At 34.3% G+C, this 72,089-nt stretch overlaps 1 pseudogene; it reads left to right on the top strand.

The window, feature by feature from the left end:
- The first annotated feature begins 18,686 nt into the window (after window positions 1-18,686).
- Window positions 18,687-70,276, top strand: LOC149566156 (DUF21 domain-containing protein At1g55930, chloroplastic-like; annotated as a pseudogene).
- Window positions 70,277-72,089: the final 1,813 nt, after the last annotated feature.

The following is a 72,089-nucleotide window of genomic DNA, read 5'->3' as shown; positions in this document are numbered from 1 at the left end:
CATTCTTCATCTCTTCAAAAAATGTATCACTTGCTTCATCATTACCTCCAAATATGATGTCATCACCAAATATTACTATTATCAGCAAACCATTTTCAATTTCTTTCAAATATAAGTAACTATCTGCCATACCTTTAGCAAATCCAAGCTTTGCCCAATAGTTGTCCAACCTTGCATACCAAGTTCTAGGTGCTTGCTTTAGACCATACAGAGCTTTCTTTAGTCTACATACCATGTATTTGTCTTTTGATAAAGGAAAACCTTCATGCTACTTAATATATACCTCTTCTTCAAGTTCTCCATCTAGGAAAGCTAATTTAACATCCATCTAATAAACCTTGAACTTATTATTTGTTGCATAAGCCAAGAACATCCTTACTACTTCCATTTTGGCTATAGGTGCATATGTCTCCTCATATTTTATGCCTTCTTGCTATGAATATCCCTTGCATACAAGTTTAGCCTTGTTACTCACAACTTCACGTTGCTTATTCATCTTGTTTCTAAATACCCATTAGGTTCCTATCACATTCTTGTCTTTAGGTCTAGGAACTAATTCCCATTTATTATTCTTCACAATTTGATCTAATTCTTTCTTCATTTCTTGAATCCACTGATCATCTTTAAGTGCTTCATCTATGCTCTTAGGGTCTACTTGAGATATCAAACATATCTCCTCATTACTTTGTTTGTTGTCATCACACCTTTGTCTTTGCTTCCAATTGTTTTCTTAGGAGGGTGATTCTTTGTTGGATTCCTATTAGTAGTAGGAGTTGATATCTCAACTCTTATCTCATCTCTAGGTTTAGATTTCTTCTCCCCTCTTTTCTCAATAGTTAACACATCATTCTGTAAATCATTGTTAGTCTTAAAGAAAACTTTTGCATTTTGTCTAAAAATTCTAGAATTATCTTCTTCTTCATATGGGTTATTGATATAGTGCAAGGTAGGAGAATCCCCAAAGGAGATGTCCTAGCCCCCAAAAAATAACCACATAGTGGAAAGGCAATAAAAATGTAAGATTTAATGCCAACTCATAATATTTTATCCATAAATTAACTATTTCATGCAATTTGTTGGGTTGTAAGGCCTTCCTAATTATGACCAAATACAATAGCAATTACAATAGTAGTTCTACAAGATCCCTCAAGATCTAATCCAAACCCAAGCTAGTCCAAATCCACACTTTGGTAGAAACCTCCAAGGAAGATCTAAGCTTGTGCTTGTAAGCCCACCAAGCAATCTCCTTGTTTTCCAAGCTGTAGCTACTAGCTCTTCTCAAACTTTATCCAAGATCCAAGTGTAAACTACCTCACATCCAGTGCTCTATCCACACACTCTAAAAAAAATTCACTCACTCAGCTACTCCATCTTCCATGCTCTTCTCCAAGCTAGATGATCAATCACAATCCTACTATAAACTTCCTCACATTTAATGCTCTGTCCACAGACTCAGGAAAAACTCACTCTTTAGCTACTTTGCACACTCACTCCTCCTCCAAATGAATGAATAATGACTAAAGACTCCAAATTATTCCTTATTTATACCCAAATAAGCCACAAGTTGGCCTAGTAAGTTACAAATTAAATATCTCTTACATTAATTACTTGAAGAGCCACAAGTCGGCCTCCAACAAAAATTAAATACCAAATACCTTTAAAGGCTTACAATACCTATTAAATACATTAAAAATAATTCACCAAGACCCAAATAGGTCCACTCAACTCCATTAAAATCTCTTAATCATGTAGGATAGCCAACTACCCTAGGATGCTCCTACATCAGACTCCCCAGGTGCCAAAAAGAAAAGTGTATCTCACACTTTGATGCCCAATGAAAAATCCACAACCATATTCATCTTCACCAAAGAATTTCACTCCAATAGGGACAAGAAAACCCACATGTGAATCATCCACATTAGCATCACTATGTCAAACATTAGAATCTCAACCATCCAATCAGCATGTTCACTCCCAAGAATAAACTAAACATAATTCGTCATCAATAAACCTTCACCCACATCAACAACTAGTGAATCCACACCAACAACAAAAAACTCCATATCAGCAGCAATATATAACCCCTCAACAACATATGCCAAACTCTCAACACCAAAAATCTCATTTCTCACAACAAGATGCTCTACAACATACAAGTCACCACCAACAACGACTAGATCATCCACAACTGAGTGCTCTGTAATCTCCATGTCAAACTCAACCAACTAGTCATGAAAACCAATCTCCATCCCAACATCAACAAGACTAGGAATATCCTCAGCAACAACCTCTAGTTGATCTATAGGTTTTGTATCAGACTCCATAAACTAATCAAAAAAACCAACCTCTTCCACCTTGACCTTCCTATGCCATCTTCTCTCTTGAATAAGTCTTCTAACTTGCCAAACAAATCTATTCTAAATCAGTAGACTTTAACTCTAGTAGAGTACAAATTCCTTTTTTTGTTTCTCAACTATTTTAGAAAAAGCAACATCCACAACAATATCCACCTGAGCTATTGTCTCATTAATCCTCCTCACCATTATATCACGAAGATTCACAATCATCATAGGGTCTAATCCTCTCAAAGCAATCTTCCAAGATTTTTGCAAACCCTCTGCAAAAAATCACCAATAGATCAATCTTCCCAAAAAAAATCAACCTTCTATCTTCGCAACCATAGATCCATCTACACGTCCTCGTAAGGTCGTGGAGTAAACTACCTCAACTTCAGTGATCTATCTACACACTCAGGAATAGCCTTTGCTCTAATACCACTTGATGTAGTACAAGGTAGGAGAATCCCCAAAGGAGATGTCATAGCCCCCAAAAAACAACCACATAGTGGAAACACAATAAAAATGTAAGATCTAATGCCAAATCACAACTCTTTATTCATAAAATAATTGTTACATGCAATGTGTTGGGCTATAAGGCCTTCTTGGTTATGGCCAAATACAATAGCAATTACAATAACTATTTTGCAAGATCCCTCAAGATCCAATCCAAACACAAGCTAGTCTAGATCTACAATCTAGTAGAAACCTCCAAGGAAGATCTAAACTTGTGCTTGCAAGCCCACCAAGCAATCTCCTTGTTTTCCAAGCTGTAGCTACTAGCTCTTCTCAAACTTTATCCAAGATCCAATTGTAAACTACCTCACATTCGGCACTCTATCCACACACTCTAAAAAAAATTCACTCAATCAACAACTCCATTTTCCATGCTCTTCTCCAAGCTAGATAATTAATCACAATCTTGCTGTAAACTGCCTCACATTCAGTGCTCTATCTACAGACTCAGGAAAAACTTGGTCTTCAGCTACTCTCCACACTCACTCCTCCTCCAAATTAATGAATAATGACTAAAGACTCTAAAAGATCCCTTATTTATACCCAACTAAGCCACAAGTCAGCCTAGTAAGCTACAAATTAAATATCTCTTACATTAACTACTTGAAGAGCCACAAGTCAGCCTCCAATAGAAATTAAATATCAAATGCCTTTAAAGGTTTACAATACCTATTAAATACATTAAAAAAAATTAACCAAGACCCAGATAGGTCCACTCAACTCCACTAAAATCTCTTAATTATGAAGGATAGCCAACTACCCCAGGATGCTCCTGCATTAATTATAATCTACCATCTTTTTCTTAGTTCCAAGCTTTTTATCAATCCTCACATTTACACATTCAACTATTGTCTTAGCTCTATAGTTAAAACATCTATATGCCTTTCTTTTCAATGAATAGACAAAAAAAATACCCTCATCATGTCTTGGATCAAACTTACCAATGCCATCATCTCTCTTAGTGTAACATTTGCTCCCAAATATTATGAAACACTTAGCTAATGGTGAATGACAGAACTATAGTTTATAAGGTGTCTTGTTCATAACTTTCTGATCTGTACATTGTTCAGAGTGTACACTACTCTATTGACTTCTTCTCTCTAAAATGTCTTAGAAACCTCATTCTCAAACAACATCGCTCTTGCTACCTCTCCTACTAATTTATTTCTTCTTTCAACAATCCTATTCTGCTCAGGTGTTCTAGGTGAGGATAGCTACATTTTAATTCCATTTTCTTCACAAAATATGTTAAACTCTCTAGAGGTGAAATCTCCTCCCCTATCTAATCTCAAACACTTTATCTTAACACCAGATTCATTCTCAACTCTATTCTTAAATATCTTAAACTACTCAAAAGCTTCAAATTTCTCTTTTAAAAATGCTACCTACATCATTCTAGTGAAATCATCAATGAAAACCATAAATTACCTTTCACCATAGAATCCTCTTGTTCTTGAAGGACCACTTAGATATGTGTGAACTATCTGTAGCTTCTTTGTGGTAGTGATGCAGGGGGCTCCCTTTAATACCATAAACTCATAACCAAAACAAAGAAACAACAACAAATTCAAAAAACAAAATATGGACTTCTTATTATTGCTGCAAATGTGGAATTACAAAATTTTCAATTACAATATGCTAACCCAAATGGGTGCCTTCATTACATAAATTTGCAAGATAGTGTTGCTAACTATCACCTAGAGCTCCCCTAGACAATCTTTGGGCCTTTCTTAAATAGGTAGTTTTATGCCACCCAAGAAGGTTCTAGATGCTTAAACTTAATACCTAGGGCCAACAGACTCTAAAAATACACATAGAGTTGGCCAAATACATCTTTGACAAATTATTTTAGAAATTTTGATAGCCCAACTTTTGAAGGCCATAACTCACAAACCGTTGCTCCAATCAGCTATTATAACCACTTTTTGAAAATGCCAGCTCGTGATCTACAGGCTCAAAATCATGCTACCACCCTTCCATTGAGTTTTCAAACCTCATCCAGGCACTCTAAGGCCTTTAATGGTGAGCTTGAAGATTTTTCTGCAAATTTTTCCACTGAAAATCCGTAATAACTTCTCTGATACTAATGCTTGAGAAATGAGATTTTTATGGTAGACTTACAACTCTAAAATGAACCTTCCTATAGAAAATAAGAAAATTCTGAGCTTGTATGAAAAACTTACTAAAAAGAGTAAGTTCCCATAAATAGTAACCACCTTGTCTACTAGTCCTTATTAAAATAGAAAAGGCTGAAAATAAAATATTTTTGAGTGATGCAAGATTGCCCTTACACCCATGATTCTCCTACATTAGGTAGTGAACTTCTTGTTAGGAAATGATACTTTCTTCTATTTAGCCAAAATACATTATTTGCAAATAACATTAGTAGGCTTTATTATTTTAGGCAAGCCTCTGACTACAAAAGTGCTACTAATTTCACAATATTATCAAAATGTATGTGATAGAATCTTCTATGCTACAAGCAACTATTGTCCACTTTAGCTACCAAACATGTCATTTCACTAGGATTCAACTGAAATACATTACCTTTGGATCTTGTGCCTATTCCAATCAACTTACCATCTCTATCTTTGATAATGCAGGCTTTCTCAATGAATTGCAACTAATAACTCTTGTCCACCAACTATCCAACACTCAAAAAATTATGCTTCAATCAATCAACAAAATAAACATTGTTAGTGCTAGTTTTACCATCAAGAGTAAAGGATCCAATTCCTATCATATGACAAGTTGCATTGTTACCAACTCTAACAATACCTCCATCATGATTCCTAAACTTGAAAAACTTATGCATATCACCAATCATGTGATGTGAATAACCACTATCAATTATCCAATCATATTTATTTTCTATTTGGGAAACTAAAGCTCTTTCTCCTCTAATTTTTGTATTAATATCATCTTCCTTGATAGCCACAAATCCCAATTCATCATCACTTTCACTTTGACCTTTCTAACCTGATTCTTCATCTTCATTTGCATACAAATGATTTTGATCTCTTCTAGGCTTAAACTTTCCCTTATACTTTCTCTCTTTTAGGACATTTAGATGCATAATGACCAAATTCACCACAAGTCCAAAATTTAAAGATTTTCTTACCATCTTTTTCTCTTCTCACAAGAAGGGCTATACCTTCCTCAATATTCTTGTCTTCCTCAGATTTGGTGCTACCAACAAAATCTCCACTTGTGCTTGCACTCCTTGTTAGATTAGGTTGAATATTCAGGGAACTAAAAGTTGTTTTGACTCTTGCTAGATCTCAAGACTATCTCAGATCTACTTTTGCAACTTCTAATCTTCCAAGCAACATTTCCTTAGTGAAATCCTTAGACAAAGGTATCAATAGCTGAATCATTTGAGCTACTTGCTTGAATGGTGGCATCAATTTTTCCAAGATCTTCGATACTACCTCATCTTTTTCCTAGTTCCACCATGAGACCAAATTCTTACAATAATTTCTAATATTCTACCAATATATCTTCTTATAGATTCATCTTCTATCATCTTAGCATCTTGAAATTCACATATCCAATTCTGTAATCTCATTCTTTTTGCATGTGTATCACCTTCAAAAGTAGATTCTAGTGCATCCAAATTTCATGAGATGTTTGAAATGACTTTACTTGAATGTATCCATTGTTTAGAAGAGTTGATAGAAGAGCTTCTCTAGCACTCATGTTACACATGAACATATCCCTCTCTACTTTAGTGCATTGTTCAAGCTATTCTTCTTTCACAACCATCTTCTCACTCTTTGTCAAGATCCAATAACCCAAATCCATGCACAATAGATTAGCCTTCATCTTCTCCTTCCAATTGTCATAGTTGACCCCATCAAATCTAGGACTATCCTTTCTGAAAAGATTCACCATTGATCTCCCAAAGCTGTTAAGCTTATCCTTCAAGGACCTAATTCTTTGATACCAATTGTTAGAATATATAGTCCACAAATATAATTGAGGGGGAGGGTGAATCAATTATCCAATTGATATCACAATTATGAACCTTATTAAACTTTAACCATATGAGAAATATAATAAGAAACCATAAAAAGATACTCATACACAATAACACCAAATATGTTAATTAGCAAAATTCTTGATCAGAGGGAAAACCCCTATGGGATGGTACCCATAAGATGATGTACTAATATAAATATTCCTTTTTAGGAGACTTGAATACCTGTTAGGAGATTCCAACCCTATTAGGATATTCCAATCTTGTTAGGAGTTGTACTAACTCTATTAGGAGTTGTAGAAGATAGCTAGACCCATTGCCCAAACATCTTCAAGGTTAAGATCAATGAACCCACTATCCTAATGATCTCTATATTATTCCTTATAGAATAATAGAAATGAAATGTACTTCCTTCCTCTTCCTCTATCCTATCAACCAAACTTCTTCTCCTTCTAATCATGTAACCAGATCATGAAACCTACATCCAATAATCCCTTGGATCTCTTACATGCATTTTATACCAAATACTCTGCTCCTTTTTGCACTTTGTACTTCATACAACAATGGATACTTTACAAACAAGGAAACCATCTTTACTTTATACTATATCTTCAAAATAATTCATTGAGTCAACCTTGAGGCTTTCCTAATTAATTATAATAAGATAATTAATTACAATTATTAGCACTATCATCTCAGAATCCATAGAAAACTTCACATGTGCGATACTGGGGCTTGTACACTTACTGACATCACCGAAAAACTATCCTCTATCACTGCTTGACTACACATCTTCTCATTGCATCTTAGATGTAAGATAGTGAACAAATATTAGGAACTACTTTACAAATGCTCTATCTCTATAAATTAGGCACAACTTTTGTATGTCTTCAACTTAGACTCTGCACATTGAACCACATCATTAGAACACTGTACTAAATGTGTCCATAACCACACATCACCAAACAATCAAACCATTATCCATACAATTAAGATCTCTTGTATGCAGTGCAACTAGTCTTTATAGAAATTATATTATGTTGACATCAATGAAAAAAATAGTCATGAATACAATATGTCAATACTTTCCAATGCATAGGAGACTCCCCCAAAGTAGTATCATCAATATTCATGCTAATAAGGCATGCAATTTTATCTTCATGAACATTGTAGTCATCATCCTTGAATAATCATTATAGTAAATGTCAACACCAATTGGACCACATAAATATGTATGCAATAATTCTAGTATATCATTTAAAGTATGTGAATTTTTATAAAAAATAGACTTAGTCAACTTACCAGGACAACATTCTTTGTAAATAGCATTCATTGGTTTTTGTAGATTCGGTAAGCCTCTTACTCTTTTCTTTCTACTAATTTTCACCATGTTCTCAAAGCTTACATGACATAAATTTTTATTCCATAACTATACATCCTCAATTCTAGCAAATAAGCTTGTCTCAAATATAGGATCAAAAGATAGAATACATTACATTTTATTTGCATTCCTATTCTAATCAAGTTTCCTTCATTGTTAGAGATCTTGACCTTCCTATTCTCAAATTCCATTTTGTGACTTGAGTTATTCAACTATGCAACACTCAAGAGATTATACTTTAGTCCTTGAACCTAGTATACATCATTATATTTGATCTTATCATTCAACATTGGTGATCCTTTACCTTTCATTGAGTACGGAACATCATTACCAAACTTAATAGTTCCACCATCATCAATTTCTTAAAATTTATCAAACTTACTTGGATCTCTAGTCATGTGATGTGAACAATCACTATCTATAATTAATGATTCATTCTTATTAACATGTGAAATAATGGTAGTTTTATTGTCATACCTTTTACCATTTGGACATTCCTTGATTGCAACATAAACCATCTCATCTACTTCCTTGTCATCATCAAAACTGGACCCGATCTTCCTCAACAATGTAGAATGAATTCTTTCCTTTGTCTTTGTAATCCTTATTCTTCTTGTACTTGAAATATTTCTTGTCATTTCTTTAATTCTTATTAGACTTACCTCTGTTAGGACATTTGGCAGCAAAGTGACCAACCTCATTACATTTGAAACAAATCAAAGGAAATTTAACTTTGTAATTTACCTTTACCTCTTGACAACCTTCTTACAAGAAATGCTTCAAGCTCATCCAAATCATCTTCTGTTTCAAACTCACTTTATTATTTTATTTTCTTTTTTATCTTTAAATTGCTAATAGTTAGTGAAGACTTAAAAGTTGACCTCATGGCAATATATATTGTCAATTAGTGACAAACCACTTAAGCTATCTGGGAAGGTCGGTTAATGCTGCAACCAAGCTTTCCATCCAATGTCATGCTTAATGTATCCTGAGAAGGATCAAGGGTATACTGTGTTAACTAAGCTCATAATATAAACTGAGTTGTCAAGTATTATAAGTGGAAACCAAGTTCCTAGTGTGAACCAAGTTCACAGTTCTCACCGAGTTCTTAGTTTGAACCAAGCTATCCAAATAAAGTCAATATGCTTCAGTATCACCTAAGTGCCCTAGTGTTATCCAAGCTACCCAAGTAATTGTGTATCACTTGATCCCATTTTATTGCCTAAGCATCAATAGAACATCAAAATGCATAGTGTTGCCTGAGCATCAACATTTGGCTGACCTAATGATATAATTTGGTTATTATGAAGTTGAATCTTATGTGAGCCAACTTGAAATAGAGTTATTGATTTAAGGGTACATAAGGAAGAAAACTTAGTTCATCTAAGGAAGTGATTTGTGCAATAATAATATATACATGAAGATAAGAAATGAATATGGTGCAGGATAGGTAAGCAAGCTACAAACAAGTATAAAGAGAAAAGTAGAGACTTATCTATCACAACCAGGTGATCATATTATTCAAAGAATCTATTTCAAAAAATAAAGTTGCAAAGGAGATATCATATTGCTGATTCATCCTAACAAGTGCATCAATAAAATCCTCTAACCAGGTGGACCTAACAATCATTTGTAGAATGTCTTAACAAGATTACATACTTCATTAAATTGTAAAATCCTTTTACAAGGTGGACATAATAGTCCTTCATACTTGTAACATAGTAGATTACCATAAGTGATAATTTGTAAGCCCATAGGATAGGATATAATAGTAGGGTAGGGCCCATACCATAAAACCATACCTATAAAATTTTAGGGGGCTAGGGGACTAGGCTAGGGCTTGCAAGATAACATGACCTCCTAACAAGCCAACTTTATTAATCTAGTAGTGAAGCATTGTGGGTGTCATCCCTATTGGAAGTCTTAATTAGACACTAAGATACTAAGAGGGAGGTGAATAGGGATTTGAAACACTTTAACCTTTTCAAAAATTCTATAATGTATTCATCCTATTTACCATCTCATATCCAATTTCTTATGCATACATAACTTATATAATCAAACTTTAATAACATATGGATATAATCTATCAATCACATGCATGAAAGTAACCACATGACACAAATATTTTGGTTACCCAGAAACATTTCAGAATGAAGGTAAAACTGGGGTAGAAATGACACCCACAAATCTTCACTACTGTAGTCATGAAGTTAACTTGTTAGGGTTACAATGTTTGACCATATTAATGATCTACCCTGTGAGGGGTCTTCCCAATTAAAATCTTTTGAAGCTATTAGATTTCACCTTGTTAGAGGATTTCACAATTACAAAAAAGTAAAGAATCTATTAGGAGATTTACAAAGATCTGTTAAGACCACTCTATTAAGAGATTTACCCTAACTCTATCTATTAAAACTAGTTCAATACTTGATCCTTGTTTTTATTTGATGAGTTGATATTGGATCTCCTCTTTCCAATATAACTTGATCTCTAATCTAATAAAGCTTTTTTTTTCCTTCACTGCTTGACTAGGTCTCTTGCTTTATTCTAAAATAATAGAACTCTTTGCCTCTTCTGCAATTTTCAAACATTTACTCTTGAATTGCATGAATAAATTGTTCACTCTCTCATATCATCACACACTTCACCATCATCTAACTATCTATACCAAAATAGGTCAAGTTTTGTCCTATTTAAATATTTCATATATAGTTTTCTAGATGCTTTCTTGTTTCACCTGTCTATTTGATTCTTTCACCATAGAACATAGGGATCTATGATCCACATCATAAAATCCTTAAAGCTCTCCTTAACAAAATCTAAAAATATTAAATATCATGTCCATGTCAGCCTAAAATGGTTGACCACAAATTTTGTATCATTCCTAAATTCAATGTAAATTCTACGTTGCTTGGCACTTACCATTCTTTTTCCTAACAGGAACAATATTAGCTACCCATGTTGAGTGGTGAATGGGATAGATAATCTTTTCTTTAAGCATCTTATCAACCTCATTGAAAATAGCATCTGCCACCTTGGGATTGAATTGTCTTTGCTTTTGCCGAAAGGGAGTTGAACCAGGTTTCAAGGGAATCTGATGTTTGAATTTCCCATCCATGAATTCCTTTAGATCTTCATAACCCCAAGCAAAAATGTCTTGGTAAGCATTCAATAACCTTGTAAGCCCTTCTCTCTCTTGAGATGTCAAATCTTTCCCTATTAGAACCATCCTTGGATTTCCCTGAGAACCAATATTTACTTTCTCATAACCCGAACAATTAGAAGGTTTAGTGTCCTCAACTTTCTCTTTCCTTTTGTCTTCTTTATTAAAAAGACTCTCTAGGGTGACTAATCCTCTCGGGATAACATTACCTTCCAATTGAATAACCTCAGGATCGTCTTCTTGTTTTCCATTATGATTGTGCGATCCTTCAAATTTTAGGTCTGAAAATAGAGGCCTCCCCTCGAGAAATGCAATTATTTTCCCATCATCATCAAAAACTTGCCAGTGTCGATCATTATCAGGCACACTGGGTCTATGAATCATCTCTACTGTATAAACATCTCTGTTGAACTCAAGATGAGGGATAAGTAGAGATGCAGAGACTGCAAGACAATCTGCTTTAGAATTTTGTTCACGAGGAATAGAAAATAAGGAAAAAGCATCGAAATGCTCGATCTCATCCCACACTCTATTCCTATATGCCTTCAATTTCAAATTCTTTGCTTGATATCGCCTGCGTACCTGATTGACAACTAATTCTGCATCTCCTGATACCTTGAGTTGTTTGATTCCTTTTCCTCTTGCATACTCGAGACCAAGTAGGAGAGCTTCATATTCTGCGGTATTATTGGTGGTCTCAAAAGCCAACTTGTAAGCTTTGGGAAATTTCTCTCCTTGTGGTGATATCAACACTATCCCAGCACCCGAACCAGAAGAAGAAGAGCTTCCATCAAAATCCATTGACTATAATTCATTGGTTATATCAGGCATGAGAGGTTCAGTTACATCTCCTTCATTGGACGTCATCATGTATGTTCCATGCCCAGTATCAACATATAATATTTCAGCTCTGGGATCATCTGATTTCAACACTGTATATTTAGCTTTGGGTTCAGGATCAAGCTTAACCTTCTTATTTCCAATAGGAATAAGGGCATGAGACATGTCCATTTTGATTTCACTGCCAAGATCTTTGCAAAAACTTCTGCTTAGAAGCATCCTGTAACTGGCAGGAATATCAACAACCAGGATGTTCAGTTTTAACTTCTTCTCAGGATGTGCCGCAAGTGCTACTTGAGCATCTTTCAACTGGCCAACTAGCGGGACTTGTTTTGCCTCCATAGAATACACTTTTCTAGAAGGTTTATTCAAAGAGAGACCCAAGGCATGTGCCACCTTTGAAGGCATAACATTATCAGATGCACCAGAATCAATGATACAATTACTTAACTTGCATCCAGCTATATAAAGAGAAACATAGAAAGGCTCAGGTTTGTCTGACAAAGATGCGGCAACAAAAGATTCTTTCTTAGTCATGGGTCCTTCCAAATTATCTTCCACTTCTAGAGAAACTCCTGATTCATGGTTGATAGTGATTTCAGGTGAGCATTTCTCTTTGCCAACACATTGGATCAACCTTTCTAATTGATGAGGGTTGGCTTTTAGGTAATCCAATTGAGAAATTTGTACTTTGGTCTTCTTGCAATGGTCAATAAAATCAAAAGAGTCTTCCATGGTGGAGGGTGTTTTACCCTTATCTGACTCCTTCGCTTGAGAAGGCTCTTCTGGAGTATGCTTATGAGACAGAATCCTCTTAGCAGTCTCATCAGAGGCTTTTTCTTTCGCTTGTTTACTCCATTTTTCTTCCAATCTCTGTCTCCAACTTGGTGTAGTCACATTGCAAGAATGATTGTTGATATCTTCAGTTTGGTCATCATCAGATTCATACTCCAAGAAATTTATGGAAGAGGTTCCAACAGCAGGTTCTGTTACATCTTCAGGAGCCACATATTCTTCTATCTTCTCCGCAGTCAAATGCATTTGCATGAATCTAGCCATCTCAGGACAGTTTGTGCCATCATGATCTGTTGTTAGGTAAAAATCACACATAGCAGCTTGTTTACCAGATGATGAGGGATGTTCGATGGCTAACCTTGGTGTTGATTGGGGTAGCCACTTAGTTGGTCTATTTTGTTGATATGGCAGATAATTCCTCCTTGGAATATCTTGATACAAAGGTGGAGGATTAGAGGGCAACTACTTTTTGAGCTGTAATAGATCATTAGCCAATTTTTGATATAAAGGATCAGTGGTAGTGACAGGGGCTTGTTGACCTTTTCCCTTTTGTAGATCATGACTCCATTTCCTTGAACTAAGCAAGTCATCTTCCACCTCGATAGCCAAGGTTTGCGCAGCCGCTAGATTAACGGGTCTTGTCCTTCGTATTTGAAAACTTACATCAGAAGGTTGAGCACTGATGAAGAAAGTCATTTGATTTTCTTTAGTGGGTCTTTTGTTAACAGGGATTTGATTCACCGTCTGATTAAAACGAGCAATGAATTCTCGCATGGGTTCATGAATTTCCTTCTTCATTGAAGTCAACTGGGAAAGGAGAAAATGTTCATCTTCAGCAATCTTAAATCTCCTCTCAAAAGCCTGAATCAAAGTTACCCAAGAGGTAATTGATCCATCTGGTAGCTGTCCAAACCATTCAGCTGCGGCTTCGGTAAGTGTTTCAACAAAAAGACGGACAGAAACATCTTCATATTGGATGGCAAGAACACCGCTTGCTGTAAAGAATGCACTTATATGCTGATCGGTAGTGACTTTTTCGTCACCAGAAAACTTGGGAAGAATTTTTCGAGAACCAACGGGCATGTCATGTAGATGGTTTCCTAAATTTAGAGGGCCAATAGTAGCTCCCCATGGGACTGGTGGCTGCGGTGCTTGATGTGCCATGGTTGGAAGAATGATATTCAAGGGTTGTAAATTTATAGCTGAAGTACAATAGTCCCTGGCAAAAGCAAAGCTTGAAAGGCTGTAGGGGAAATAGTAGCCTTAGTTGGAGAAGAAGACCTACTAACAGACTTGACCTTTCTCTTCTTCTTAGGAGTAATTGGCTTAAAATCTAACTTTCGGAGGGCTTCAAAGTCTTCGTCCACCAAACCCTTTTGTCTATCAACCCGAGTGTATGGTTTATCAGCCAGCTTAGTTGTTATTATTTATTTGCCCTTGAATATGACCAAGATTTTGTCTGTTTCTTCTTGGAATGACCACTATTCTTTCAATAACTATAACGTCCTGACCAATAGGGGCTCTTCGCAAGATTTCTCCGAACTCTTCTTCTTCTTCAAGAACTCGATTAACTTGATGATATTCTTGTACACTTCGTCTACACCTCCAGGAAAGAGTGTTCAAGTCTGAGATGATATCTTCCTGGGTGTCTTGAAAGCCAAGGTTCGGTTGGAGAACAGGAAAAATGTTCTCATGTGGAAGCACCATTGTACTTCATCGTAGGCGACTGTCAATCTTTCTGTTCAGTCTTCCCCAGTAGAGTCGCCAAAAATCTGTTGGTAAATAGATTTGTCACAGAAGAATTTCCCAACAGAGTGTGTGGCAAACCGTTCACAACAGTTGGATAGGCCCTTGGTATGTGGCCTTCCTCTGCGTTTGGAGGGGCAGCTCCCTCGTAAGATATAATTTTTAAAAGGTTTTTCAATTAAAGAATCTAAAACTTCAAAATTTAAGAGAAAGTTGTGGAAGGTGAATGCACCACACACCCTCACAACCTTCGGAGATTAACAAGATCGATAACGGTGGTGTCCCAGAACTACGCTTGAAAGCAACCAATGTTATTAAGCATATTCATTATCATTTGTAAACACTCGCATAGCACCATGAGAATGTGTACCACAACGTATAACAATTTCAATTTTAAAATAAGAAACCCAAAGCACATCTCGTTTCTTTTTCTTGCACCAAGAAAGCAATAGAGATTTTTCAATTCAGAGATAAAAAGTGTACATACTTTCCAAAATTTATCCCTAGATCAAAATTTCAGCATAGTGTTCCCTTATTTTTCCAACCAAAAAGTCCCTTTACAAAGCCAAAAGGTGTCCTTATATAGACATAGAGGTTAATAACTACCTCTCTGAGGTTAATAACCACCTCCAAAATATGAAATTTTGGAAGGTTAATTAACCTTAGGAAAATTAACCTATACAGGGAAAATTGCAAAAACAAAACTTTAGCTAGAATTCCTAAAAACGTTTCCATATACAATCACTAATTCTTCTAGCTATTAGCCCTATCTATCAGGACACAATTGATCTGTCTCGGAAAGCCCTGTGAGCATCTTGGACGAGTATCATTGATTCATAGTTCGGAATGAACACGTTTTCCATCTTGAGTTTGGCTGTGAGGTATCTATCTTGGATTTCTTCTGACTCCTACCGGTAGGCTGAAATGTTACAATCTCCCAACGTGACTGCAACCAGGCTAAGCTTCATCATAGTTTCAGCATCTGACACACGGTTCTCTATTTCTGAATGAATCTGAATGCTGAAGGAATCAAGGAGAAACTGACAATCAACATGCTGAAGATCACTTACTGGCACCCCACCTGTGATAGTAGAGATTAATTCATCTGTACTTTTTGCTTTCAGCTGCTCCAAAGAGGTTATTAACTTTTCAAACTCAGTGATCCCTTTGTTGATGTTTATCATCTTCCAACCAACACTTTTACTCCAGATACGTATTTGGTTGTCACTCGGATCAGCAATAATTTTCTCAAGGAGTAGGGTGCTCGTATCCAACTTGGCTATTTCCTTTAATTCATTGGCTACTTTTTGCCAGTTGGATTTATGTTCTTTGCTATTTTCCAGCTCCTTAGAAATTTCCTGTATCTGCGTGATGGCTTTCCCACATATCTCTTTTACTCCAGTTATAAGTTTTGAAGCATCTTCTATCATCCTGTTTATCCAAGCCTCGATCATCAAACTATATGATTTTTGTTGGTCGATTCTTTGAACAATAGTATGATCTAAAATACCATCAAGACCTGTTAGAACTGGTGGGGTGGCCATGACTTGGGTATTAGAAGCGTTGCTGATTGAATTAACATAAGCTACCATCATTTGAAGTTGTTCTTTGAGTTTCTCTTTGGCTCTTCTCTCTTTCTTCGCCCTTTGCAACATCTGAGTGGCAATCAATTCAAAATTTTGAAACTCTCTTTCCACATTAGAAGGACCAAGGTCAACATTTTCTAGAATGAAATCTGATTTAGATGCTTCATCAACATTCTTTTCAACTATAGGCTTGGCTAATTCCACACACAAATTTCTTGAAGTTTTATCAATAGCTAACCTGGACATCACTTTGGTCTTTTTCACCTTAGGAGGCTTCTGAGGAATGCTAGAGACCATATCAAATGGAGGCGGAACCAACTGAACAACTTTCTTCCTTTTCTGAAGACTATCCTAGAACCATGAATGTGTAACCTTTGAAACTTGTTCGGCACCTGTTACATTTTTAGCAACCATTATTAAGTCTTTTGAATTAGATAACGGGTCATCTAACTGTGTAATGTCTATTATGGGCATATTAGGAGGAGGAAGACTCAAGTGAGGAATCGTTACATCACGAGGGGATGTAATCGGAACATGTGATTCAGCAATTTGAGGGCTTCTTTGGTCTTTTTCATTCCTTCTACTTTTCATTCTTGTCCTTTTCCTTTGTACTGTAAACTTATCCGGCTGATTCAAATCTTCATCTTGATCTTGAGCATCTATATCTAGTTTTCGTATCTTCTCACTAGAAGTGGCCTCTATCGCCATTTGAGACAATTCCCCTGTATTATTTCTCCCCTCTTTATTTTGAGATTCACCAGTTGTTTTTTCGATTCTGACTTTACTGATCCAGTCTCTTGTTCTTCTAAGAACATAGGAAGACCTCTCTTTCAAAATTTTCAATTCGAGAATTGACCAATCAATAGGAGGGAGCTCTAGTAATTCAATTTTCTCGTAATAATAAGGATCAACCAAAGAAACCTCATCATCATCTATGCCTGTTACATCAATGTCTAACTTGAAGTTTATTACCTGCCGTACTGTAAGCCGCATCCAATCCCTCTTCCTGACTTCGAAGTCATTTTCGCAATCCTCCCAAAAGTCTTCTAGAGCCGGGAAGTGACCGAGACTAGGATTTAACTTCAATTCATTCACAGCATAGCCCTTACTATCACAAGGGAAACGCATCATGTAAGGATGCAAATTTATCGTGGCGATAGATCTTTCAATGTTCCTGGCATCTGATGCAGTGTCACAACTATAATATTCGATGCCGATAGGGAAAGTTATTTCATCTGTCCTCCTGTTCCTGCAAAGTTTTTTGATTTGATTAATTTGCCTGCACATTTCAATTAAGACTAGTTTATCATCAACAAATCTAGGTAACATCAACGGACATCCATCATAGGCAGCCAACCAGATATAAGTGAACTTTGGAAATTGTATAAAAACACTTCCATATTTTTGCACTTTCATCGCTGCTTCTGGTGAAATCCTGAGCCCAATGTTCCCCTGAATTTCCCTTACAGTTAGCATGGTGAATGCATCATTCACTCTTCTGAAGTGGTGTAATCTATTATCATACTGAATTTGAGGAAGATAATTATAAATGATGGTTGTGTCAACATAAATGCCCTGTCGGTTAAGTCCTGGCCAACCTTTGGTACTTGCAATGGCGTAGAAAAGGTATGAAGTCATATAAAAGTAGTCATTTTCCCGAAGTCCCATGAGCTGTCTGTGCAGTGAGTCATTGATAATTTCAGCCCAATCAATGTATTGTTTTCCTTCATAGACAATATTAATGAATAGAAACATCCAACCTTCAAACTTGTGTGAATCCTGAAGACCAACGATGCTGCTCAACAAAGTTACCATGTTCGCCACATCTTCTTTCAATGATGATCTGTGAATGGATTTGCCTAATTGAGATTTGCCTCTTCTCGGTTGGAAGAACCACGATCTTGCCACAGTATTTAAACATTGAGTTTGATTGGCAGTAAAATACTCCTTGGCAGTTCTTAGATTAACGCTGGCATATTGCATCCTAGCAGGCAATCGAAAAATGATAGCAATAGAGGCAGGGTCTAGGCGGACAATTGTTTCATTGTTCGGCGAAACAACTTCTCTAGTGCTGGGATGATAAGCCTTCATGCACTCTAGCACTAATTCTGGGCATTGTACGGAAATGGGATGTCCGCCTGCTTGGGCCAAGCCACTTTCCAATATTTTTCCAACTAATGGAGTCTTTTCTTCATTCGCAAGGGATGACCAGAAGTCTTGAAGACAAACATTTCCCAAAATGGTATCACCAATATCTGGAAGCATACTTCTTAAAACAGGAGCATAATCCAGCCTCTGATACTTGTACTTCATGGTTTGATTTCCAATCCTTTTCTTAAATATGCCGAGTTACAGAGAAAATAAGAATGCTGATTTGAGCTTGGGTGACTTAATGAGTGGAGGTTCCGAAGTTGCAGGTCAGGAAAGGGTATTTTGTCAAACATTTTGCGTGCTTCCCTAGCACTCTACATGTCATGTTTGTGTCCACCACCCGCCTTTTTAATCTTTGGCATTACGTCAAACAGATCAGGGGCGATCTCAGGAGCTGCTTGTATCCCTTTGCAACTTGTTCATGGATCTTTTATCTATAGTGAGGTGGTGTCAACGGAGGGCGCAGACATCTTCCATCTCTCATGTATGGAGATAAGAGGAAATCGTTGATAAGGAATGGTCAAATATCATATTAATCAAAGGCATTATTTAAAGCCAAGACCTGTCAAAACGAGCAAACTTCTTCCAATTCACAATCCAGAATGCAGGAACAAGCTTGCGAATTTCAGAATGGAACGTTTGTGGTGACACCTTTTATAAAGTTTGACGGGCAGTATTAAGAGCTCGTATCAACGGAGTGAGAAGGAAGAGTGGCTTTGGGGAACCGCTCATTGGTCTAGAATGGGCCTTACTTGATGCAGACCATCAGTTTAGCTGGTGCGTCTACCTGTGCCTAGGTCCCTTATAATGTAAAGGGCCTCTATATTATACAGGGCCGAGCCACTATAAATTATAGGGCGGGGTCAATGTTTTCGGTGAACTCGTTAGGAACAGAACTGGTGGGAAATGAAAATGCTGCCGCTGCTTCATTTTGCTTTCACATTGATCCGAATTCTTGGATTACATTTGAAATCTGAGGTTACATTCATCCTTGCCCACGTTGTTCCATTTCGTCTCTAGGATTCTGGTTGCTATACTCAGCATAAATAGCACCCCAAACTACTATCCGCACGTTCTCTTTAATATTCTCTCACGGCTCCTTCATTTCACGTCTCTTTGACTCCGAGCATGGCTTCTACTGCATATAGCTTTAGATGTATTCAGTAAACTCCAAGGTACTAGAAACACCAATTTTGCAAACTTATAAAACCTTTGACTGTGGATTCATAACTGAATTATCAGGCTCAGAGGTAAGGGAATGCTGAATGAACTCCATTTTTGTTTTGATTATCTCTTGACAAGATGTCACTAGCTTGCTGATTGATTCTCTCGAACAGACTCTATGCTTGGCAATGGTATGAGAATTGATCTGAATGATCATGGGACTCATGTTCCTCATACATTATCATTCTACTCTTAATTTGCTTCAGAACATAGACCATCGTCCATGTTTGGATATGCACTATGCCAAATGATTTATATACAATTCGATGAATACCTTGATTCACATCCAAATTCACATATGGTTCATATAATTGGAAATTTTCAAGCAGGTTAATAACCGTCTCATGGAGGTTAAGAATTACGCATTTTTGAAGGCAATCATTAACCTATTGGAGAGGTTAGGAAAAACGTATTTTTAGTGGTTAACATTAACCTTTTAAAAAGTTAAAGGTTAAGAAATACGCGTTTTTGAAGGCAATCATTAACCTTTAATATCTTGAGGCTCAGAAGCTGGATTTCGATGATCTCAAGTGCTGTGCGGAGCTGAGAATGAGCCGGAGACACGGAGGCTTAAAGACTCACAAATTTCAAAGATAGAATGGCCAATTTGATGTTTAAAACTAGGCAAGTTTTTAAAAATTAACAGAGGCTTATAAAATTTAAACAATTTTATAACCGGGCAACAAAGCTTAACCAATTTTCCTTGAGAATTCAATAACTTATTATAGTGTTGTGAACTAGATTCAACTGACATGAAAATAGTGTTCCTTGCTATCTTCATATCAACCTAAATCTACTAGATGTTGGCTTGAAGATCACTCATGAATCTTGGCACATCACATAAAATATTGTACAAATGTTGTACTTTATAAACTAGTTCTTCTATTTTCTATACATGTTCTTGCAATTGAACTTTCTTCTTGACAATTGTCATAGAGAATTTGTCCACAACCTTATTCTCAAAGTTCTTTGTAGACCAATCCATCATATTTCATTAGATTCAAAATCTCCATCATTTATTTTCTCAATAATATTTACAAGATGGGAAATCATTGGGGCTTTCCCATCAAAATTTTGAATATCAAATGCCTCAACAAAAATATCTTTAACATCGTGCATTACCTTCTTTTGTTGATGTTCTCTCCCCAATTCTTGTTTCTTTTTCTTCACCAAAATTTCTTGCAGCAAAATTATTTTCTAAAGAGTGAGATTTTTTATATCAAATTGTGGCATCTCAATAACCTCATCTAGACTAACTTCTATTGACATTAAGGTCAATTTTTCTTTTAATGACTTAACACTTTGTTAGTTAGTTTCATTTTTGCCGATCTCTATAGTTGCTACCAAGCTTATAATTCTTCTAGTAGTTTTAACCAAGTGTTTCAATTGCAACTGAGATAAATAGTCATATTGCAGTTCATGTTGAGCTTCATAGTATTTAATGAGTATTTGAGATAGTTTTATAGTATTTCCCAAGTGTAGCAGAGTCTACCAATCTTTCTAGTAGAAGTGATGAATGTCTTAGTGTTAACTGAGATCTTTAATGTTAACTAAGTATATCAATGTCTACCGAGCTCACAATGTTAATGAAGAGAATCCAATGTTGACCAAGTGATTCAGTATCTATCAAGTTTCTTAGTGTTCACTGAGTCATACACTACTAACCAAGTTCATGCTAATCAAAGTGATCAGTATAGAATAAGCTTCAAATTCAAGTGTGCCAGACTTTCTTGAGTGTTAGAAGATCATCAATTAGTCTTTAGGACCTGAGTTACAAACATGAGATGACTTTGTGAATTATGATGAATTTGGTATTGTAGCCGACTATAGAAGATAATGAATTGGATTGATATATATGTAATACATTGTATCATATTCAAGATGTAATAAGTAGAATGTATGAGAACAAGTAAGAAGCAAATGAATGCAAATTGAAGAAGGCTATAAGAAGTATATGGTATAGGAGAGACTTATCCATCACATTCAGGTGATCATTGCAATTCAAGGAATCTCATTCATCAAATCAAAGTTGTAGATCAGAGATCAACTAGTGATTCATCCTAACAAGTGCATCAGTCAAATTGTTTAACCAGGTAGACTTAATAGTCTTTTTCTTAGTCTCATAATAGAGTGCATACTTCATTGTATGTTTTTAAATCCTTTAACAAGGTGGACCTAATAGTCCTTATTTCTCCTAATAGGGTAGATCATTAGAAGTGGTCAATTGTAAGCCTTAACAGACCAACTTTATATTGTGCTACTAAAGCTTGTGGATATCATCCCCACCCCAATTTTACTTTCTATTGGAAGGTTTTTGGGTCACCATAGCTTGTGTCAAAGTGTTATGAATTTTATTGCTTTCATTATTTCATGCATGCAATTAGATTAGAATAATATATGAAAGATTAATTGGTGAAGTAAGTTTAAAGTTTTATTGGTTCCTGATTCACCCCTTAGTAACCTAGCCTATCTTATATTTCCAACAATTGGTATCAAAGAAATTTGGTTTTCACATTAGATTTTTAATAGCTTGAGAAATGATCAAAGGCAATGGTGGTATATAGACTGGAAAAAGCTATTGAGAATGAAAAGATGGATCTAGAATTGGCTATTGGACAACTTAAGAAAGAAAAGGAGCAACTCTCTCAATCTTCACAAAGAAAAAATATCTTGCAGCACAAATGAGTGAAAATCTCTATATTGAAGAAAGAATTGATGACTTATGCCAAGAAAGAAATTTAGATGACATTGACACAACAATCAAAGACCTACTTGAGAAGAATCTCATTCTTCAAGAAGAAGTCAAAAAGATTAAAAGAGAGCAAGAAATCCAATTAGTTAGAATGTGTGAAGTCATGGAACATAAGGACAAAGCCAATGAATAAATAGAAGAAATAGACAATGAAATAAATCAACTATCTCTTCAACAAATAGATCTGATTGATCAACTCAATGATAAAAATCAAGAGCTTAACAACTTGAGGACAAAAAATGAAAGATTGAAGAATGATCTCAATATGGTAAAGAAAACCAATAAGAGAATGATGAAATTTTAGGAAAGAATGAATCAACTGGCTAATAAAACTCAATTTAGACACAAATGTAAAGATGAATTAGGATATATAGAAGAAGGTGAATCATCTCAACAAGGAGCTCAAAAGAATAAAAGACCTACTTGCAATCACTGTGGTGAGATAGGTCATACATCAAATAAGTGTTGGAGTAATGGTAAAGAAAAATTCATTGGAAAGTGTTACAACTATAATAAGTATGGGCATTTAGAAAGTGAGTGCATAGAGAAACTTAACTTTGAAGGAAAGTGCCACAATTACAACAAGCAAGGAATCAAATATTTAGAGTGCAAGACCAAAACGTGAAACCCAAAAAAGCAAATTGTGAAAGCAATATTTGGATGGGATTACAATACATGGTGTAGATGTCACTACTGTGTTGAGTTTGGGCACATTGGAGCAAATTGTGTAAAATATCACACGAGGAAGAGAGACACTATAAAGAGATGTTTTGTATGTGTAGACACTTAAAATTGTCCTAAACACTATATTAATTAATTTAATATCTCCCTTGACATTATAATTAATTGATTATATTTTGTCATATTCTTCTACTTATTTAATTAAATAGGTTCACTTCCCTAATGTATTTTGAATTTAATTCAATTACTTCCCTCCTAATGTGTTAAATTCATTTAATGCATAGTGACCTCATATTGCCCTTTTAAATAAATTCAATTTATTTAAAATCCTCCAATTGCTTAAGTTTTTTCAAAACTCAATTAAGATTAATCTAATTTAATCTTAATCCTAACCTATCCTCCACCAAATTTAATAAATGATTTCTTAAAATCATTTATTTGTCCTTTATCCACATAGCCCTTAAATGAATTTTTAATTCATTTATCCCTTACATGTCTCCACTTGAATAAATTCTTAAATGATTTATTTATGACATTTATTACATTATTCCTCCACTATGACATGTCTCTCACTCACCTCATTCTTTATTCCTCCACTATGACATGTCTTCCACTCTCATTTCTTTATTCCTCCACTATGACATGTCTTCCACTCTCCTCATTTCTTTATTCCTCCACTATAACATGTCTTCCACTCTCCTAATTTTTTATTCCTCCAATATGACATGTCTTCCACATCTCCTCCATATGCATTGTTATCATGTTAGTTCATTCTAGATCTCCCTCATTTTGCATTGTTATAATCTTAGTTTCATTCTAGAGCTTATAGATATTTTTATGCATTGTACTAATCTTTTGTAGTTGATTTCGATTTCATTGTTTGCATTGGTAATTTAGCTTACATTCTTGCATTCAATTTTTCATCTCACATCCTCTTGGAATCCTCTTGAGATTGGCTTACTCATAGCCATTTATTGAAAGCATTCCTTCACTCATGTAGCATAAGATTCATATTTATTTAACATCATTATTATTGGGATTTAATCATAGTTGTGTTTGGGAGAGCACATCCACATCCACCCAATCTAAACCAAACCAACAAGGCCTCTTATGGGTGCCCTTGTTGAGCTGATTTGAGGTTGCATGAGGATGTTTCTTTTTAGTTACATTGAGTTATAAATCTCAAGCATAGTGTTAGTTGTATTTTGCTTCTTTTTGAATACTTGATATATATGTACAACTAATATTTGCTTCTTTATGCATGTTACCAATAGGTTAAGTTTTCATGCATACAATATGTACAAAACTCAGACATCTTGCCAAGAACTATATAAACCAAAGAAGAGTAGAAGATGAAAAGAAAGCCAAAGCTAACAATATCAAAAAATAAATGAGGCAACAATGGGTGTAGAAATCTCCAAAGAATACAAGACAAAGTCATGAATTTGTTGACACCCAAGTCAATGAGTTGGGTGGCACAATGACTTTGACTTAGTTCCCTATGGAGATAATTGGAACTATGATTCAGAAGAAGTCATCTAACATTAGTTCCAACTAGCAAGCAGAAAGATCCATATCAACATTTAAGATGCACAAGGATCACTGAGTGATGATGGAAGTTCAAGATCTTATCGAGCGAGGTCAGGTCACAAGACCTTATCGAGAAAGGTTGGGTTGCATATCCCTACCTTATTTAGGATGTAGATGTCAAGTTGATGACTCTAACGAGTACCAAGTTCAGATTGAGTGGTGGTAACCTTATCAAGTTGAAGGTGTCTTCCAAGCAATAAAGATTAAACTAAGTGGAGGACAACCTGTCACCAAGTGAACATTTTTACAAAGCATTAATGACAATTGTAAAGAAAAAAATTTGTTAAAAGGATAAAATTGATCAAATAATTTCATTGTGAATTTATAGAGCTAATAGTGAAGAGTGATTTCAGAGCCCCCGAGATATTTGAAGAAGTATCTAGTAAAGATTATTTTTGTGTTTAATAATTTACCAAGTGAATGACATCTTCAAAAAACAAAGTGAAGAAAGGTTTAGAGATGTTGATTTGTGAAGTGGATTGCAAGGCTCCCACATTCAAACTGACACCAATAATTATAGAAGCACTTAACCCAGTCATAGTGCAGTCTCAAATAACTCTAAAGGTACTTCGTATACATGATATCAGTTTATTTTATCACTATTCAGTTCAAGAGCTTGGAACCCTAGATATGAACCAAGCATTCAATAAAAATTATGTATGGATGGTTCTTTAAAACCCAAGCATAAAAATTTGGAGACAAAGGGTTTAACACACATTATGCATATGCTACAATATTCTCAAGGGAAATTGATCAGATACATTTTAACCATAGTTCACAAAATGTATTTGTGTTTTGATCACCCTATCTAGATCAAAAAGACTATAATACATAGGATTACTAGGTTGCCAATGTTGAATAAAGCTAAGACCACAAAGAACCTAGCTCAAGTTGAATTGAAAAAGAGAACTCTTTCTAAGTGGGATGGTAGAGGAATGAAGCTTAATGAAATTATGGGATACATGTGATTGGTCACAAGTTATATAGCTTGAGAAGACATAACAACTTTCCATGTGAAGTAGTTGACCTAGCCCTGAAAGTGGTGAAATATAATTTATCTTTTAAGCTTGCTGAGCTATTGTTAAGTCAATTGGGAAAAAACATGGAGAATATCTAAGTCCCAATGAAAATTTGTGTAAGTTTGGTTCTCTTTTAACTTGTTTATTCTTCTATGTTCAAAAGTTTTTCCCTTCTAAAGGAACACTGGTATGGAGGAAATACATACCTATATTATATCAAATAAATGAATTCATAGCTGAAATGGGAGAAAATTTTGAAAGTATAATGGATGCCTACTTTGAAACTTTCAAAGAGAAGATGAAATGTAGATATAGGATTCCGAAGTAGCTATTAGAAGACTAGGAGTAGGATATCTATTTTTTGGCAGACTGTAATAAAGTTTACATCCTACAGTCAGGCGAAGAGTGGCATGGGTAAAACCTTTAGGTCATGAGGTGAACATTGATGAAACCAAAGATATTATCAAGGATCTCTTGAATGAGCCTGTGGATACCAAGGTTACATATTTTGGAACATATGAGGTGGAAAAGGTAAGGATTGAACTTGAGATCAAGTGGCCCCAGGTAGTAAGCAGAGGAAGAAAGAGGATAGAGAAACTCATGAAGAACACCAAGTCATCAATCTCTCCTCTTATGCTTGCTAAAGGTAAGGGAGATGACATAGATGAGGATGAAGATGAAGAGGAAGTAGAACTTGAGGAAGAGGAGCCTCCCAAGAAGAAAGGGAAGGTTATAATAACAAAGCCTACAAAGTATTCCCAAACTATTTTCACAAGAAGATCCACCAAATCTAAAAGGAAAGTAAAGTTGGGTGATGAAGTAAAAAAAAATCATATTTAAGAAGAATGTCTGTGCATTTGAAGAGAGGATGAAAATAATAAAAGAATGAAGAAGCATGTCATACTTCAAAACAATCAAGTATGACACCAAGAGTGTAACATAGAAGAAAAAAATTGAAGATTCCCTAGTGTCACAAATAAAAAATGGAAGTACTCTCTTGATGAGCTAAAAGCACAAATTCCTGATGCAATTCTCAAGGTAGCTGGACCAATTAGGGAGAATGCATTCAATGTTGCTAAGGACATTAGAGAACATGCCTTGAGGAAACTTATGCCTAATCTATTAGTCAAGGAAGTTAGGGAATCATTGAAGAAAAATGAGAAGAAGCTTACTCTAGAATTCAATGCATTGATGATCCTATCAAAGGACATATAATATATGGTGAAATCCAATACTATTGCATGGAAAAACATCTATGGGCTACACAAGCTGAGTGATAATGTTGTTTAAATAGATGATAAGGATGGTGAAGAAGAAGATATGGTGAAAGATAATGAAGATGCATAAATAAAAGATGAGGAAATAAAAAATGTGGATATTGATGATGATGATGAGGAAGAAGAACAAGAAGCTATAGGAGGAAGTCTTCAAAAAATTCAAAATATTGAGGAAACTAATATAGAGAAGATGACAATAGAGATTATGACTTCCCTTCCTTATTCTCCTATTGAAGCCTTAATGCAATCTAGCTCAGAGAAGGATTCTATTGAGTTGGTTAAGGTTAAAACTAGATTACCAAGTGCCCAACCAATCTCCAGAGTTACTTTATAAGGTACTTAAATGAGTAAAGTTTCTAACACTTCATCTATCAAGAAAAAAAATAAGATTATTCTAGCATTAGGCTTGATCGAGCAACAACAAGGTATTCCTGCTGTTAGTGTTATTTCTACTATATCTTCATTTTTCGCTATTTCATCTATTTCCACTATTATTTTGAGCATGGCTAGTGCAATGATAGTTGAGATTCATCCTCAATCAAGTACTAAAGTTTTAAATAAAGGAAAAGAAACTGTTTCACTTAAGGAAAATGGTCAAAAGGTTGAAACCTCTAAGGAAGACATTCTAATACCAGATTGGGATCATTCCAATCTGACCCCTAAAGAGATGGATACCCTTGGAGAACTTTGGAAAAAGAGAGAAAGACAACAAAATCTTAGAGAGGAAAAGAAAAAGAAAAATCAAGTCCTTGAAGATATCAAGAACATATTTGTTGATGCTCTGAGAATTGAGGTTGATGAGAATCAACCTAATTTGGATCAATTGGTTGAAATTATCCACAAATACAATGAAGAACTAAATGGACAAGAAAAAATTCTGCAAAGGGCAGAGAGAAAATTTGAGAACAAAGTTTTGGAGAAAGTAGCACATAAGATAACTATTGATCAAGTAGAACTATCCACTATTCTTGATGCACTGGAAAGATCTGTCAATAATGTTATTTCTTTATTTGTCCAATTTGAGTGACACATCTATCTTTAATAACTAGATTAAGGATAAATTATTCAAGATAGATGAGGATATGAAGACAAGTGCACATCAATTGTCACTTGATCCTAGTTGTTGTTCTACATGTTTTGTAAAGATCAGGTACCTAAAAGATCTCCAGGCAAGATTACTAAGGGAAGAAGCTAGGATTAGGGCCACACTTGCAAAAATTCAAGGCATGATTCTTCCAAACATGGGTACACTGCAAAAGCACATTGCACACACAAAGACACTAATCCATGATAATAACTTCTCCATAGATGACCACATAATGGAACTTTCAATAGAGGTATAGATAGCCTTGTATGCATCTAAGGTATTGCAAGAGAATTAGAACAAGACCATGATAATTATTTTGAAGATACATAATGATTTCTTGTCACATTTTTGTATTAACTTGTAATTATTTTGCACCTTTGGCATTTATGTCAAAAAGGGGAAGAATATTATTGATTAAGGGGGAGAAGATTATTATACTCTAGATATATCTATGGAGGAGTAGTAATATACAAATAGCAGAAAATATGTTTACCAAAGAAATTTTGAAAAATAAAAATAAATAGAGTAAAACAAAGTAAGAAGTAACTAAGATACAATAGTAGATAATAGTCAAAATTGAGTTAAAGATCCAAATTATTGACTAAGGAAGTTTTGACTTGTAATTTTGAGAATTCAAATTTTTGGTATAATAAGTATTTTTGTCACTAATGCCAAAGGGGGAGATTGTTGACATTAAGATCAATTTATCTATTAGTGACTTAACACTTAGTCAGTTGGTTTCATTGCTATTGAGATCTACTACTACTACCAAGCTTATCATTCTTCTAGTAGTGTTAACCAAGTGTTTTGGTTGCTACCAAGAAAAATAGTCATATTGTAGTTCATGCCAAGCTTCATAGTATCTACCGAGTGTTGGAAATAGATGGAATAATTGAGGGGGGGGGGAGGTGGGTGAATTAGTTACCACTAAATATTTTAGATCCCTTGGATGTTAACAATAAAACTAATTGCTACTATTATTCAGTAAACATACAGAAAATGTTGTAACTCAGTAAATGTAGAGTATGTTTTACTTTAGCAGATCTAACATCAATAGTAATAGTTTACAAACATGAGAGAAAATAAATGAACACAAGAGACACCAGATTTAATGTGGAAACCCAATATGGGAAAAACCACCAATGTAACTAATTACTATTTTTCACTCTTCTGAAGTGAGCCCTATTAGGAGCCAACCTGGTTAAAGGTTACAAAACACACTATTAGGTGTGACCTTGTTAGAGGATTTAGTCACCCTATAAGGAGTGGCCTTGTAAGAGGTCTTAAAACAATTCAATGGAATTGTCACCTTGTTAGAGTATTCACAACTAGCTGTTAAACTAACTCTATTAAGAGATTTTGGATCACTGCTACAATAGTAAGAAAGTAACAATGAAATGACCTGATTGAGATGCAACTGAATTGCTGATTACAGATCTTTGTTCTAATTTACAAGAGCTTGATCCTTCCTAATCAAATATTACTTTGCTGCTCTACAAGGATATTTGACCATCCTTAAAGTTCACTCACATACTTTCCTTCTCAATCAATCAATACACTTGCATACTCGCACCCACACTAGAATCTCATCTTGACCTTTCATTTATACCATCTAGATTATCAAGTCGGCTCAATTATAAATTAGAATGACCAATAATCATCACCATAGTTGGCTAGAAAATAATACTTGAAATAACTAAAATTCATATCCCAAATTAGAAAAATCCTTCAATAGCTGACCCAACTCGGTAAACACTAGTCTTGAGATGATTTCTTGTGTTAACCAACATAAGCTTGGTTAACACTGCAAACTTGCATAATTATTTGGAAACTGAGTGAACTCGGTTAATACTAACTCTGACCAACTTTCCTTCGTTAACCATGATAACTCGATTAACACTACTTTCTGCCATAATTCTTTTGATGCTCGAGTGAGCTTGGTAGACACTATCTTTGCAAAGTAATCTCTAGGAATGCTTGGTAGACAAGAAAAACTATCTTGCTAACCAAGTGAGCTCAGTAAGCACTGATTGACAACTAATATGACATTTGTGTAACATCAAAAACAACACACAATTAGTCAATTGTATCCAACAATCTCCCACTTTGGCATTGATGGCAACACATCATCACAATGAAATTTGAAAACAAGACTTTCTCTGATAGAAGGTTTCTCCCTCTTAGATTTTATACATCAAGCTTCTCTTTTATGCAATAATCTCCCTCTTTGAAGGAATTACATAGCTTCTTTCTCAAAAAAAATTTAAGAAAGATATGATAGTAAACTTCTCCCTCTTTGACAACACATGCCAACTAATAGATCTTCAACTTGGTTCCTATTGATGCATCACTAAAAATTTATTTAGTGAGCTTCAGATAGGGGAATGACCCCTAACTTACCTCTTAGATATAGGAATGCATCCTTAGGTAATGGCTTGGTAAATATGTTTGCAATCTGTTCTTTTGTATGGACATATTTCAATCTGATTTCTTTGTCCTGCACTAGTTCTATGACAAAATGATATTTTATAGCAATATGCTTGGTTTTGGAATGCATTACTAGATTCTTTGATATGTTAATTGTGCTTATATTATCACAAAACATGACAACTGGTTCCTTTATTTCAACCTTCATACCTTGCAACAATTATTTAAATCAAACAATGTTAGAGCAATTTACTAGTGTTGCAACATATTCTGCTTCTTCCATAGATTGGGATGTGTAATTTTGCTTCTTGTTTCTCCAACATACCGACCTTTTACCAATAAAGAATGCTCCACCACTTGTGTTTTTTCTGTCATCAATATTTCCTACCCAATCAACATCAACAAACACTTTTAGGTCCAGATTTCCTCCAAGTTTATACCATAAACCATAGTCTTTAGTGCCTTTCAAATATCTCAAGATTCTTTTGATTGCCATCATATGATTTTCTCTAGGCTTAGCTGAGAATCTTGCCACTATACCAACTGCAAGAGCAATATTAGGCCTTGTATGAACTACATACTATAATTTTCCAATCATTGATCTATACAAGGCCTAATCTACCTCATTTGAGTCATCATCTTTGGTAAGCTTTAATCCAGTACACATGGGGGTTCCAACTGGTTTTGAATCTTCCATACCAAAATTCTTGAGTATCTCCTTGATATACTTAGACTGAGTGGTGTAGATACTATTGGTGTTTGCAAACGTTACCAGTTTTCAATTATCCCAATGAGAAACTGATGCATCTAGGGGCAACTAACTTCCATTATCAACACATCATTTCAAACACTGGGCCAACTATAAGGCTAGACCCTTCTTCTACTTCAGGCTCTACTAGACCTAGGCGGGTAGACCTCAGATTCAAATGATATCATACCAGTGCAAAACATATCCCTGATTCTATTTAATGCAGATAAAAACCCTTATGTCTCCTAGTAACTCATGAAATGACACAGATCTGTAATAGCTGAATGCAAATCTAGAATATTCACAAGTTGAGTGAGGGCATTCTATTATAGCTCTTCAACATAAAATGTAAAGATCATTTGGTTTATAATGTTGATTTCAACAAACCTTTAGATATGTAGCAATAAGAAATTTATGATCCTGTAGTTGATCAGTGCCTAATCCATTGGGCAAATCCATGAATCAAATGCATACATATGGATATCTAATACTTATACATATATTTAGATATTTGATCTATCTATTTAACTTGTAAATAGGCATCTATGCTCAATCTAAACCTCATTCTTACTTGATATCCCCCTTAATAAACTTGCAACCCTATTGATTTACTGAAGCATTTACACAACCCCTTGAGTTATAAGCAACAATAAAACATCATACAACTTTAAGGGACTGTAATTATGACCTAGGCTCTTTGTTCAAAGATCATAAAACATTGAAGCTTACTAAGAAAGGAGCCAAGATTCAAGATGAAACTGATGAAATCCTGCTATTCCTTGTATTAATTTCCTTGAAACAATACAACCATATGCATGAAATGAAAGCATGAAAAACACCTAATGGATTTGAACTATCTGTATTATCCTTCCTAATGTTGTTCATAAAAAAAGAAATTTGCTAAAGAATGTGGTATCATAGTAAAACACTGGAACCCTGCTGGTATTACCCAAAGAAAACTGCTAACCTACTGATTTCTCAGTGACCAAGACTGGAACCCTTACAATGAGAAAGAAAGAGATAGATAAAGGAAGAAAAAAATCTTAGATCTAATTAGGAAATGACAAGTGTTCACCCAGAATTGCTTCCCAAGAAGATGAAAAAGCCTCTCTCTATCCTCTCTCTATAATTGAAAATCAAATCCCTTCATTTTGGCTCATAAAATATCTCAAAATATAATGATGAAAGGATGTAACTGACTTTTGATACTAAAATGTATTCACCATAAAAGTGAAAATCAATTATAATGTGGCCTTCAGAATGCAATGCAACCTTTTATGCTTGTTTTCTCCATAATCAGGCTTTACCAAGCCTTCAAAATTGCCCTGTAACTGATTTAGATGCTCAATAATCAAATCTTCCCTTTCTGTTACCAATGCCCCTAATTTCACAAACTGACCTATAGCTCAAATTGGTGAATACTTGTGCAAAAACCAACTTCATATTCAAAAAGTTCAGGTTCTCCCGGTTCCAATGGTATACTGGAGTAGCCCATTTGGTTAAAAATTACTCTAGTTATGGCCGTTTGAAAATCAGGCCTCTGTGCTGAACTACTTGGTCTACACTACTTTGAAATTTAAAATTTCAAGAATTTTGAAATTATCTGAAGTTCAACTTTAGAAAATACCATTTTGCATTTTAAAATACTACACGTGTAATCCATTTGAAAAATAAATTTTTAACAAAAATAATTTTTTACCCTTTAATATTTCCCCTACCCTTCAAATCTGTGGTCAAACTTCCTTTGACCAAATGTCACATGGCACATTCTGATTGGATGCTTGCTCGGTGCCACGTGTTGTCTTCTTGCTAACTCACTATTTTATCTTGTGAGAAATTTCCCCTTAGCGAGATATCGAGGACTGCCAGATGTGCTACGTGGCATGATCTCGTTCAACTGGTCTGAATTTACCACATCACTACCAAGTCACTCCATCGCTTCCACTTGTCCATTTATAATTCACTGACGGCATTTGAAATGGGACCCATGCAGATTTATTCACCCTTCGTTGGATTCTAAATTTTTTTGGCTAGTTGCTATATCGTTAGCCAAAATTTCTCAAATTTTTTGGCTAGCACCATAGCAACTAGCTGAATTATTTAACTTCCCGATGTCTTCAAACCTTGTTGACATCATCAACTCTAACTACACGTTTGTTCAAAATTATGCTTGCGTTACGCTGACATCACCCTTTGGTTGGTATCTGGGTCATGTCGGGTCAGCTACGGGGTCCACCAGCATGCAATTGCCCTTTCAAAAGGAATTGTTCCAAAGACAACCAAGGCTAAGTGTATTTTTGTATTTAAAAAAGGAAAATGCAAATAGTTTACCCAATGTGGGATAAAAGGTCTTGACTGTGTTTCGCTTTTACACCGTTCATCTTCTACCTTTGACCTGCGTTTTCTTCATACTTAACGTGTGGACTGTTCTTTGCAAGGTGTGATTTCTTTGGATGTTGCCTCATTCTCTTTATTGAAAGGGTTGCATGAGGAATCCTTTTCAACGGCTTGGATTTTCATTTGTTGCGTCTTTTTAAACACCTACATTTTCTTTTAAATGCGTTGACTGGTGGCATTCTTTGTTTTATCTGTTGATTGTCCATGCTGCTGGCATTTCCTTTCTACTTGCTGTGAGCTCTACATGAGTCTCCACCATTTTGGCCTTTAGACTATTCGAGCAGCTTCTTCTTTTGAATATTGGTATCTTCCCATCAACACACGAGTTTTCATTTATTGCATATTTTTCAGCTTAAAAACACAGTGACAAGCTACCTTGGAATGACATGGATCTCCCTTTCTAATTGCCCACAGTGCCTCCTCTATTTTAGCCACTCCTTACCTCTTCAACCAGCAGCTTCTCCCTTTCCACATGCCTTTTTTTATTGACTGCACCCATTTTAAAACATGTTGCAGTCTTTGGCATGCATTTTATGCCTTTATGTGTGGTCTTTGTGCTTAGATAACGTGGGTTTCTTAGTCTGAGCCTCTACTTTACAAGAAAACAAAAAACTCCTCTACATTTGTGGACTCTTGCCCATACATCTCCAGAATTAACTTTAACTCTTTCTCCATATCCCTTAATTTTGTAACCAGATCTTGCAAAGATTTAGTTTCAGAAGCCTAGGAAGCACATTTATTGGACAAATTCTTGCATTCACTTGACTTTCTACTTAGTATTCTTGTAAGTGAAGGAACCTCTGCTTACAACGAATGGACTTCATGAGCTACCCTCTTAAATTTATTTAAAAGTGCTTGCATCATTCCCTCTTGATGTTCTCAAGTTTCCAATTTTCTAAGAAACTTTGGTTTTGCTAAAACATGGAATTTTTGTATGTTCACCAAGCATCTCTCTAAAATGATACAATCGTAACCATTCCTCTCCTCTTGTCCATAAAATTTGACAACATTTGGGGTGAGAATCAATAGAGCATAAAATCCTAATCTTTGACTCAGATTTTGCCTTGGATTTTACACATTTCACTGCTACATTTTGTCTGTGCCCAAATTTCCCTTCACAAAAAAATGTGCCATTGCTTCCTTTTCTGATAATAGTTAGTTCGTTATCAAACCATTTCATCTTTTTCCTTGCAGAATCTCCATTGATTTATTGTGGATAGATTATGTTCCCTCTTCTTCAGATATTTATAGCATGTAGAAAGGCATGCATTACAGAAATTATGCATGCATGGTGTGAAAAATACAACATCACACCATACGTTGATACCTTTTCACCTTTTCCCTGCTGATCTCCACAAGTTAAAATAAAATGGTATATGGGATGACCATTTATTTCAGAGTCAAAAATAATTTCGTTTCCATTTTTAAGGGAAATTTGTTCATCCTTTCTCAGCAAATGTCCATTAATAAGTATCTCACAAGAATTTAAATTTTGAAGCTGAACAATCCCCAAGCCCACATTTTTGTACATTCTACAAGACTTTTGAGTGGCATTACTTTGTACACCCATATCTGATGAATCAAAAGTAACATCATCTTTTTTAATCTCCATATCTGGATGCATTACATTGCAAGAAACTTTTGATCTCCCATGATGTACATACAAATGAAAATTGATGATTGCAAATTATTATTACTTTTCGTTTGAAACCAATGCCTTTTCAATTTGGTGGAAATAGTCGGGCCCCAAAGTGGGTCCAACTAAAAAAAATTTCATTTTCAAACAACTGAACTCCAAACTGATCCATTGATTATCTCAAACTGATTGGAATCCATTTTGACCACTGATTGACTGTTAAAAACTTATTTCAATTATTTTCGCACCACTGTGAAATCTTTGTCAGGAGGCCTGTTTCCCGACTTTAAAAACTAACATAAACATCTAACCAAGCTCTGAAACTTAGGATCTCTATTCTCTCTAACATTTTCAATAGGCATGCTAGATCTCATTGCATGATGACATTAGGGTCAAAAGATATTGACCTCTGAAGTTGCCAACTTAAATTCACCTGCAGATAAACTTGTTAGAAAACTGGAAAGTGCGTTTGGAAATGGCTTGGAAAACTAGGCAAATGGGCACTTGAAGTTCTAAAAGCTGGGAGACTGGTACTTTTCCATGAGTAAAGTATGATTCTATAGTTTTGGCTCATGACGAGTCATGGGTTAAATTTGGTAAGGGTGCAAAGTTGACTACCTGGATTTGCAGGACATAGGACATCAATAGAATATCATTTTTTATGAATGGAATGACCCTAGAAAAGTGTGAAGATGGATTTGTCAAGGCTTAAAAATTGGCACACTTGTAGTATTTTTAGTAGATAATACATGGGAACAAGCCATTCAATCTTACCAATCATAGATCAGGAGATATCATGTCACGAATAGGGCTACTAACAAATCTACAAATTTAGACACCAGTAAAAGATAGAAATTCCATTTGGAATCATGTTTGAAAACTAATCAAACAGATTCGTCATAGGCTGAAACTTGAAACATAACTAGATATCTACAATGCAACACAATAGGAATTTCAGCATTTCAATCAACTGGTCAAAAGTTATTACAAGTCAAACAAGGCTTCCCAAATATTAGGTACTCCCAAAGAAAAAAATTACAAAAACATTTTTGGGTGCAAGTTATTTAGATGCAAACAACGCCTCCTGTCGCTGTTTGACAAGGGTGAAAATGTAGAATTGGCACCAACTCAAATCAAGACTTTTCCAAACAGCTCAGAACGTCAATCTAACATCATGGAACATGTGGACGTGCTAAATGGAGGGTGTTAGAAACATTAAACACCTTAGGGGCTTCAAAGGTACATCCAAGTATACATGCAATTATGGGCATTCATAGGGCTTGATTTGACTCAAAATTTGAAATGGGGCTAAAAATGAAGCATGCAACTTTTCATCTCAATAGATACCATTCCTGCTCTACTGTATCTAAAGTCCAACAAAGAACTTAATCTCACCAAACATAAACATTTCAAATTCTTTGTTCATTTTCTCTAAAAATTCTTTGCCAATATTTCTGCCAATTCATTCTTGTTATCTAGTCCTTCCTTGATGTACAAACTATTGTTATCATTAGTTCTTTGGAAACCAATCTATATAAGGTAGTTGTGCAACTTCTCATACCATGCTCTAGGAGCTTGTTTCAAATTGTACAATGCTTTGTGTAATTTGCAGACCATGTCCTTTTTGTCTGGATCAACAAAACCTTTTGGTTTTTCAATGTAGACTTCTTCATCAAGAATACCATTGAGAAATGCAAATTTAACATCCATTTGATATACCTTAAATTCTTTATGTGTTGCATATGAAAGTAAGGTCCAGACATCTTCCAATCTTGCAATAGGAGCAAAAGTTTCACCATAATCAATGCCTTCTTCTTAAGACTAGCCTTTACATACCAATCTAGCTTTGTTTCTTGATACCTTACCATCTTCATTCAACTTATTCCTGAATACCCATTTTGTGCCAATCACATTTTTGTCTTTGGGCCTAGGTACAAGAGTCTAGGTTTTGTTCTTCTCTATTTGTTCAATTTCTTCATTCATAGCCTCAATCCAACTTTAATTTCTAATACATCCTTAACATTCCTAGGTTTTAAAATCAACAAATAAACATGTACCTTTTAGCTTACTTCTTGTCATAGTACCTTCTGACTTATCTCCAATAATTTGATTTGGTGCATGATGCCTTCTAACATACTTAGCCAATACAGGTTCTTTTCCTTTTGAATGAATTGTTTCGTCTTCATTTTGAATTTTAACTTTTGGCTCTCATTGCTCAAACTTGGTAGCTTTAGAATGTGACTCGAGTCCTTGCGACTTGGTTTGAACTTCTTGCAACTCAGTAACTGAGGAAGACTCAAGAGTAGAAGTCTTTTTATTGATAGATATGTCTACCAATGTATCAGGTTTGATGTAAAAAAATCTCCTGTAATCTTTTGGTTCCTTTTTGCTTTCTTCTTCAATCCTTTCTACAAACTCATCAATTCTTACATGTGCACTTTCTATGATTTTATGAGTATAAAAATTCAAACATCTATATGCCTTACTTCTACAAGAATATCCTAAGAATATACCTTGATCACCTTTCACATCAAACTTTCCTTTTCTAGATTCTTTCAAGATATAACATTTACTTCCAAATACTTTTAGGTAACTTACATTGGGTTTGTAGCCATACCATAATTCATAGGGAGTTTTATATGAGTCCTTTTTTAACTGTACTCAGTTTAAGGTATGAACTATAGTGCTGATAGTTTTCTTCCAATATTTGACAACAACATTCTTTTCAATCATCAAAGTCCTTGCACAATCCATGATAGATCTATTTCTTCTTTCAGCTATTCCATTCTGTTCTGGAGTACCAAGAGTTGATACCTATCTTTTAATTCCTCTTTCAATGTAAAATTTATTGAATTCATTGGAGATGAATTCACCACCTCTTTTTGATCTTAAGCGTTTCAATATTTTCCTTGCTTCCTTCTCTATTCTTGCTAGATACCATTTGAATTTCTCAAATGCTTCTGACTTTTCTCTAAGATACATAACAGTCATGATTCTTGAATAGTCATTAACAAAAAGAATAAAGATTTTTTTCTCCACTATAACATTCTACTCCAATAGGTCCACACAAATCAGTATGCACAATTTCTAAGATATCTTCAAATTGATAGTTTTTGCTTTTAAAACTAGTCTTTCCCACTTTTCCAATTTGATAGTTCTTGCATAGACCAACATCTGGTTTCTTCAAACTAGGAATACCTCTTACTTTCTTGAATTTTCTTATTTTCCCATGTTATCAAAATTTACATGACATAACCTTCTGTGCCATAACCAACTTTCTTCAACTTGAGCAATAAAACATGAGCAATCACAAAGATCAAGATAAAATAAGTTACCTTTTGTTTGTTTTCCTGATCCAATCAGATTGCCTTTATCATCCAACAATATTTACTTGCCATGCATAAATTCCTCCTTGAATCCAATGTTGATAAGCTGTGCCACACTCAACAGATTATATTTTATTTCTTCAGCCCAATAGGCATTGTCACATACAAGTTCTTTGGTTAATGAGATTCAACATTTCCCTTTTATACAATAAGGTTCATTGTTTCCAAACCTTACACTACCACCATCATAGTCCTTAAAGTGTTCAAACTTTGTTTTGTCTCTAGTCATATGATGTGAACATCCACTATCTATGATCCATGTATCATTCTCACTGACATGAGAGATAAGTGCTATCTTTAGTTCTTTATCATTAGATTCACCTTTTACAACTATGTAAACTATTTCATCTTCACTATTATTAGAATCCTTAGCCATAAAATAAGTCTTCTTACCATTGCACTTATGACTTTTCTTCTCATCCTTACTTTCTTTGTTTGGGCACCTGGCAGCAATATGACCAATTTTTTCACATGAAAATTAGATTAGGAGAACTTTACTTTTGTATTTTCCTCTACCTCTAAAATATTTCCTTGCAAGTAAAGCTTCAAAAACTTCAAGATCACTATTAGAGCTTTCCTCTGATTCTTCTTCACTTTCTAACTGAATGCCCTTTATTTTCTTGCCTTTCTCCTTAAGTGAAAGCTTGGCCTCAAATGCAGATTCAATATTCTTAGAAGCTAGAACATAATTGTCAAAGTTGTCTAGCTCAAAAGTTGTCAATCTTCCTACTAAGATATCCAAGGTTATCTTATGATTTGTCTCACATATCCTTTCTTGAATAGAAGATACTCTAATTGCATAGATAGGAAACAATGCTTTGAGAACTTTAGTTACAATAGTTTCTTCCTTGATATCTCCTCCAGATGCTCTAATTGCACTGCCATTGGCTTTGATTCTTTCAACATACTTGGCAATATTTTCATCCTCTCTCATTCTCATCTGATAAATTGTCCTCTAAGGCTTTCTACTTTGGCTCTTTTCACATTGTCATCACCACCATAGATGTCCTTTAGCTTATTCCACATTTCAAAAGTGGTTTTGCAGTCCTTGATCTCATCAAATTCATCATAGCTAAGAGTAGATGCAATATCTATCATCATGGTGTTATGGTTCTTTTTCTCAGCAATATCTCCAATAGATAATGTACCAATAGGAGTTGTGTATTCTTCATCAAGGTATTTCAATATTTAATCATTAGTGGAAGCTAGATGAAGTCTCATGAGTCCCTTTCATGCTAAAAAGTTGTTTTTGTTAAGCTTTGGAATTTCTCTCTTATAAGACATCTTGATCTTTAGCTTAGGTCCTTGAAACATTTCTTGCAAGCACCAAAAGCTTTGATACCAATTGTTGGAAATAGATGGAGTAACTGAGAAGGGGGGGGGTGAATTAGGTACCACTAAATATTTCAAATCCCTTAGATGTTAACAATAAAAGTAATTGTTGTTGTTATTCGATAAACATACAAAAAATGTTGTAACTTGGTAAATGCATAGTATGTTTTACTTTAGTAGATCTAACATCAATAGCAATAGTTTGCAAAACATGAGAGAAAATAAATGAACACAAGAGACACTAGATTTAATGTGGAAACCCAATATGGGAAAAACCACCAATGTAACTAGTTACTATTTTTCACTCTTCTGAAGTGAACCCTGTTAGGAGCCAACTTGGTTAAAGGTTACAAAACACACTATTATGTGTGACCTTGTTAGAGGATTTAATCACCCTATAAGGAGTGGCTTTGTAAGAGGTCTTAAAACAATTCAATAGAACTATCACCCTATTAGAGGATTTACAACTGGCTATTAAACCAACTCTATTAAGAGATTTTGGATTACTGCTACAATGGTAAGAAAGTAACAATGAAATGACCTGATTGAGATGCAATTGAATTGCTGATTACAATTCTTTGTTCTACTTCACAAAAGCTTGATCCTTCCTAATCGAATATTACTTTGCTACTCCACAAGGATATCTAACTATCCTTCAAGTTCACTCACATACTTTCCTTCTTAATTAATCAATACACTTGCATACTCGCACACACACTAGAATCTCAACTTGACCTTTCATTTATACCACCCATATTATCAAGTTGGTTCAATTACAAATTACAATGACCAATAATCATCACCATAGTTAGCTAGAAAACAATACTTGAAATAATTAAACTTCATATCCCAAATCAAAAAAATCCTTAGATAGCCAACCCAACTCGATAAACACTGGTCCGGAGATGATTTCCTATGTTAACCAATAGAAGCTTGGTTAACATTGCAAACTTGCAAAATCATTTGGCAATTGAGTGAACTCAGTTAATACTAACTCTGACCAAATTTCCTTCATTAACCATGAGAACTCGATTAATGTTACTTTCTGCCATAATTCTTTTGACACTTGAGTGAGCTCGGTAGACATTGTCTTCGCAAAGTAATCTCTAGGAATGCTTGGTAGACAAGAAAAATTGTCTTTTTAACCAAGTGACCTTGGTAAGCATTGACTAATAACTGATATGAAATTTGTGAAACATCAAAGACAACACACAATTAGTCAATTGTATCCAACAACCTCATAGTTATAATTCTTTCAAAAAGTCACAACACTTCATAATTAAAATCCTTTGGAAAAATTTCAATAATTTATAATTACAATATTTTTAAAGAGTCAAAACTATTCATAATTATGAGCCTTTCAAAGCTTCACATCCTTCAATATCATTGATTCCTTTTTAGAATGTTACTTGCTTATTTTCTTCATATTACTTTCCTCTACCATTTTTCTTTTTTGAAGTCATTTTTGAAAATAGATTGATATTGTTTTATCGTTGATGTCAAACTTGCTACTTGTTGGTAAGAAAATTACTTAGTTGATTTAAGTACTATCATTCATTTGATTAATGGAGAGGATTTGATCAAATGAGATAAAAAAAAACCTAGAGGAAAGGTTGAGTTATGGTATGAAAATGGAGTACAAAGATCAGTTAAGATAGTGATGATATAGTGCATTGATTATCTACTTAAGGTTGCAAAGGTTGGATACACTAAGTCTAGAGAAACAAGTAAGAGGAATTGAGTTTTCCAAGCTTGATTGGGTAGAAAGTAGGTGCCAAGAAAAGTTAGTGCAAGTCAAGCATAAAATAAGTTGGAGTCAAGCAAAGTGTAAATTTAGTGTATGTCGAGTGATATAGTGTAAGTCGAGTAAAGTTTAGCTGATATTGAGTACTAATAAACTTCAGTGTTTGTCAAGTTATCTAGTGGATGATGAGTGGAATAATAGTATAGAAGCCTAGTGAAAACATATTGATGTCAAGTGCCATATTCATGTTAAATCATAGATTTGATGAATTTGAGCTAACCATTTTGTTTTTTTGAATTTGTGAAGCATGTGGAAGATAACTATGGTGAGTTGGTGGCATAGAATTCATGGTAAACCATTTTGAGGTGAATTCAAAGAAGATTGAAGAAGAAGTTTCTAGAGGGACTCAAATGAAAACATGGGTAGATTCATTGAATCCTACCTAATTCTACCTAACCCTAAAATGGATGATAGAGGATGAATGAAAAAATATCTTAATTTTGATAGTTTGTTAGAAGAAAGGTTGGTCAATGTTCAAGAATCTAAGTTAGACAAGAGGTCTAAGGTATTGCTTCATCCAGTGACCAAATAGAAGAGACTATTATTGGCAAGTAAATCAAGAAGGCTTAAGAGTATGACTGCTTGAAGGATGAACAAGCTATCAGAGTTGAAGTTTGTAAAAGTCAAGTAGAATAGAGGACTAAAATAGAGATCTATAATCTACAAGTGTGTTGTAATTTGTTATCAAATTAAGCCTTATTGTTACTTTCTAAGGTCTAGGGTAAATCATTTGGATTAAGGTTGACCTAATATTCATTTGTAAATCCTTTAAATAGGTGATATATTAAGTGAATGATCTAAAGTCATCTAACTAGGGTCACTCCTAATAGGTTGATTGAAGTCCTCTAACTAGGTCATAATTAATAGTGTGCATTGGAACCTTTAAGAGGGTTGTCCTTTGACAAGGTATCAGTTCATAAGAGTGAGCATGAATAGCATATTACTGATGATTTTTCTCAAATTGGGTTTCCACATAAAATTATTATGTAAAATGTGTTATTGAATTTGTTATGTTTCATGCTTACATTTATGCAAAGTTGATTTGACATTAACCTACAAAGTTTAAGTGATTGTATGATCTAATGGATGCATGCATGAATATGTTTTATGATTATGGGTTCACTAAGCTATGGCATTTTTTATTTGTACATCTAGACCTTGGATAACTTATTTACTCCCCTCTTAGTTATTCTAAATAATTCCAGAAATTGGTATTGGAACCATCTACTCAAGAGGACTAGTTTGAAGGTACCAGAAGCAAAAGATCAAGATGTCAAAAAGAGAGGTACCCAAGCTTAATAGGGACAACTTTCCTACATGGAAAAGTCTAATGAAGCTACACCTACGAGGCCTTTGAGACAATTCACAATCTATCATCACTAATGAGCATGTTGATCCTACTAGAACCCTAACTATTGAAGACCTAAAAAAGAAGAAAGTATACAAATAGACAATTTTAGAGATTGCCCCTATGCTATGTTATGCTGAGTTTGATGACATCAAGGGTTGTGATAGTGAAAAGAAGATGCGGGATGCTCTTCACACCATCTATGGAGGAGATGAAAATGTTTTGAGAGCTAAATCTAAAATTCTTAGAGGTAAGTTCGATGATATGAGAATGCAAGAAGGTGAGAATGTTGCTCAATATTGCTCTAGGATAAGAGATGTTGTTAATGCTATAAGAGGGTCTACTAGTAAGATAGATGATGAAAATATATTAAGAAAATAATATATTCTATTAGAGTTTCTACAATACAAGAAGTAAGATGTATACCAGGTTCTAATCTAACTCTTGAAGATCTAGTAGGTAGGCTCATTGCGTTTGAGCTATACCATTTTGACAACTTCAAATCTGATAATGTTGAATCTACTTTCAAAGCTAAGCTCTCATTGAAGGAACCTAATGAGAAGAAGAAGACGAAAAGGTAAAATATGCTTCTAGTAATAGTGATATAGATAAGGAGGATGTAGAATAACTTGAAGCACTGCTAGCTGTAGACACCTAAAAACCTTTAGAAAATAAAGTATTTTTATTTTCTGAAAAATTCCTGATGACATCATCATTTATTAATTAATTTATTTTTATGCCATTAAATCCCTTTATCTTAATTAAAAATATTTAATTAAGGAATCCCTCCCAAAATGTTTAAATCTTATTTAAACATTATTTCCTTATTTATTAATTATTTAATTAATAAATTGACCAAAAAACCCAAAATAAATAAAAAAATTATTTTTTGCCCAAAACTTGGCCAATTTTCTTAAGACCACTAACCTCTTCCAAAATCTTCTAATCCTTCTTTAATTTTGATTAAAGGCTAATCCCATCATTTCCTACCCCTAATCCCAACTCAAAATATTTAATTAAGATTAAATATTAATCCTCATGTTTATTAAAAAAGTTTTAATAAATATCTCCTCAACCCAAACCCTTGAAATAAATAAAACTTTATTTATTTCCTAAAAATCTAATTTATACTCATCCTAAGAAGTTCTAGACTCTTCTAGAAAGTCTTCATCCTCATCCTAGGAAGTTCTAGACTATTCTAGAAAGTCTTTATCCTCATCCAAAGTCTAGACTCTTCTAGAAGATGTCTTTAAACCTAATCCTAATCCCCTCCTAACCTTGTCACATTCCCTAAACATGGGTTAAAACTTACTAACCCAAGCCAAAGTTAACAAATATCTCCTCCTTCACCCACCCTCATTAAATGCCATCCACTTGCCTATCCCTAAGCTAATCCTAAACCGTCCTAATCCATCCTCTAGTCATTTGCACAATCCTAAGCAAGCTTAAAACCATCCTAATCAAGCCCAAGTCGAAATTGCTCTCATCTCCCTCAAAATATCTCAACCATGAAACTTTATGAAGCCCACTAGGCCATCAATGACTCTTCCAAGCCCTTTTATTGCTCTTACAAGCCATTATGAGGGTCTTTATGAAGATTTTATCCCATTGAGCCTCCTTTGTTGAATCATCCTTCCCCTTTCCTCCATCCTCTCACCCTGTGACATGTGTCACTCCTTGATTGGCTATAAGGAAGCATAATCTATGTGCTCTCCTCTCATGCAATCTGAGCCCTCCATGAGCTTTTTCCCATCCTTGCATCTTAGCCCTCAATCCCTCAAGCCTCTTGCCTATAAATTGGATCCTTCCCCTTTGCAAATAACACAATTCATGAAGTAAAGTCATAATGCCATTTTAAGAAGCCATTTTACATCAAAACCATACACTCACACCCAAATTCCAACTCCATTTGAAGCCCTTTTTGAAGCATAAGCTTGAGCATACATCCTATCTATTTAGACAAAGCCACTCAACAAGAGAGCTTCTTATTGAGAGAGCCCATTAATGGCTCATATTCTCAATTGAGAGCTCATCTTAGTCTATCTTGAAGTTTATGAATTTTGTTTAGTTTGTAGAAGCTTTATTTAAATTTGGTTTCTATTAGCATACTAACATTGCTCATATACACTAGCAAGGAGATTTCATAGAGGTGAAGGAAAATTCAAAGGTAAGTTACCCATCACATGTTTTAATTGCAATGAGGTTGGTCATATTAATGCTAGATTTCTAGAGAAGAAGACCTATAGAGATGGAGAAAAGTGAAAAAGTAAGAGAAATGAGAACAAAAAATACAAAGGATAGAAGTCTTGCTATATTGCAGAAGAGGAACCAAATATGGATTTGACAATGATGATGATGAAGTGGTGTATATTGCAATGAAGAATGATTTTGATGAGGATAAGGTAACTATACTAGTGTCTTGTGAGAACAAGAATGATAGATGGATCATTGATAGTGGGTGTTCATGTCACATGAGTGGAGATAAAAGTGAGTTCATTACCTTGAATTATTATGATGGAAATAGTGTAAGATTTGGTAATGATGCACCCTATCTAATAAGAGAAAAAGGTTCTATCAAACTTACAGAAAATATTTTATGTGACAATTCTTATTTTGTGAAAGACTTAACTATAATTTTTTGAGTGTGTCATAACTAAATAATTTAGGTTGCAAGGTTGAATTTGACAACAAGATAGTTAAGATATATGATACTGATGGAAAACTAATTGGAAAATGTGATCAAACTAGAAGTAATCTATTCTACCTTGATATGGATGATGCTACTTGTCTAGTTGTAGAATTTGATGATGTGTAGTTATGGCACAAGAGGTTATGTCATGTTAATTTCGATAACTTGGTTAGTATTAGTAACATGAGAATTGTCAAAGGTTTTCCTAAGCTAAAGAAACCTGACAATATAATTTGCAAACAATGTCAGTTAGGAAAAATGACAAAGTCTAGTTTTAAGAGTAAGACTTACTCCTCTAAAGGAATTTTGGAGATTTTTCATATTGACTTATGTGGACCAATTGATGTGCAAAGTTAGAAAGGTGATAAGTACATAATGCTATTTTTTGATGATTATTCTAGAATGATGACAATTATGTTTTTGAAATAGAAATATGATGCTTTCCAAATGTTAAAGTGGTACCTATCAAGAGTAGAGAAGGAAACAAGTAAAATTCTAAAGGGTATGAGATCTGACAGAGGAGAAGAATTTACATTAAATGAGTTTGAGATGTTTTGTAATGATAGAGGAATCAAAAGACAAACATCTACCCCTAAGACCCCTCTACAAAATGGAATTGCTAAAAGTAGGAAAAAATCTATGATGGATTGTGCTAGGACACTCATGATGGAGAAGAATGTTGCTTTAAAATATTGGAGAGAGGTTGTAAGTATAGCTATCTATATCTTGAACCATGTGCAAGTCAAGAAACGTACTCACTCAACACATTTTGAACTATGGTATGGATATTCAGCCTATGTAAAATATTTTAAGGTATTTGAAAGCAAGTGTTATACTTCCAAATATTTCAAGAATGGTAAATTAGATGCAAAAAGTGAAGAAGGTATATTCCTTGGCTATTTCACAAGAAGTAAAGCTTATAAGTGTTTAAATACTAACACTAAAAAAGTTGTGGAAAGTGCAAATGTGAAATTTGATGAATATATAGAGGTACATGAGGCTAAACCTATGAAGGAAACAAAGGAATCCAAATCTTTTGTATAATTTTATAAAGGTATGCCTACTAATGAAAATGTTGTAAATCAAATTGCAAAATTAACAAGAAGTTTCAGTGACTGCCAAGTCACATACAATGAATGTTGAGTTACATTTAGGATTCAAACTACACTTAGGTGTTGAGTTACAAAATTAAGTTGAGGAAAATTTTGATTATGAGATTAGTGTAAATGAAAGAGATATTGAATTACCTGATAAAGAAGTACATAGTGATTTAGAAGTTGACAGACCTAATGAGAAAAATAGGGCAAAACTAAGATTGTCAAAGTATGTCAAAGGACATCACCCTGCTGTACAAATTATTGGAGATAAAGCTGCAAGATCAATGATAAGAAATAGGTTGAGAAGTGATACATGTTTTATTAGCATTCATGAGCCTAAGACAATGAAAAATGCCTTATAATATGTGGACTGGAGTAAATCCATGAAAAAAGAGATTGAACCTATTGAAAAGAACAAGACATGGACTCTAGTTCCTAGACCAAAATTTAAGAATGTGATTGGCACCAAGTGGGTGTATAGAAACAAGTTAGATCAAAATGGTGAAGTCACAAGGAATAAGTCAAGATTAGTTTTTAAGGGGTATGCAAAAGAAGAAGAGATAGACTATGGAGAAATATTCAATTTTGTTGAAATATTGGAAGGAATAAGAACTCTTCTTACTATGCATACAAAGGTTTCAAAGTTTATCAAATGGATGTTAAATTTGCATTTTTGAATGTCATAATGGAAGAAGAGGTTTATATAAAATAGCTAGAAGGATTTGTTGATGCTAGCTAAAAAAATGGTATGTAGACTACACAAAGCTTAATATGGTTTAAAGAAAACACCAAGAGCATGGTATGAAAGGCTTCATAATTATCTTGTGAAGATTGTTTTTGAGAGGATTGATGATAACATCAATCTATACTTGAAGATAGAAAAAGGTAAAGCTATTTTACTATTTGGAATTTTTGTTTATGATATCATTTTTGGTAGCCAAGATACTTTATATAAAGATTTTTCAAATGAAATAAAGAAAGAATTTGAGATGTCTATGTTTGGAGAGATCAAGTTCTTTGTGGGTTTGCAAGTACATAAGATGCAACATGGTATATACATCACTCAGTCTAAATATGTAAATGAGATACTAAAAACTTTTGGATTGGAATATTCCAAGCCAGTAAGCACACCTATGGTGATAGAACACAAATTGTCAAAGAATGATGATTCAACTAAGGTGAATAAAAAATTGTACAAGTCTATGCTTGGAAAATTGCAATATGTAGTGCATAGCAGACTTGATATTACATTATCTATTGGGATAGTTGCAAGATTCTTTGATATTCCTAGAGAGAATTATTTGATGGTTGTTAAGAGAATAATGAGATATCTAAAAAGAATAGAAGACTATGGTCTATACTACAAGAAAAGTGTGTTTGAGTTGAGAGCCTACACTGATGCTGATTGGGCTAGAAATATTGATGATAGAAAGAGCACTAGTGGAGGAGCATTTTTCTTAGGAAAAAGACTAGTTACATGGACCAGCAAGAAACAAAATTATATATCTCAATCTATTGTTGAAATTGAATATGTTGCTATTGGACTAAATTATACAAACATTATATAGATCAAACAACTACTCAAAGGTATGAAGGAGGGAATCACTAAACATGTGATACTTTATTATGATAATGAAAGAGTTATAAATATATCAAAGAATCCTATGATGCATACAAAGACTAAGCATATTGAAATTGAGTATCATTACTTAAGAGAATTAGTTCAAGAAAAAGAGGTGAAGATGGAATATGTAAATACAAAAGAGCAAATAGCTAATATCTTCACAAAAGTATTACCTAAGGATGCTCATGAGTATCTAAGAGGTAAACTAGGTGTGATAGCCCTATCCAAGGATATTTAAGAAGCATAAGTAGTGCCCTACATTAACTAGAGCTAAAAGTTGTATCTTACAACTTGATGCAATGGATCTTACTTTAGGAGCTGCCTAAAATAATCAAAGAGCTAGAGTTGTAGATTAGTCACAAACTAGGTGATAGGGAGAGAAACTAAATTTTTTTATATCTACATGTTGAGATGACATGTCTTTGACATTATTATCAAAGAGGGAGATAGTGTACCAATTAAAGGAAGAAACATGGGATATTCACTCAGAATGAAGACATGATTAAAAGACATACATCTACCTAGTAAGAGGGAGATGGCGATGAGGGAGATATTAGAATAGAATTAGAGGAAGTGATCAAGAGGGAGTCATAAGGATGAGTTGATTGTCTATTGATCAGAACAAAACTGTGTAGCCTATAAAAGAGATGAAAGCTGCTAATAGAGGGAGAAATTTCAATACAAGGAATTATTGTCTTTTTGGTATTGTTTTTCCATCAATGTCAAAGAGGGAGATTGTTGAAAATAGATTGACATTGTTTCAATCATTTATTTGTCATTGATGTCAAACTTGCTACTTACTAGTAAGATAATTGTCTAGTTGATTTGAGTACTATCATTTGTTTAATTGATGAAGAGGATTTGATCAAATGAGATAACGAAAGAACCTAGAGGAAAGGTTGATTTATAGTATGAAAAAGGAGTACAAAGACCAATTAAGATAGTGATGATATAGTGGATTGATTATCTACTTAAGGTTACAAAGGTTGGATACACTGTTTAAGTCTAGAGGAACAAGCAAGAAGAATTGATTCTGCCAAGCTTGACCGAGTGGATGGTAGGTGCCAAGAAAAGTTAGGTCAAGTTGAGCAGAAAATTAGTTGGACCCAAGGAAATTGTAAGGTTAGTGTATGCCAAGTGATATAGTGTAAGTTGAGTAAAGTTTAGTTGATGCCAAGCACTAGCAAACTTTAGTGTTTGCTAAGTTATCTAGTGGATGATGAGTGGAAGAATAATATAGAAGTTGAGTGACAACATATTGATGTCAAGTGCTAGTATTAATGTTAAATCATAGATTTGATGAATATAAGTTGACTATTTTGTTTTCCTAAATTTTGTGAAGTGTGTGGAAGATAACTATGGTGAGTTGGTGGCATAGAATTCAGGGTAAACCATTTGAGGTAAATTCAAAGAGGATTAAAGAAGAAGTTTATAGAGGGACTCAAATGAAAATATGGGTAGATTCATTGAATCCTACCTAATCCTACCTAACCCTAAAATGGATGATAGAGGATGAACGAAAAAAATCTTAATTTTCTATTTATAGAGATGGCTAGTCAGAAGCAAGGTTGGTCAATGTTTGAGAATCTAAGTTAGACAAGAGGTCTAAGGTATTGCTTCATTCAGTGATCAAACATAAGATGTTACTATTGGAAAGAAAAGAAAGAAGGCTTAAGAGTATGAATTCTTGAAGGGTGAACAAGCTATTAGAGATAAAGTTTGTGAAAGCCAAGAAGAATGGAGGACTAAAACAAAGATCTATAATCTACAAGTGAGTTGAAATTTTTAATCGGTTCAAGCCTTACTATTACTTTCTAATCATTATACCAGCCTAGGGTAAATCCTTTGCATTGAGGTTGAACTAATAGTCATTTATAAATCCTTTAACTAGGTGACATTCCAAGTGAATGATCTAAAGTTCTCTAACAAGGCTCACTCCTAATAGGGTGATTGAAATCCTCTAACCAGATCACATTTAATAGTATGCATTGTAACCTTTAACAAGGTTGGCCCCTCACAAGGCATCACTTTAGAAGAGTGAAAATGAGTAGCATGTTATTGGTGGTTTTTCCCAAATTGGGTTTCCACATAAAATTACTGTGTCAAATGTGTTATTGAATCTGTTATATTTCATGCTTACATTTCTGCAAAGCTAATTTGATAGTAACCTATAAAGTTTAAGTGATTGTATGATCTAATGGATGCATGCATGGATATGTTTTATGAATATAGGTTCGCTAAGCTATGAAAATTTTTATTTGTACATCTAGACCTTGGAGAACCAATTCAACCCTCTCTCAATTATTATAAAGAATTCCAACACTCATATTGTCTCCTCTTCTTTCCCTCTCTCTAAGATAAACTATCCTCTATTTTATATCTTATCTATTTATTACGTATCTATTGAATTATCATTAGATTTAGTTAGTTAATATTATTCTATATTATATCCATTTATTAATAATCTAATGATTTTTCATTAGATTTAGTTAATTTATATTATTCTATATTATATTATCTATTTACTTATATATTTGTATTTATTATTACTTATTATTAAATTCTATTTAGAAAGTTAACATACTTTATATAATATTTGTTGGAACTCTTTTAGAATAACTGGGGGGGTTGAATCAACTATTCAAGGTCTAGATGTATAAATAAAAAATTTTCTTATCTTAGTGAACCCATAAAACATTCATATTCATGCATGCATCCAAATGAATATGTGAATACTTAAAACTTGTAGGTTACTATCTAATCAAATTGCATAAATGTAAAGCATGAAACACAACATATTCATCACCACAGTTGACACCATGATTTAAGATGAAAACCCAATTTGGGAAAAAACTAGTAGCAACATGCTACTCCTTCTCACTCTTTTGAAATGATGATTGTGAAAGGCCAACCCTATTAAAGGTTACAATACAAACTATTAAATGTGACTCGATTAAGGGATTTCAATCATCCTATTAAAAGTGAGCCTTGTTAGAGGACTTTAGGCCATTCACTTGGAATGCCAACTTGTTAAAGGATTTTTCAATAACTATTAGGTCAACCTTAATCCAAAGGATTTACCCTAGACTGATACAATTGTTAGAAAGTAACAGTAGAGCTTTGATCTGATAAAACTTACAACTTCACTTGCAGATTATAGATCTCTGTTCAGTCCTCAATTCTGTTTGGCTTTCATACTTAGTAGCTTTGATAGCTTGTTCACCCTTCAAAAAATCATTTCCTTAAGCCTTCATGCTTGGTATGCCATTGCAGACACTTCTCTTTGGTCAGTTGATGAAGAAAAACCCTTAATTCCTTCTCCTCTTTAGGTTCTCGCACCAACCTCTCTAACTCATTTTCTTGATGACCAAACATTCCTATATAAAAGAAATTAGAATATTTTCTCACTCATTATCCATCATCTAAATTAGGGTTTTTGATGGATTAGGTAGGATACAATGTATCTATAAACTTCTCTTAGAATTCATTTGAATTCATCTAATAATGGTTTACATCAAGTTCTATGCCACCAACTCATCAATCTTATCTTCCTCCTAGTTCACAAGTTTCAAGAAAACAAACTTGTTGGCTTATATTTGGTAAATCTTCAATCTTTTTCATAATGCAATAGCTTGGCATTATCAATCTTCTAATGCTTGACACATATTGCATCACTTGGCATCAACTGTAAAATTACTCGACATCAATTATATTTTACCGGTGCTTGGCATCAACTAAAATTTACTCGGCATCAATTGACTTGCTCGACATCCACTAGAATTTTCTTTCACTTAGCTCCTACTAACTTTCTACTTGGCTTGCACTAACTTTTCCCAGCACCTACTATCCACTCGGTCAAGCTTGGCAGACAAACTTAATTTAACTTGATAATTAGGAGATAATTTCCATAGCAAGGCAAATTGTGATATTGCTATTAGGATTTAACTGTGTGATTTTTAGTCAAACTCATTGACCCACGTTTCATGAGTAGTGATTCAACATGAATTGATCTCTCATGAGAATAAATGGAACACTTAGCACTCATTGGATCTAGGTGGTGCTCAAAGTGGTGAAGCACCGAGACTTCCCAGGAGGTCACCCATCCGAGTACTACTCCAGCCTGAGTGGGCTTAACTACAAAGTTTCCTCCATGGTTGAACCCAAAGCTTGCAACCCCATTTGCAAAACCTTCACCAACTATTGTGCCTTATGAACCATTTATTAGAGAGCCCCTTAAGCTCATCAATTGAGTGCTAAGTGTTCCTTTTATTCTCATGAGAGATGGATTCATGTTGAATCACTACTCATGAAATGTGGGTCAATGAGTTTGACTCAAAATCACACAGTTAAATCCTGATAGCAATCTCACAATTTATTTAACTTGTTCTTCTAAACTTTCAAAGTGTAGCCAACCATTTTGTAACCTTAAGTAGATCATCAATACATCATGTTATCACTATCTTAACTAATCCTTGTACTTCATTACATAATCATAACTCAACCTTTCCTCTAGATGCTTTTGTTCAACTAAGTGATAGTACTTGAATCATATAAGCAATTGTCTTAACAGACAATAGCAAGTTTGACATTAGTGACAAAATAATGATTGAAACACATAGTCTTCTTCAACAATCTCCCTCTTAACAATACTCTTTTCAATCAAATCAACAATCTCCCTCTTTGGCATTGATGGAAAACCACACTGATCAACCAAGTTAATCAAATGATGAACATCTTGTTCAACCAAACTAACTAGGTTAAAATAGTAAGAAAATACCAAAAAGAAAACTTGTATTCCTTCTATCAACAATGTTTATCTTGTGATTTGGTTACAAAAAATATTTCATATAACTCCCTCTGATGATGATCAATTCTCCCTCTTTTTTCTAATTCTTTCTCTAAAATGATTTCTCTATCTCTGATCACTTTCTCCCTCTCTGATCAATAGATCAGTTTAAGACTTTCTCCCTTTGATCTCCTGATCTTCTAATGATGTGCTTTCTCCACTTTTCTCTTGCATTTGATCAATAAAGCTATTCTACTAATGATGATTAGTTTAATGTACTTTCTCCCTCTTTGAAAAAAATGCCAAAGACATATACCAAACACTTGGCATCTTTAACACATGTAAATATAGGCTTTTGTAGGTTCTTAAATTTCTCCCTCTATCGCCTTGCTTGTGACTGATTTGTGGTTCCAGTTCTATGATTACTTTAGGCAGTTTGTAAAGTAAGATCCACTTCATCAATTTGTATTATGTGAACATCAATTTATTTGATGCAGGGCACTCCCTCTATTTCTTACGTAGCCTTTGATAGGGGTATCACCCCTAGTTTACCTCTTAGATACTCATGAACATCCTTAGTTAATGGTTTTGTGAAGATATTAGCAATTTTCTCCTTTGAGTTAACGTATTCCATCTTCACCTCTTTGGCTTGAAATCTCTTACATAGTGATACTTGATTGCAATGCACTTTGTTCTTTGTGTGCATAATTGGATTCTTTGATATATTGATAGCACTTGTATTATCATAATAAAGTATCATTGGTTCTATGATTTCTTTTTTCTTCCTTTGAGTACCTATTTGATCCATACAATGTTTGTGCAATTTATAGTAGCAACAACATATTTTGCTTCAACAGTAGATTGGGAAGTACAACTTTGTTTCTTGCTAGTCCATGTAACTAGTCTTTTGCCTAAGAAGAATGCTCCTCCACTATTGCTTTTTCTGTTATCAATGTTTGTAGCCCAATCAACATCAGTGTAGGCTCTTAGTTTAAACTTTTCATTCTTCTTGTAGTATAAACCAAACTCTTCTATTCTTTTCAGATACTTCATTATTCTCTTCACAACCATCAAGTGATTCACTCTGGGATTAGTAGAGTATCTTTCAACTATCCCATAGCTAATGCAATATCAGGTCTTCTATGTACTACATATTGCAATTTTTCAATCATAGACCTATACAGTGACTGATTCACTTTAGTTGAATCATCATTCTTTTTCAACTTGTGTCCTATCACCATATGTGAACTTACTAGTTTGGAATCCTCTAGTCCAAATATTTTCAATATCTCTTTGACATACTTTGACTGAGTGATGTATATACCATACTTCATATGATATACTTGTAATCCCACAAATAATTTGATCTCTCCAAAAATAAACATTTCAAATTCTTTCTTCATCTAATTTGCAAAATCTTTACACAAAGTATCTTGTCCTCCAAATATGATATCATCAACAAATATTTCAGATAACAAAATACTTTTGTCTTTTTCTATCTTTATGTATAGATTGTTGTTATCATTAGTCCTTTCAAATCCAATCTTCACAAGATAATTATGAATTCTTTAATACCATGCCCTTGGTGCTTGCTTCAATCCATATATGGCTTTATGCAGTCTACATACTATGTTCTTATTATTATCATCAACAAATTCTTTTGGCTATTCTATGTAGACTAATTCTTCTAGTATCCCATTCAAAAATGTAGATTTAACACCCATCTAATAAACTTCAAAACCTTTGTATGCATCATAAGCAAGTAGATTTCTTACTCCTTCCATTCTTGCAACTGGGGCAAATGTCTCACTATAGTCAATTCTTTCTTCTTGTGTGTATCCTTTATAAACTAATCTTGCTTTGTTTCTTGTCACTTCACCATTCTCATCTAGCTTGTTTCTGAATACCCATTTGGTGCCAATCACATTCTTGTCTTCTAGTCTAGGAATAGACTCCATATTTTGTTCTTCTCTATCTATTGAAAATCTTCTTCCATAGCCTTGTACTAGTCATCATCTTCCAATGCATCTTTCACTATTTTGGGCTCCTTCATGCTTTAAAAACATGATTCACTTCTCAATTTATTTCTTGTCATTGGTCTAGCATCTTTGTTTCCAATGATTTGATCACTAGGATGATGTCTTTTGACATATTTAGACAATCTTGGCTTAGCTCTTGTTTCTACATTTTGTCTTTCAGCTTCAGAGTCGTTGTTTGAATCTCTCTTAGGTATCTCAACATCTTTTTCATGTATATTGATCTCAAAATTAGAATGTGCATTTTTTTAATTCTACAATTCGACATCTGAATGCAACTCGGTTCCTGAATGCAACTCAACATTCTCAGGATGTGACTTGGTAGTTATTGAGACTTGCTATTGTTTGTAACTTGATTTCTAGCGTATTCTTCAGTAGGAATTCTTTCATAGAAGTATAAAAATGATTTGTATCCTCCTTGTTCTTTCATAGATTCAGCCTCATGTACTTGTGTAAATTCATCAAAATTCACATTTGCACTTTCCACAATTTTGTTAGTGTTAGTATTTAAACACTTATAGGCTTTGCTTCTTGTCGAGTATCCAAGGAATATACCGTCATCACATTTTGCATCAAACTTTCCATTCCTAATGTCTTTAAGAATATAACGCTTACTTCCAAATAACTTAAATTATTTCACATTAGGTGGATATCCATACCATAGTTCAAAAGGTGTTGAATGAGTACCTTATTTGACTTGCACACTATTCAAGGTATATATAGCAATACTTACAGCTTCTCTCTAGTATTTCAAAGCAACATTCTTCTCCATCATAAGTGTTCTGACACAGTCCATTTTAGAACTATTTCTTCTTTCAACAATTCAATTTTGTGGAGGGGCTATAGGTGCTAATGTTTGTGCTGGGACTCAAAATTAAAGCCCTGATTTTGAGTACCATTCAAAAAATCAAGCCCTTAAGTGCTTTTTGATCCATGTGTACCTAGTTGTACTTGTGAGGCCAAAGAGGTGTTTAATATTTTTAACACCTTGCATTCAATACGTCTATGTGTTCCATTATGATAAATTTCCATTTCGAGCCATTTCATGAAGTCCCGTTTTGAGCAATTATCAATTTTGCATTTTTGCCTACATGTCAAATAGTGATAGGAGGCTGTGTTTGCAGTTGAATATCTCACACCCAATTATGTTTCATTACTCACCACTTTGGGAGTGTTTAGTATCCATATTAGAGAGCCTATGTTTTAGATTTTGAGTCATTTCAAATTTGTTTGACTAGGTTTTGAATCTCTCAAAGTTGGTCATTTATTGTTGTCACGCTGATGCAAAATATTCTAAATTCTGGGAAGCCCTATTTGACTTGTTATAATTTTGACCCAATTGACCAAAATGAGAAAATTCCTATTGCTTTGCATTTTAGAGGTTAGGGACTTACTATGTTTCAATTTTGAGCTTATGATGAATCCGTTTGATCAGTATTTGAATGTGATTCCAAATGTAACTTGTAACTTTTTACTAGTGTCAAAAGATGCAAATTTGTCAGTACCCTTGTTCATGATGTCATAACTTGAAGTTTGTGTTAGGTGAGATCAAATGGATTGTGCCATTGTGTTCTCCTCTGAAAATACTTCAACTGTGCCAATTTTCAAGTCTTGACGAATCCATCTGAACACTTTCCCAGGTCCATTCCATTTGTAAAAAATGGTTTTTTGCCATTATTTCCAGTCTGAATGTTTTGAGTAGCCTACTTTGACCGCTTGCAGAATTCACCTAGTTATTTTTCATGAGCCCTAATCCTAGAATTACACTCTCCTCATAACAGTGAACCAATGCCCCATTTTTCATGCCCCCAAATGTCCATTTACCCAGTTTTCAAAGTCAAATCTGAAAGCATTTTATGGTTTTCCGACTTGTTTTCTTGCAGGAAATTTTAAAGGGGTAACTTTGACAATGAATATCTTTTGACTAAGAATTTTTCATGAGACGAGATTCGATAGGGTGCAAGTATGTGGAATAGAGAATTAGTGTGTTGGATTTCAGAGCCTAGCCAGGTGTTTAGATCAATTTTCAAAGTTGGCCAAAGGACCTCTTGGCACAAAGTCAACAATCTGCAAGAAAGTGATAAAATGAGTTTTAATTGGCAATTTAGTGATTAAATTTGATTTCAATCAGTATGATGGGTTCAATAGATTAGTTTTGCATTTAAGTTGTTTGGAAAGATTTTTTATTTTAGCCAGACCCACATTGGGGCTTGACTAATCTTGTCATAATGATAGGGCATTGTGGAATTTTCAAAGGGGCTAAAATGAGTTATAATGAATTTATTTAATTAGAATGTTGTAATGCAGAGGCAAGAATTGGTAGTGATGTTGAGTACAAGAGAGATTATGCTAAAAAAGGGTGATCATGTTCATAAAATGCATTGAAGGTTGAAAATCCATAGGAGAGTTTTCAATTTGGGGCCGAGTTTTATCAATGGATCTAAGATTTCTAATGTACCAAACAATAAACTTATTAATTTTTACACCTTGAGATTAGTTTTATCAAAGGAGCTAACATCCTTGTAGATCCTAATGGTTAGGTCAAGGTTGCCGACTTTGGCATGGCTAAACATATCACTGGGCAATCTTGTCCTCTATCATTTAAATTAATGAACTTCTTGTCACTGAAGAAGAGCTCAAGCTAATGTTGAGAGATGTAGAACTAAGTGGGGCGATAGAAGAAGAAGAAGAAGATATGATTGAGAATGTTTTGGATTTCAAGGGAAATGATGTAAGAAAAGGTTCCTATTTTTATTTTTAACTACATATCGATAACATTGTTGGGATTGCAGATGCAATGGTCTTGCTGGATTATGTTGAATACACAGAGCTGTTGGAAAGGTTAACAATTGGTCACCTTGCACACAAGCATGCTTATTTTGTTCTTGATTCCATGTCAATTTGGAGATTACTGAGGGAGTTTAGGATAAGGAAGTTCACATGGTAGTTGTTCTCAATGAATATGGTGAAACAATATGAATAATGACATTGGAGGAAATTGTTGAAGAAATCTTTGAAGAAAGTGATTCAAAGGAAGAAGTTGAAAATAAAAATGATTATATAGTGCAACAAGCCAATGGTGTCTATGATGTCAATGCAAATACATCTATTAAGGACCTTGAAGAGGTTTTGGGGGTGAAAGTAGCCGAGGGTTCATATCAATATGAAACAATATCTAGTTTTGTTTGTAGTTCTTTTGGATATATTCCACGCATAGGACAGAGCATTGATATAGTTCTTGAAAAAGACAATCTTAAAAAAAGTAATGATTTGGGAGAGAATGGAGTGTGCCATCATGAAAACCAACAAGAAAAAAATAAGAAATATAGACTAGAGGATTCAATTTTGGTTAGGCGTGGGAAATTTGAATAGTGGTTGAAACCACCTACATGTGCATACATAGAAATAGATTGACTCGGCAATATATTTTTAGATTCATTAATATTTGCAGATTTTGTTAGGGAATGCTAGAAAGGTTGGCATAGTTCATTTTGAAGAGGTCAAAGATGACAAGGTTAATCAAATTAATTCTTAAGATGACAATCAAAGGTGGGAAGGTGAATGTGAGTTAGATGATGATAAAGTGCAATCAAATCAAGAAACATCCCTTGATGCAAATCTTTCTCTAGTTATTCTTAAGAACATGGAAATTGCTAATTGTGCACAAGTAGGATCTCCAAATCACCATGTCAATCATGAAAATATTGATATTGCTGATCAAAGAAAACCATAGATGGTGGATGTTTTTGAGTTGAGTGATACATCTCCTAATCTTGACAATGCCAGTGCAATTGATGATATATGCATATGGTAGATGATGTTGATGCCCTCTCAAGAAGAACCTCAAGTGACTAGAGAAGAATGAAAAGAATAGGGGAGGCATTTTTAGTAGCAAGCCGAAAAAATAAACAAAGAGCATAATTCATGCTAAAAGAGGAAGTCATATGTAGACTAGAAGGAGAAGAGTTAAATACACAAGCCACAGGGGGCAATATTCATGGAAAAATAAGTAAAACCATTAGTGTATACAAATGCACAAATAAAAATGCCTATGGATGCTTGCTTCTTGAGGAAGACAACACCATGGGGGAAGTCTTTCTAGTTTGCCTCAATCAATCATGGAAAACATAGCCAAAGGGGATAATAGGGCAAAGCATTTAGTCCCACATTCGTTGAGTGGGTGCTTTTGCAATGTTTAAATAATATTCTACACAGTATGGTTATTGTCTTAAAAGACAAGGGCTTTTGCAAGCCATGGCCTATGTGGTGGGGCCTGTGGATGGCCAGCTAGGTGCCAAAACCAAAATTTTGACCAGAATAAGAGCTGTCACTAGAAAAGTAAGAACCGTTGCCAAAAAGTTGAGGTTTCTAGTGGTCACCATGTTGGCACTAGAAAATGAGAGGATCTCGTCAGTAGGGACATGGTGACCTCCAAGAAAAGCAAAATTTTGGCAAAGTGTGAAATCCTGTGAGCAGGTTGATGAAATGGCAAAGTGACATGGAAGTCCAGATCTCATAGATGAACAAGATGGTGACATGTGGCAAGAGGTGGAAAAAGTACAATGACAAATGGCAGTGTGTGGTGAGCAGATATCTATGATGCACTAGATTGTGACATGTGGAACATTTGATAGTTATTGCTATATCACCAAAGGAAAGTTGCAAGGAGTTTAACATATCAACATTATGACTCAATAAAAAGTTAACATGTGGTAGTGAGCTGGTGGTAAGATGGACAAATCTAAAACTGACACATGGTGAAGGTTTCAGATGTGGCATAATTCCTAAGGTGCTGACATGGTAGAGAGTGACATGTGTCACGAGGTTGCTATGTCGCTAATGATGTGGTAGAATGCTAACTAGGATAGTGACATAATGACTGATGATGTGGCATGGTGACATGGCATAGTGACATGGTGAAATAGAGGACCAATGAAATGATGCCACATATTGCCCAGTTGGAGGGGTTAGTTGACAAAGAAAAATTGAACCAATCCAGTGTTGACACGTGGCAAGGGTGGTCAAACCAGGTTTGACCCGGATGAAAAGTAGAGGGAAATTTTAAAAGTTTTAAAAGATTAATTTTTAAATATTTTTCCCAAAAAAGTACATGTAGGTCAATTTTTTTAAATAAATGTAGACTTTATAATATAGTTTTAACTTTTGAAAAAATCAAATATTTGTGCAAATGCAATCTTGAAGCCTAGTAGGAGCTTGATTTTCAAATCAAGATTCTCGGAGTTCCCAATAAGCGCATATAGGATTATTATATATCACCAATTTCAAGAGAAGACAAACTTTTTGATTAGGGAGTTTGTTTTTGCATAGGTGCTCACTAGTTCGAGTTATAGGCAGAAATGTAAATTTTGGGCCTTCTCAGTGAAATGGGAAAAATTTGAAGATGAAGTTATAGGGTTGGTAAAAACACATGGTAAAAGGTCTATTGGATTAGTTTTGATGATATTACATCATTCTGGTATAATTTGGCTCCAATTTTCAATTATGATGGAGGATTTGATTCACTAGTTGTAGAGAGAGAGATTAGAGAGATTCTTTTCACATCTTAAGGAGGTTTTTCAAGTGGATAGATGTCAGACATAGAGCAGATATGGGAATTCACTCCTTTATATCATTCTCTTTCTCATTCCTTGTAAGGGTTCTAGTTTTTAGGAAGAAAAAGATTCATTGCTGTGATACCATTTGGGGTTTCAGTTTTGCACTGTGAGACCATTGGTTCTAGTTTTTGATATGCTCTCTTGACTATGATACCAATTTTCTTTAGCATAATTCTCTTCTATGAATAGAAATAGTGCAGATTATAGAGAAAGTTAAGATCTATTAGGTGTTCTATGTTTTGATTTCATGCATTTGAATGTATTGTTTCAAGGAAATGAATACAAATGAGCAAGAATTTCATTAGTTTCATTCTAATTCTCATCTCCTATCTTAGTAATTTGCAGTCTTATGTAGTCTAGGAATAGAGAACTGAGACTCATTTGCATCTATTTAAGGTTGTATGCCAGATATGTTTTGCTCTTGGAAGAAAGGGCTAAGTAAATTTTTGATGTTTTTGACAGGATTGCTGATTATTTGAGAAGTATATCTCATGAGAATGAGGTCTTTATGAACACCGATGTCTGATTCACAAGGTGATTAGATATATCCGATACTTTGGTGTATGGAATATGTCATTAATATCACAGATGTATGCATTTGATTCATGAAATTGCCCCATGGTTAAGGCACTCATCAGCTATAGGATCACTTGTTTATACTACTACATATTTGGGGTTATGCTGATATTCAACATCATTAATCAATTGTATTTCCCTTTTATGTTGAAAGTTCTTCAAAGAACCCTCACTTAGCTGACCAGTTTCATGAGTCATGCTATTAGCTATTTCGTGCTTGTGATTTCTCGGTTAAGTATAGAAGATTTAAGGGTTTCATCTGTTATTCTAGATCTTGATAATGCTCATTGCACTTGTCACATAATCAAATTTTAAGAGGTTCACCCACCTAGGTTTTAAAGAGCCTAAAGTGAAGAAGGAGTGTACCAACTAGACACATTCTTTCCTTGCATACTTGGTTATTCAAATCTTGTTAAATTAGGAGCCAACAAAATGATGACTCTACTAGGGAGATAAGATGGAAATACATTTTGTTAAAAGGACAAGAATCTTTGGTGTTAATTGAATATTTCAATCCTATTTTTAGTATGTTTTTGTCCATCTGAGTCAGCCAACAAAATGGAAACTTTGCTGGGGACCGTATTGAATCTGAATGGTAGATAAACCTTGATAATTTGAAAGAAGGAGATTCAGTACAGTGGAAGACATACATGGAAAAAGCTGCAGTAGTAAGTTCTCTGATGTGTTTTCTAGTTTTCCTACTCAAATATCATGCACCCTAGTGATGCTTTGTTCATGAAAGTGGTAGCTTTAAAGGATTGAATGTAGATTGTGTTGCTATTAAGTTTTATTTTCAATTAATTCAGTCAGTTTGGCTTTCAAAGTACTATTGTAATTTCAGAGTCAAAATTGTCTAATAATGGTGTTTCTCTTCTAAATGTTTAACAATTTGCAAGTTTTACAAGTTGAAAGTTCAATTCAGATTTTTCATGTATGAATCATGTCTTAAATCTTTCTCACAATCATGAGTGGTGACTCTCTAAGAGATCTTTGTGTATATGAGCAATGTTAGTATGCTAATAGAAACCAAATTTAAATAAAGCTTCTACAAACTAAACAAAATTCATAAACTTCAAGATAGACTAAGATGAGCTCTCAATTGAGAATATGAGCCATTAATGGGCTCTCTCAATGAGAAGCTCTCTTGTTGAGTAGCTTTGTCTAAATATATAGGATGTATGCTCAAGCTTTATGCTTCAAAAAGGGCTTCAAATGGAGTTGGAATTTGGGTGTGAGTGTATGGTTTTGATGTAAAATGACTTCTCAAAATGGCATTATGACTTTACTTCATGGATTGTGTTATTTTGCAAAGGGGAAGGATCCAATTTATAGGCAAGAGGCTTGAGGGATTGAGGGCTAAGATGCAAGGATGGGAAAAAGCTCATGGAGGGCTTAGATTGCATGAGAGGAGAGCACATGGATTGTGCTTCCTTACAACCAATCAGGGAGATACACATGTCACAGGGTGAGAGGATGGAGGAAAGGGGAAGGATAAGTCAACAAAGGAGGCTCAAGGGATAAAATCTTCATAAAGACCCTCATAATGACTTGTAAGAGCAATAAAAGGGCTTGGAAGAGTCATTTATGGCCTAGTGGACTTCATAAAGTTTTATGGTTGAGATATTTTGAGGGAGATGAGAGCAATTTTGACTTGGGCTTGATTAGGAGGGTTTTAAGCTTGCTTAAGATTGTGCAAATTATTAGAGGATGGATTAGGATGGTTTAAGATTAGCTTAGGGATAGGCAAGTGGATGGCATTTAATGAGGGTGGGTGAAGGAGGAGATATTTGTTAACTTTGGTTTGGGTTAGTAAGTCTTAACCCATTTTTAGGGAATGTGACAAGGTTAGGAGGGGATTAGGATTAGGTTTAAAGACATCTTCTAGAAGAGTCTAGACTTTGGATGAGGATAAAGACTTTCTAGAATAGTCTAGAATTTCCTAGGATGAGGATGAAGACTTTCTAGAAGAGTCTAGAACTTCTTAGGATGAGGATAAATTAGATTTTATGGAAATAAATAAAGTTTTATTTATTTCAAGGGTTTGGGTTGAGGAGATATTTATTAAAACTTTTTTAATAAACATGAGGATTAATATTTAATCTTAATTAAATATTTTGAGTTGGGATTAGGGGTAGGAAATGATGGGATTAGCCTTTAATCAAAATTAAAGAAGGATTAGAAGATTTTGGAAGAGGTTAGTGGTCTTAAGGAAATTGGCCAAGTTTTGGGCAAAAAATAATTTTTTTATTTATTTTGAATTTTTTGGTCAATTTATTAATTAAATAATTAATAAATAAGGAAATAATGTTTAAATAAGATTTAAACATTTTTGGGAGGGATTCCTTAATTAAATATTTTTAATTAAGATAAAGGGATTTAATGGCATAAAAAAATAAAATAAAATTAAATAATTGATTAATTAATAAATGATGATGTCATCAGGAATTTTTCAGAAAATAAAAATACTTTATTTTCTAAAGGTTTTTAGGTGTCTACACTTTGTACTAGTGTAGATTGGTTACATGTAAATTTTTTTAGGACCTTTCAACTAAATTGTGTAGATCTGAAAGTTATGATAATTTGTAAGGAAGAAGAGAGAATATAGGAATTGTTGAGTGATAAGTTTTGAAATGTTGTGTTTGATCTACTATCATAAGAATTTCAAATGTAAAAATGAATTACAATAGTGATTTCATTTGGTTCTCCTCAAGGAGATGGTGGCTCTATAAGGATTTGATCAATGGTGTGAAGAATTGAAATCAACACCTATGCCAATTAACAGATCAAAAGTTTCAACATCAACATGTGAGGTATCTTCCACTTTCATGTGATTTCATTAACATGAAAGTAAGCAAAAGTTTCTCCATCAAGTGATAATTTCAGCACTAAGTAGGATAATGGTTTAATTCATCTCAACATACTTTGCGAAGAATAGATTTAGCAAAAGTGTCTTTACATTTGGAAGTATGTTCAAAGTTTTGAATTGATAGAAACAATTCTAGATCTGCTGCAAGTAATGAATTATGAAGTAATTATGGTAAATGAGTTTTAAATCTATTAGAAATGTCAATTTTCTCTTCATCAAGTATGCAACTAGTTAGTGAGAATTATAGATCTATTTCTACCAAGAGATATATGCCATTATGTTTTGATGGCATTCATAGTTTCCCAAACCCTATGCCGTACAACCTCAAAAAATATTTGCCTAAATTCAGTGGGAACCATGAAAATTCAGCTAGTCATCATGTTTAGATGTTCAGTGATTTGGTTGGTGATTTTGAAATTGCATGTGAAGACGTTCATATGAAGTTGTTTGTTCAAATTTTAGAAGGTGATGCTAGGGATTGGTTTTCTTTTCTATCGACATGTTCAATTTCATCTTGGGATGAATTACTTTCAGCCTTCATGAAGTAGTTTAGGGAAAGAGTAAGCATCTTTGATTATTTTGATAAGTTCTTGAAAATCTAAATCAAGAATAATGAATTAGTTCTTGAATTCAATATCAAATTTGCAAATGTTTTGAACAAGATTCCTGAAAGTTATAAGTTGGATGATCAATTGTGTCTAGTTGTTTATCTTGATGCGTTTGATAAAAAGATGAGTTACCTATTGAGTGATAAAGAACCTAAGACTTTGCATTAGGCATTCATGATGGCAATAGAGATTGAAAACAATATAAGTACATAATAACTAGAAGTCATTTCTCTAAAAGTGTTTTCTAGCAATATGAGGTGCAAAGGAAAAATCAATGTCAAAAGGAGTGTTTAATTTTAGATCAGCAAATAGGTACCCCTACTATTGTAAGTAATCTCATTGAAAAGTTAGAAGTAAGAACATGTGAACAGGAAGTCTCTTTGTTGCAAAAAGGAGCTGAGTCTATTCTTGTTGAATATAGGACACATGTTTTTGATATCACAAAAATAGATGATAGAGTTGATTCATTTGACAAGTTATACATGCAAGATGTAAGTTCGGTCATTCCTTCTCCTATTGATGATTTGCATTATGCTAAAAACATAATGAGTCATGAAGAGGAAAGGTATTCATCCTAGTATGAGGATGAAGAAGCTAAAAGTTATGTGTCAAGTGATGAAGGTGAACTTGTTGATTTGACATATTATGAAGAAGCATCATGTGAAGACAATGATGAGAGTTGTTACTTGAGTCAAGAAGAGGATATTGGTAGTACTTGTTCATCTTCATGTGAATTAGATGCAAATTGGGAAGAAGAAAGCAATGACAGAAGTTGTCACTCTTATGCTTGTAGAGGTATGAGTTCTTTTCTCAAATCTGATAGTGAATTTCCAATTCAGAGTTATGTAAGTCAGCTAGAGGTTGAAAGTGGTGAAAAGGAGTTGTCTACACAATATGAAGACAAAGAGATTATTAATAAGGACAAATTACCTAATTGTGTAGATGAATGTCTAGAAGATATATGCAGTAGAAACCAACAATATACAAATGATTTTGAGGTTAATACATCAGCAACTAAAGATAATTGGTTTGCAAGACATTTGAATCACCTTGATGAAGACAATGAAAGTAACTTTGATTTATATTCTGCATGCTTCGTTGATGGAGTAGAAAGTGAGTCATCATATAGTTCTGATTTTTCTTCACATGCTAAGAGTCTCCATGAAGATGAAATGGGTAGTAATTTAAAGTGTATACTAACGCTTTATATGATGAAGATTTTTTTGTCAAAATGTTCAAAGAGGATCATTACATGGAGTTATCAATCCATTGTTTGAAGAAGACATGGAAAATTTAGATTTAGTTGAGAATGATTTTAATGATTATCCTATTGCTGTAAGAGGTGAGATTGTTCTTCTGAGTATGATGGCGAAGATGATGATGTTGTATTTGATGAGGTGGATGAGAAGGTGTTTAATGAAGTTGTTGTTAAAAATCAGAATGCACCTTGTACTAAATTTTATGATGAATACTCTATCATGATGACTAATCCATTTGCTGATTTTAAAGAATCATTTGAAGATCCTAGATTAGTTTATGATGTGAACATTAATGACATGTGTGAGTACAAATCTGATTTCTCATCTGAATACCATCCAGTTATGCATAAGGATGCCCATTTTCAAGGTTTGTGTGATCCCTTTCCCCAAGTTGAGTATGAAGCTTTCATATTCAAAATCGATAGCATGCATAATTCGTTTGTTGAAGAAGATTTTTAGTTTGAGTCTAATATTTTTGAGCATGCTAATCAAAACTTTCATAATGAGCAAGTGGTTGAAAGTGAAGCTAGTTTTTATACACATTATGAAAGTGAAGGTGTAGATTCATTTTTGCTAAGTGGTGTGTTTCAAGATGTTAATCTGATTGGCAAGACTGATATGAATAATATTTCTAGCTTACCTAATGAGAATGTAGATGAAAATAAGACTTATGGTAGAGGTAAGAAGTTTTGTTGAAGTTTGGTGGCCCAAGGTCATCGTTTGTACATAAGTAGGTGGTAGTTTCTTGCTTTCAATGAAGCTATTTGAGAGAAGTTTTTGATGTTTTGGGAATGGTCTTCTTGTTCTAGAGATCTAAATCCTTGCCATGCCTACAAGGGACATGCATCCCTAGATAGAGCCACTATTGGAACTCAAAATTGAAGCCCTAATTTTGAGTACCATTCAAAAAATCAAGCCCTTAAGTGCTCTTTGATCCATGTGTACCTAGTTGTACTTGTGAGGCCTAATAGGTGTTTAATATTTCTAACAGCTTACATTTAGTATGTCTATGTGTTCCATGATGATAAATTTCCATTCCAAGACATTTCGTGAAGTCCCATTTTGAGCAATTGTCAATTCTGCATTTTTGCCTAAGTGTCAAATAGTGACAAGAGGTTGTGTTTGCAGTTGAATATCTCACACCTAGTTATGTTTCATAACTCACCACTTTGGGAGTGTTTAGTGTCCATACCAAAGAGCCTCTATTTTAGATTTTGAGTCATTTTGAATCCGTTTGACTAGTTTTGAATCCCTTAGAGTTGGTCATTTTTTGTTGTCATGCTGATGCAAAATGTTCTAAATTCTAGGAAGCCCTATTTGACTTGTTATAATTTTGACCTAGTTGACCAAAATGAGAAAATTAATATTGCATTTAATTTTAGAGGTCAGGGACTTACTATGTTTCAATTTTGAGCTTATGATGAATCCATTTGATCGATTTTCAAACGTGATTCCAAATGCAACTTGTAACTTTTTACCAGTGTCAAAAGACGCAAATTTGTTAGTACCATTGTTCATGATGTCATAACTTGAAGTCCATGTTAGGTGATATGGAATGGATTTTTCCATTGTGTTCTCCTCTAAAAATGCTTCAAGTCTGCCAACTTTCAAGTCTTGATGAATCTATTTGCACACTTTCCTAGCTCCATTCCATTTGCAAAAAATAATTTTCTGCCATTGTTCCCAATCTGAAAATTTTGAGTAGCCTACTTTGACTGCTTGCCAAATTTTCCTATTTATTTTTCATGATCCCTAATCCTAGAATTATACTCTCCTCATGATTGTGAACCGACGCCCCAATTTTTATGCCCCTAAGTGTCCATTTACCTATTTTTCAAAGTCAAATCTGAAAGTATTTTATGGTTTTTTGACTTATTTTCTTGCAGGCAATTTTAAAGGGTTAACTTTGACAAAAAATATCTTTTGATTGAGAATTTGTAATAAGACGAGATTTGATAGGGTGCAAATATGTAGAATAGAGAATTACTGTGTTGGATTTGAGAGCCTAGCCAGGTGTTTGGATTAGTTTTCAAAGCTAGTTAAAGGACCTCCTGGCACAAAGTTGATAATCTGCAAGAAAGTGATAAAATGAGTTTTAATTGTTAGTTCAGTGATCAAATTTGATTTTAATCAATATGATCATTTTAATAGATTAGTTTTTCATTTTAGTTGTTTGGAAACAATTTTTTTTTTAGTTAGACCCCCTTTGCGGCCCGACTAATCTTGTCATAATGATAGGGCATTGTGGAATTTTCAAAGGGGCTAAAATGAGTTATAATGAATTTATTTAATTAGAATGTTGTAATGCAGAGGAAAGAATTGGTAGTGATGTTGAGTTCAATAGAGCTTACGCTGAAAATGGGTGATCATGTTCATAAAATGCATTGAAGGTTGAAAATCCATGGGAGAGTTTCCAATTTGGGGTTGAGTTTTATATGGATCCAAGATTTCTAATGTACCAAACAGTAAAGTTATTGAGTTTTACACCTTGAGATTAGTTTTATCAAAGGAGCTAACATCCTTGTAGATCCTAATGGTTAGGTCAAGGTTGCCAACTTTGGCATGGCTAAACATATCACTGGGCAATCTTGTCCTATGTCATTTAAATTAATGAACCTCTTGTCACTAAAGAAGAGCTCAAGCTAATTGTCAGAGGTGTAGAACTAAGTGGGGAAATAGAAGAAGAAGAAGAAGGTATGATTGAGAATATTTTAGATTTCAAGGGAATTGATGTAAGAAAGGGTGCCTTTTTTTTTTGAACTTCGTATTGATAAGATTGTTGGAATTGCATATACAATGGACTTGCTAGATTATGTTGAACATAGAGAGCTATTGGAAAGGTTAATAGTTGGTCACCTTGTAGATGAGCCTACTTATTTTGTTCCTAATTCCATGTCAATTTGGAGATTACTGAGGGAGTTTAGGATAAGGAAGGTTCACATGGTAGTTGTTCTCAATGAATATTGTGGAACAATAGGAATAATGACATTAGAGGATGTTGTTGAAGAAATCTTTGAAGAAAGTGATTCAAAGGAAGAAATTGAAAAGATAAATGATTATATAGTGCAACAAGCTAATGGTGTCTATGATGTCAATGCAAATACATCTATTAAGGACCTTGATGAGGTGTTGGGGGTGAAAGTAACTAAGGGTCTATATCAATATGAAACAATATCTGGTTTTATTTGTAGTTCTTTTGGATATATTCCATGCACAGGACAAAGCATTGATATAGTTGTTGAAAAGGACAATCTTGAAAAATGTAATGATTTGGGAGAGAATGGAGTGCACCATCATGAAATCCAACAAGAAAAAAATTAGAAATATAAACTAGAGGGTTCAATTTTGGTTAGGTGTGGGAAATTTAAACAGTGGTTGAAACCACCTACATGTGCATACATAGAAGTAGATTTCCTTGGCAATATATTTTCATATTCATTAATATTTGTAGATTATGTCAGGGAATGTTAGAAAGGTTGCCATAGTTCATTTTAAAGACGTCAAAGATGACAAGGTTAATTGGGTTAATTATCAAGATGACAATCAAAGGTGGGAAGATGCATGCGAGTTAGATGATGATAAAGTGCAATCAAATCAGGAAACATCCCTTGATGAAAATCTTACTCCAATTATTCCTAAGAACATGGAAATTGTTAACTACATGCAAGAAGGATCTCCAAATCACCATGTTAATCATGAAGATGTTGATATTGATGATCAAAGAAAACCATAGATGGTGGATGTTTCTAAGTTGAGTGATCCATCTCTTGTTCTTGACAATGTCAATGTAGTTAAAGATGTTGATATGCATATGGTAGATGATGTTGATGCCCTCTCAAGAAGAACCTCAAGTGAAAATTGGAAGAAGAATGAAAAGAATAGGGGAGGCATTTTTAGTAGCAAGCCGACAACATAAACAAAGAGTAGCATTGATGCTAAAAGAGGAAGTCATATGCAGACTAGAAGGAGAAGAGTTAAATGTAGAAGCCACAGGGGGCAATATTTATAGAAAAACAAGGAAAATGACTGGTGTACACAAACTCAAAAATGAAAATGCCTATGGATTCTTGCCGCTTGAGGAAGACAATGCCATGGAGGGAGTCTTTCTAGTTTGCCTCAATCAATCAAGGAAAACACATCCAAAGGGAATAATAGGGCAAAGCATTTAGTCCCATATTCACCGAGTGGGTGCTCTTGCAATGTTTAAATAATATTCTACATAGTATGGTTGTTGTCTCAAAAGACAAGGGCTTTTGCAAGCCATGGCCTATGTAGTGGGGCCCATGGATGGCCAGTTGGGTGCCAAAACCCAAATTTTGACCATAATAGGAGTTGTCACTAGAAAAACAAGAACCATTGCTGGAAAAGTTGAGGTTTCCGGTGGTTGCCATGTCACCACTAGAAAATAGGAGGATCTTATTGGTAGCTACATGGTGACCTCCCAAAAAAAAAGAATTTTGACAAAGTGTGAAATTCAACAAACTAATGAAATGGCAAAGTGGCGCGATAGTCTAGATCTCACAGATGAACCAGATGGTGACACAGGGCAAGAGGTGGACAAAGTACAATGGAAAATGATACTATGTGGCTAGCAAATATCTCTGATGCACTAGATTGTGACACGTGGCACATCCAACAGCTGTCACTATGTTGCTAAAGGAAAGTTGCAAGGAGGTTAACATAGCAACATGGTGACTCAATAAAAAGTTGACAAGTGGAAGTGAGTTGGCAGTAAGATGGCTAAATCTAAAAATGACATGTGGTGAAGGTTTTAGACATGGCATGATTCTGAAGGTACTGACGTGGTAGCGAGTGACATGTATCGCAAGGTTGCTATGTTGCTGATGACATGGTAGAATGTTGACTAGGATAGCGACATAGTGATTGATGATGTGGCATGGTGACATGGTGTAGTGACATGACAAAATAGAGGACCAATGAAATGATGCCACATGGCACCTAGTAAGAGGAGTTAGTTGACAAAGTAAAAAAAAAACCAATCTAGTGCTAACACATGGTGAGGGTGGTCAAACAAGGTTTGACCCAGATGAAAAGTAGAGGGAAATTTCAAAAGTTTTAAAAGATTAATTTTTAAATATTTTTCCCAAAAAAGTACATGTAGGTCATAAATTTTTAAATAAATGTGGATTTTATAATATAGTTTTAACTTTTGAAAAAATCAAATATTTGTGCAAATGCAATCTTGAAGCCTAGCAGGAGCCTAATTTTCAAATCAAGATTCTGGGAGTTCCCAATAAGCGGATATAGCCTTATTATATATCTTTGAAACTAGGAGAAGACAAACTTATCAATTATGGAGTTTGTTTTTGCATAGGTGCTCACTGGTTTGAGTTATAGGTAGAAATGTAAATTTTGGGCCTTCTTAGTGAAATGGGAAAAATTTGAAGATGAAGTTACCGCTTGGTAGAAACACATGGTAAAAGGTCTATTGGATTAGTTTTGAGGATATTATGCCATTCTCGTATTATTTGGCTCCAATTTTTAGTTATGATGGAGGATTTGATTCTCCAATTGCAGAGAGAGAGATTAGAGAGATTCTTTTCACATCTTGAGGAGGTTTTTCAAGTGGACAGATGTTAGACATAGAGTAGATCCAGGAATTCACTCCTCTATATCATTCTCTTTCTCATTCTTTGCAAGTGTTCCAATTTTTGGGAAGAAAAAAGATTCATTGCTATGATACCATTTGGGGTTCCAATTTTTCATTG

This window comes from Cupressus sempervirens, chromosome 3 (assembly GCF_028749045.1).
Source record: "Cupressus sempervirens isolate cs-2001-9-10 chromosome 3, ASM2874904v1, whole genome shotgun sequence".
Lineage (NCBI taxonomy): Eukaryota > Viridiplantae > Streptophyta > Pinopsida > Cupressales > Cupressaceae > Cupressus > Cupressus sempervirens.
The sequence above is the reverse complement of the archived record's forward strand: the minus strand, read 5'-3'. Positions and strand labels throughout refer to the sequence as shown.